A 72089-nucleotide genomic window follows, 5' to 3' on the forward strand; every position below is an offset into this window, starting at 1 on the left:
TGAATTGAAGTAATGTTTTATAATAAACTTTTATATTTACTATAATATAAGTAGAATATTATATGTTTATAAACATGGTTCTAGAGATTTTGGTGTGTGTGTGTGTGTGTGTATATATATATATGTGTGGTAAACTCGAAACGGTACATCGGTATTGACCGGTATCCGAAATATATCGTACCGGTGGCCAAACCGATACAGTCTCTGGTACGGTATTGACTTCCTTGGTTGTAATTGGTTTCTGCTTGGTTTTTTTTATTTATTTAAATTTTTTAATTTATTTTTATTTTTATTTTATGTGACGTGGGTAGTTTTTTTTTTTTTTTTATTTTAAAATATAACGTAGGAATGTGATAGGTTTTTATTTACTTATTTTAAATTTTATTTAAAGGGATCATGGTTAGTTTAGTTTAGTTTTTATTTGTATTTTTTTTTTATGTTTTTATTTATAGGAATCATGGGTAGCCTTTCTTTTTTATTTTTTATTTTTGATTAGAAACAAGGGGTAGTGGGGCCAGGAAGTGGGGAGTGTAAGGGTAGTGGGAAGATTTAAGTTTATTTTTAATTTTTGTTGTTTTACCATTTTAACCCAATTTCTTTTTTTGAGGAATAAGAATTAATTAATTAAATTAAGGGTATTTTTGGAAGTAAAAAAAGGCAATAATTAACTTTTTGAATCTTCTTAATATATAGAGATAATTAAATTAAGGGTACATTTGGAAGTAGAAAAGATAATACCTAACTTTTTGAATCCTCTTAATATATAGAAATAATAAATAAGTTAATTAAATTAAGAGTATTTTTGGAAGTAAAAAAGGTAATAACTAATTTTCTGAATTCTTTTAATATATACAGATAATTTTTGGAGTTGCTAAAAGCTAAATTTTTTAGCAAATAGGCATTACCTTTTTAAGCTAATAGGGGCCGAAGTATAAAGAAAAAAAAAAAAAACTTCAAATAGACATCCATATAGTATTAAAAAATTATAAATACTCAAAATTGTTATTTCTAAATATATTAAGATGCAATCATTTACCAACAAAGACAAAATAATGTATTTTTTTAAGTTGCTAAAAAGCTATATTTTTTAGGACCAACAATTCGAATACTCTAACTCCAATATTGTGGCTGCCACTCTCACTTATAGCTTTCATTCTTTTTTGGACAAAACTTATGTACAAAACCTTAAATGTTGTTTCTTAAGTTTCCCTCTTAAGATTTTATCATGTGGCAATTTAACTAAAAAAAATACAGTTCAATCTCATGAGAAAAAGCTACATGACACTTAAGTATTATACAGGGACGAACCCAGGATTTTAAGCTAGTAGGGGTCGAAGTATAAAAAAAAAAACTTCAAATAGGCATTTATATAGTATTAAAAAAATTATAAATACTCAAAATCGTTGTTTCTAAATACATTAAGATGTAATTATTTTCCACTAGATGATATACAAAGATACTTGATTCACACTAACATATAAATTGTGCATTTAAGAGAGAAAAGAAAAGAAGAACGCCATTTAGAGCGCTTTATTTTAAAATTTTAGGAATATGCAACCATTAGATTTTGGGAGGCATAATACATGGGAAACACCCAAAACACTTCTGTAGACATTTAAAACAAAGTAAACCATATTCTAGGTTGTGCCATATGCAACTTTGAAAGTATATTACGAAATTAATCTCGATAAATGAGAATCCTTGAGAATCACCACTAAGTTTCACATAACCCTCTCTTGCTTGATAAGCAAAATATAAGAAGGCAATGAAATCCATGACATGCAAAAAATAGACCATGCCAAACATAAATAATTTTTTGTGAAAAATCCAAAAAGATTCATTTCTTAATAACATGTGATATTGCAAGCATTTTCTCTCGCCAAATGCCATTTGAGCATCAAAGGAAAAGAATGTAGCTCACATCAAGTTAGACCCAATAAGATTGACAAAAAATTTGAAACTTAACAAAAACAACAAAACAGTCTTTGTCTCAAATAAAATAACTCTAAGAGAAATTTATTTTATTAAAAACTTACTATTTGAACTCAACAAAAAAAACTTACCAATTAAGAGAGGAAAATACTAAAAATTTGAAAGTAACAACTATTTATGTTACAAGGTGGATAGTTTGTTGTTCTTAACAACTATTTTTTGGAACCCAACAATTAGCTGTTCATTTCTTTTTTGCAGGGGCCAGCTCTTATTGTTTGGAGGATATTGATTTTAAGGTCTAATATTTTAAACAATTGCAAAATATACATACATTATGAAGTTTTTAAAAAATTTTGGGGGGGCCATGGCCCCCCATTGCTAAGTGCAGCTCCGCCCCTGCCTGTCAATTTGATTCAATTCAATCACGAGTCATCAAGCAAACCAGTTATTTGGTCCAAGAAGCAAACTTCGCCTTAAATCTATTGGAAATAAGAGAAGAATCATGGAGTTGAGAATGACTAGTGAAAATTCATAATTAACAATGTCATATTACCATTTACCAATAGGAATTTATTTTCTGACCAATCTGCTTCCTACTGTAATAGGATAATCTGAGAAAATACCTAAGATGCAAAAACAAAAGGCATACCTCCACTCTTGCATCTCAAAAAAAAAAACCACGTGCTTGATCTGTCCGATTATGCCTAGCATGTAATCTGATCATCATATTATAAATATCGTTACCGAGGACAATAGTTCTTTTGATTTTTCATCCACTGGAAAACTTGAATGCTACGTTCAATAGAACCCCTCTGTGTTATCTCCTATAACAAGCAAAAAACAATACTTTTCAATATCTTATGTAAGCGCCATGCAGAAATGTATTGATATTCACATCAATTTTTATTATTATTATTATTATTATTTAATTAATAAGTTACATATACACATAATAAGTTTTGAACCCTCACCCTCTTTCCGTTATTATGAGAAGAGAGAGTGCCATTTTGAGGTAGAGGCCAAGTTTTTCACTTTACCCCCAGTACAATACTTTTTTGACTACAAAGCCTACAACAACACCAAGCCTTTAGTCCCAAAACTTTAGGGTCAGTTATAGATCTCAACAAACTAATTAGGCCAGCCCCACGTTTTATGGGACACGATAACTTGTATTTACAATAGATTTAATCATAATAAAGTTACCAACTTTTATGCTGGCCATCAACCTACCAAAACCCTTCTCCTTTTTTCAGGTGTGGGACCGACCCTAAACAAAATGTATGATACGAAGCACAGGCACGGGCAGAGTTTTGCCTCAACTCCCATAATCAAAATGACACTATTTCAATAAACTATTAATCATCAGTTGGTATTTCGATTATATTTCACATTAGTTGGCACATCATGAGCATAGAAATCCAGTTCACAAAAAACCCACCTCAAATTCTCCAAATCTAACTCTAGCAGATTCATTCATAATAAAGCTACTAAATTTAAGTTGGCAAAGCATGAGCATAGAAATCCGTTTCACATAAAACCCACCTCAAATTCATCAAATTGAATTCAATTTTGGTATCCAACTAAGCAAATTAGCAATACAAAATGAAGTAAAAACTTGATTTTTTTCGAATACCCTGATAAGAAGTGGGAAATTCTTTCTGGCAAAGCGGCCAATCCAGTGATTCAACACGCCCTCAATGTCGTCATGAGGGCGGAGCCTGAGGATTTCATGGACCACTTCCGACAAAGTCCAGTCCCTCTGAAAGCGGTCGGCCTCGACTCGGAGGCGATAGCGTCTTTGAAGATCGGCTTTCCTGAGGCCGGTGAGGCGCGTGGAGACTTCGTGCTTGCCCTCATCATAGTCCACGCTCACTTGCTTGTTTTCTTCGAAGGCGGAGTTGTTCTTGCAGAGGATTTTGGTTTTGGGTCGAGTTGGACTGAGTTTGAGTTTAAGGTTAAGGTTAAGGTTCAAGGTTATGGTGTTGGTATTGGTTCCCATTGCTCATTTGCCGAAGAGAAGCAGAGAGAGAGAGAGAGAGAGAGAGAGAGTGTGTGCCACTGTGTTAGGAAGTGGATAATAGGTGGGATAGGATTTATCAAATAGATTCTGAACTGAAATTTTATTGATGAGTTTTTGAACTGAAATTTTATTTTACATATTACATGCATATTTAAAGACTCCAAAAAAAACTTATTATTTTAAGTAAAATTATTTCTAAACATATCCTAAATTATACAATACCGTAATAGTAATAACAAAAATAAATTAGGCTCATAATGTGGAAGCTTAGTGGCCCGCTTATAATCAAAATTAATTTTTATCATGGGGTTAATATAATTCACAATGGAAGATTTGAACAAGAAACAGACTATTCTATACTTTGCAAAAATGTGATTTGAACTTTATTAACATGATTTTTTTTGTTACATTATTCATTATGTGTTTCGCTCTTCTCTTTTGTTTCACTACTCAGATTTTTTCTAAGATCCTCTCTTTGTCTGTCTTAATTCCTTTTATAATCTCCCTTCTCTGTCTTCTTCATCCTTATCTTTAGCTTGGTTCTCCTTATTTTCTTCTCTAGCATGTGCTATAGTAGGTGTTGTCCTAGCATGGTTAGGCAACTTTCTATCTCATTAGGCTCATCTTTTTTTGAGGTTATGATGAACAAAAGACTTTGGGCCTTTTTGTTTTATTATGATAAGTTATTTATTGCATTAAATGCAATTGTGTCAGGTGGGTTGTTGTGGATTTATCAGGAAGATTTAGAGGACATTCTCGGATACTTTGTGTATACCTCAGTGGGATGCCTTTGGTAGCTTGAAACATGAATTAGCGTGGATAGTGTAGTCAACAGGCCTTCACCTCGAATGGTTCAAGTGATCTACTCGTATTCGAACAAAAGGTGATGGATCCTGTTAGGTCAGTTTCCGAGGTTCAAGATCTTTGGGGCATTTCTAATGACTTTTTCTTTCACCTTTTTCCTGTGATCGCATGTGCCTCCATAGTTGGGCCCCTTATCTCGAAATGATATGTTATGGGCCTGTTTCGATCTAAGGCCCAATGCTTTCTTGGGTTTTAAGTGCTACTTCCCTACACATAATATTAATTGTTGTGCTTGGATCACAAGCACCTCACAAATGGACAAAATCATGCATAAGAGCAAACGGTTTTCTTATAAGGAAACCAACCTCCTAAAAGTTACAGCTTAGCACCTACATGCTAAGTGCGTGAATTGTCCATTGCGTGGGCTCTGATATCAATAGTTATGAGCACAAATTTTTCTTCTTGTTAACTACTTTGAGGAAAACAAGGCCTTCAAGTTCGATGATGAAATGTACTATGTTAAGGGAATCCATACCTCCAATGCGAAACTTCTCCCAATAACAATAATTTTCAGCACGTTTTGTTATTCATCATCAAGCCATAGAAATAGATGGCTTTGCAAGAAAATTATAACATTCAAATTCAATAGAAACCCAATCTTTATTTACTACAAGTAGATAAGATTTATTTAAAGACTAATCTAATAATTTATCCAAACTTTATCTATTTACCTGCCTCTTAATAACAAAAATACAATTTTAAATGATAAAAGGACATAAGAAATTACTTCCTATTAATCCAAACAATTCCACTCATATGTACTCCAATGGATAAATTAGATGTAAGGACCTTCCCAGTGGCATAGCCATTTGAAGACCGAGGGGGGCCTAGGCCCCCCAAAATTTTTCAAAAAAATATAATTTTTTTTTGAAAATATCTTAAGTAATTTGAAAATTTTTAAATAACTATATTATTTTAGCCCCCTACACTTGATAATATACATATATATTTAAGAGAGTTTAAATAAAATACAATCCATAAATACATGTCAACAAAATACAATAATTACCACCATGCACCCTTGGTGCGGTGGTCACTCTACAAGTATAAAAGTGCTTGTGGGGTGTGGGGGGCAATGACCGAAGTTTAAGTTTTCAAGAAGGAGCTTCACACACATATACACTTAGATTAAGTTAGAGTAGAAATTCTATCTTGTAAAAAAAAAAAAAAAAACCTAGGTCCAGTTTTTTGTAGTGGTAGAAAGATTGAAAAGTCATCAATACTTGATGACTTTAGATCTCTTAAAGAGCGTAGGTTATAGTTTTGAAAAAAAAACGTTTAATTAATTTTTTTTATTTTATGTTTTGTGACTTTGCCCATTTCATAGTTCATTAAAGATATTACATGGTTTTGTCAATCTTGTCTCATGATTGTTTAATTTTAATTAATACATTTTTGTTTATAACACATATTGAGTTATGAAGTATTGTACATTACTATTTTATATTTCATACTCACAAACACAAAAAAAAAAAAAAAAAAAAATTATATGGGCCCCCAAAAATAAATTCTTGGCTCCGCCACTCCAACATGAGGTCTGAAAATTTGCTTTGTAATATATTTAAGCTGAACAGAGTTTGGTATACTGGAGAGAATGGAAATTCACAAGAGGACTCATTCAACATTATTAAGGGCTTTCTTTACATCTCGAAAAAAAGGGGCTTTCTTTACAACCTTATAATTTTCAGTGATGGCTTTATTGGATTTCAGAACATAATAGTGAATACTCCTTGATGAAAATTTCAATGCCATGTCTAAGACTTTCAAACTCAGGGGTAACGGCAACATGTGTGAAAATGTTCCATATAAGTTTATCAGGATACTCAAAAAGGGCCTCGAATAGCATGAGCTGCTTGACGTTGCCATCTCAAAACTGCAAGTGAGAAAGTGAAAGAGGCAACCATCTCAACTACAAATTTTGCTTGGTGCATTGAACTAATAACTGGCATTGACTCGAGCTATTTGAAGTGATCCCAGGAAAAAAAAAATGGGATTCTATGGTATCAAATTTCAAAGGTCTTTCTAAATGGGTGAAAGGTCTTTCAAAAGAAAAGAAAAAAAAAATGATGACGGCAATTATTTCTTTTGACTTATTTCTGCTATCAAGGCAATTATTTCATCTTCCTAAAAAAAAAAAGGCAATTATTTCATTTGATTAAAAAATCATTATAAATTGAGAAATGTTATATTCACAGTATTTTTAAAACACATTTACAACAAATTATAAGTGGTAAGTTATTATTTGTTTTAATTTGATTCCACAATTTAAATTACTTTTTTACCCATATGTAACAACCAATAACCTGCCATTTAGGATTTTGTTACGAAAGTATTGTGAAAATGTTGTGAACATAGTGTTTCTCTTATAAATTAGACAATTGTATAAATATAAAAAAATATTATGTCTATAATATTTTCACCACAAATCACAAGCAATGTATTGTTATGGATTGTTATTGGTGGACAAATAGTAATTTTAGTAGTAGGTCTCTAATTATAACCAATAATAACTTAATACCTATGATTTGTTGTAAAAATGTAGTAAAAATATTGTGAACGTAAAATTTCTCAAGAAACTAGACTAGCCATGTGCAGTATAGTTTTTATAGCTTTACTTCTTAAACATTTTTTTTTTTTTGGGGTGAAGTTGCTTTAATTTATAATCCCAAACCAAGGATTTGTCATAACTATGACTCTATGAGAAGATCACAAATATATGAGATCAAAATATGAATAGTGGCAGAATTAGAAAATTTCTTCAGGGGGCCAAGCTAAATATATTAAAAATAAATCCAAAAAATAACCTTTTAACAAATGCAATTTTCTTACATATATCAAATTATATATATATATATATATAATATTAATAAATACTAAAATATTTTTAACTCCGAATTAGCATGAGATCAACATTTAATATTTCTTCTACAAGGATAAAATTTCAGATCTCTAATTTTTAAATTAAAAATAAAAAAATAAAGTTTTTATTAAAAAAATTTACTTATATATTTCTAAAATATATTATCATGGTATAAGATTAATTATTAGAGGAAAAAAATAGTGTATTAATAATATACAAAATTTTCCATTTTTATCAAATACATTAAATACATTTTGAATTAATGAGTTATTAATATTGCAAGAGCAATTAGAGGAAACAAAAATAAAGCATTAATTATCTAAATAAACGAGTTACATGTTTTAATTTAGTAAAAATCTAGGGGGCTATCATTTAAATTTATATCTAAAGATAATTTTTTTAACCAAAAATATAAGAGGAATGAGAGATTTTTGAAAAGTCAAGCCCCCATAGCATAATCACCGAGCAGTAAACATATTTGCTGAACATTTAATGCTAGTTTTGATTCATAATCTCAATTCTAATGGTCTTTCTAAATAGGAAAATATATAGCTTTTACAGTAAAAGATCAAGGCAATTAATTTGTTCGATTCAAAAATCACTATAAATTAGACAAGGTCCTATAACATTACATTCAGAAAAAAGTAGAGAAACTAATTTCATCAAAAAAGTTTTTAGCAATGGCTACTTTCATAAAATTTCTTTGTGTACTTTTCGTCCTCAGTTTCGTTGGCAAAGGTAAAGGATTCTATCAATGCATACAATCCTGAAAGGCATTTCTTTCGTTTAAACAAAAAGATGATATTATATGAAAATGAACATTTTGTTTTATAATATGAAGGCATATGAACGATTCTTGTATTTTGAATGTAAGGTTTGTCAGTTTTAGTGTTCATGTTCTTGTTGTTCATGCTTCTGAATTTGATTTAGTATCTCTAATTTGTTTATGTTTCTTTAATTGTAGGAAATTGTCAATGCACCCTCAGCCAAGTAACCATCAAACAATCTAAAACTGGAGAAGTAGTGCAACAAAAGCCAGTGTGGAGTGTGACAATCAACAATGGCTGCCCATGTTCCCAATCAAATTTGAAATTGTCCTGCAATGGTTTTCAGACAGTGAAACCTGTTGACCCTTCGATATTGTCTAAGTCAGGCAACGAATGTCTAGTTAACAATGGTGTCCCTGTTGCACCATCTTCTTCACTTAGCTTCACCTATGCTTGGGACACTTCATTTTCATTCCAGCCACTTTCTTCCCAAATCAATTGTTCTTAAGGAGGTTTCCCAGAGTGCCTGAAGTTTTTGGTAGACACATTTAAATTAGATGATTTTTCATCTAAATAAGAGCTTTATAGTTGTACTCTATTTCAATTATGTTGTCTACGTTAATAATAATATCATGGGCAACATAAAATTTTGATTTGACTGAATTTCATCTTCTGCCATTCCATCTCCATTCCAGCTCAACAGCCGCATCCAAACATTAATAAATTATTTTTCCTGTTTAATTTTGCTTATGAACAGAAGAAATCTCAACTTCTAGTAATTTACATGCCCATCTAACTAGGAAGCAGAGCATTCATGGATTCTAACATGCAGAATAATAGTGGGAAAATATTCTATGTTTCCTTTGACCTCTTAAGGAAAATAGGAATGATCCCGTAGCACAACGTCATATAAGAAAATCTTTTATATAGTCCGAAAAAGTATTATATGAAAGTTGGGATAGAGATATCTTCTTTCCATATGCAAACATAAATTTCAAAGTAAAATTACAAAGATGCCATAATATTTTAGGCCCTGTTTGGGAGTTGAGTTCTAACACACATTTTCACATTTTAAACGGTATTATACACATTTTTACATATATTTTTACTCACAGGCATGTCAAAAACACTTCAACAAAATTACTCAAACTCCTCTACAAAACGGGCCCTTAATATTAGCAGTATCCTTATCACTTAGCCCCACCCGCTACCCCTAGGCGCTATTTGACAAAAGCTTCACTTGCTAGTAGCAAGACATGACCCAAACTCTCCATTTGACCGGATCCTAATAAATAATAACTCCCAACTTCCTCATGCTTCTGCACCAAAATAAAGAAAACAAAGCAATCAATCGAACTTATATTACATAGACAAAAATGATAAACAAACATGTTGAACACATGCTTGACATTACAACCTTTCCTCAAATCTAAATATGTTGGCTTTCATTTTAGGGGGTACAAAATTAGAATTTAGAACTTAGAAAGTACTGAAATTGTGAGGAGTTCAAATACCGTGTAAATAAAGGGGTCTTGTCGCCCTCCTTTTCCTGATCTTTTCCCTTCCTCATTGCCTAACAACCTGCGGTCAATTGCCACGAAAATATAGTCACAGTTTGCTCTCTTTAGTCTATAATCACATTTTTCTAGACACAAAATTGTTCACAATCGTTTTCACATGATATTAAAAACCATTGTCATTTGATCGGATAACCCTAATATACTAATCTATCATGGTGATGAATTGTGGAGCCTAAAGTCATAGCAAGTCATCACAATGTATGAGGTAACATTGAAGCAAAAAGTGAACAAATAAAAAGCAACTCTTTTTGAGTATGAGCAGTTGAACAGCACACACGATTGAAGTATTCATTTTTCGCGAAGCAAATGATAGTGTCCACTCCAAAGAGTAGTGAAAATAATATTCCAAAGAGGATTTTCCTTGACCAATACTTGGAGTCTCCAATCATGGTCACATTTCTAAGCAACCAATGATCTTCAAATTGGACAATACTTATTCACCAAATTTAAACTATTAAGGATAGCAGTTTACCTCATACAAAAAAAAAAAAAAAAATGTATAGCGGTTTATAGCTTGAAGTAGTCTCTTTTTTTTCACAAATGCGTGTGATTGAAAAGAAATGTGGACCATAGATAGGTTCTTTGGAAAATCACAAATACATGTGGTTGAAATGATATTTTGATCATAGATAGTTTCCCTGCAAAAATGACCACCATACCTCCAATGCGAAACTTCTCCCAATAACAATATTTTTCAGCATGTTTTGTTATTCATCATCAAGCCATAGAAATAGATGGCTTTGCAAGAAAATTATAACATTCAAATTCAATAGAAACCCAATCTTTATTTACTACAAGTAGATAAGATTTATTTAAAGACTAATCTAAAAATTTATCCAAACTTTATCTATTTACCCGCCTCTTAATAACAAAAATACAATTTTAAATGATAAAAAGACATAAGAAATAACTTCCTATTACTCTAAACAATTCCACTCATATGTACTCCAATGGATAAATTAGATGTAAGGACCTTCTCAGTGGCGTAGCCACTTGAAGACTGAGGGGCATAGGCCCCCCAAAATTTTTCAAAAAAAAAAAAAAAATTGAAAATATCCTAAATAATTTGAAAATTTTTAAATAACTTTATTATTTTAGCCCTTACACCTAAAAATATACATATTTATTTAAGAGAATTTAAATAAAATACAATCCATAAATACATATATTAACAAAATATAATAATTAAACATTCAACATTTTTAAAATAAACATATAAGTATTTTAACCATTACCTCCACAAGGTTACAAACGAACTCATCCTTACTTTTCTATTGTGTATAAAAAGCCAAGTACTTCTTAAGATGCGATTTTATTGAGGCTAATCTAGGGGGTCAACCGTCCTTTGCACGGAGAAGTCTATAGGCAGCCCAAGAAATGGTTAAAAGGGGCGTAAGATGGCAGGTGGGTGATGGAGAAAATATTCAGATATGGAAGGACAAGTGGCTGCAAAACCCAAGCACTTATAGGGTGGTCACACCTGCATGTACGAGCCTGCAAGGTGGTAGGGTGTGCGACTTGATTGATGGGGACCGAATGGAGTGGATGGAGGGCCTTATCCACCAAAACTTTCTCCCTGAGGATGTCGAAGCCATTCTAAGTATCCTGCTGAGTGCACATGGAGGGAGGGATTGTGTGATATGGACGGGTAACAAAAATGGGAAGTTCACTGTAAGGAGTGCGTATAAACTGGCCCAAGACATGCATTCTGGTGGAGGTATGCCTGAAAGCTCAGACCCTACGGCTTTAAAGCAATTGTGGAGGCGCCTATGGAATATGAACGTGACAAACAAGATCAAACATTTTGTCTGGAAAGCTTGCAATAATATTCTAGTCACCAAAGAGAACCTAAGGAAAAGAAACATTACTCAGGACTGCATCTGTGAAGCATGTGGGAAAGCGCTTGAATCCACTTGCCACATATTTTGGCTCTGTGATAAGGTCAAAGAAATTTGGTCTTCAAGCAATTTGGCAATTCCGTTTGAGATTAGCCTAGTGTGGCAGTTTATGGATGTGATGTGGCAATTACAAAGGTGCTATCCTGGCATGGTTGGACAACTTTCTGTCCCATTAGGCTCTTCCTTTTTTGAGGTTATGATGAACAAAAGACCTTTGGGCCTTTTTGTTTTATTATGATAAGTTATTTGTTGCATTAAATACAATTGTGTCAGGTGGGTTGTTATGGATTTATCAGGAAGATTTAGAGGACATTCTTGAATACTTTGTGTGTACCTCGGTGGGATGCTTTTGGTAGCTTGAAACATGAATTGGTGTGGATAGTGTAGTCAACATGCCTTCACCTCGAATGGTTCAAGTGATCTACTCGTACTCAAACAAAAGGTGATGGATCCCGTTAGGTCAGTTTCCGAGGTTCGAGATCTTTGGGGCATTTCTGATGACTTTTTCTTTCACATTTTTCTTGTGATCGCATGTGCCTCCATAGTTGGGCCCCTTATCTCGAAATAACATGTTATGGGCCTGTTTCGATCTAGGGCCCAATGCTTTCTTGGGTTTTAAGTGCTACTTCCCTACACATAACATTAATTGTTGTGCTTGGATCACAAGCACCTCACAAATGGACAAAATCATGCATAAGAGCAAACGGTTTTCTTATAAGGAAACCAACCTCCAAAAAGTTACAGCTTAGCACCTACATGCTAAGTGCGTGAATTGTCCATTGCATGGGCTCTGATATCAATAGTTATGAGCACAAATTTTTCTTCTTGTTAACTACTTTGAGGAAAACAAGGCCTTCAAGTTCGATGATGAAATGTACTATGTTAAGGGAATCCATACCTCCAATGCGAAACTTCTCCCAATAACAATAATTTTCAGCATGTTTTGTTATTCATCATCAAGCCATAGAAATAGATGGCTTTGCAAGAAAATTATAACATTCAAATTCAATAGAAACCCAATCTTTATTTACTACAAGTAGATAAGATTTATTTAAAGACTAATCTAATAATTTATCCAAACTTTATCTATTTACCCGCCTCTTAATAACAAAATACAATTTTAAATGATAAAAGGACATAAGAAATTACTTCCTATTAATCCAAACAATTCCACTCATATGTACTCCAATGGATAAATTAGATGTAAGGACCTTCCCAGTGGCATAGCCATTTGAAGACCAAGGGGAGGGCCTAAAATTTTTCAAAAAAATATAATTTTTTTTTGAAAATATCCTAAGTAATTTGAAAATAACTATATTATTTTAGCCCCCTACACTTGATAATATACATATATATTTAAGAGAGTTTAAATAAAATACAATCCATAAATACATGTCAACAAAATACAATAATTACCACTGTGCATCTTTGGTGCGGTGGTCACTCCACAAGTATAAAGGTGCTTGTGGGGTGTGGGGGGGAAGGACCGAAGTTCAAGTTTCCAGAAAGGAGCTTCACACACATATACACTTAGATTAAGCTAGAGTAGAAATTCTATCTTGTTAAAAAAAAAAAAAAAAACCTAGGTCCAGTTTTTTGTAGTGGTAGAAAGATTGAAAAGTCATCAATACTTGATGACTTTAGATCTCTTAAAGAGCGTAGGTTATAGTTTTGAAAAAAAACGTTTAATTAATTTTTTTTATTTTATGTTTTGTGACTTTGCCCATTTCATAGTTGATTAAAGATATTACATAGTTTTGTCAATCTTGTCTCATTATTGTTTAATTTTAATTAATACATTTTTGTTTATAACACATATTGAGTTATGAAGTATTGTACATTACTATTTTATATTTCATACACACAAACACAAACACAAAAAAAAAAAAAAAAAAATTATATGGGCCCCCAAAAATAAATTCTTGGCTCCGCCACTCCAACATGAGGTCTGAAAATTTGCTTTGTAATATATTTAAGCTGAACAGAATTTGGTATACTGGAGAGAATGGAAATTCACAAGAGGACTCATTCAACATTATTAAGGGCTTTCTTTACATCTCGAAAAAAGGGGCTTTCTTTACAACCTTATAATTTTCAGTGATGGCTTTATTGGATTTCAGAACATAATAGTTAATACTCCTTGATGAAAATTTCAATGCCATGTCTAAGACTTTCAAGCTCAGGGGTAACGGCAACATGTGTGAAAATGTTCCATATAAGTTTATCAGGATACTCAAAAAGGGCCTCGAATAGCATGAGCTGCTTGATGTTGCCATCTCAAAACTGCAAGTGAGAAAGTGAAAGAGGCAACCATCTCAACTACAAATTTTGCTTGGTGCATTGAACTAATAACTGGCATTGACTCGAGCTATTTGAAGTGATCCCAGGAAAAAAAAAATGGGATTCTATGGTATCAAATTTCAAAGGTCTTTCTAAATGGGTGAAAGGTCTTTCAAAAGAAAAAAAAAATGATGACGGCAATTATTTCTTTTGACTTATTTCTGCTATCAAGGCAATTATTTCATCTTCCTAAAAAAAAAAAAGGCAATTATTTCATTTGATTAAAAAATCATTTTAAATTGAGAAATGCTATATTCACAGTATTTTTACAACACATTTACAACAAATTATTAGTGGTAAGTTATTATTTGTTTTAATTTGATTCTACAATTTAAATTACTTTTTTACCCATATGTAACAACCAATAACCTGCCACTTAAGATTTTGTTGCAAAAGTATTGTAAAAATGTTGTGAACATAGTGTTTCTCTTATAAATTAAACAATTGTAAAAGTATAAGAAAAGTGTTATGTCCATAATATTTTCACCATAAATCACAAGTAATGTATTGTTATGGATTGTTATTGGTGGACAAATAGTAATTTTAGTAGTAAGTCTCTAATTATGACCAATAATAATTTAATACCTATGATTTGTTGTGAAAATGTAGTAAAAATATTGTGAACGTAGAATTTCTCAAGAAACTAGACTAGCCATGTGCGGTATAGTTTTTATAGCTTTACTTCTTAAACTTTTTTTTTTTGGGTGAAGTTGCTTTAATTTATAATCCCAAATCAAGGATTTGTCATAACTATGACTCTATGAGAAGATCACAAGTATATGAGATCAAATATGATTAGTGGCAGAACTAGAAAATTTCTTCAGGGGGCCAAGCTAAATATATTAAAAATAAATCCAAAAAATAACCATTTAACAAATGCAATTTTCTTACATAGATCAAATTATATATATAATATTAATAAATACTAAAAGATTTTTAACTTCGAATTAGCATGAGATAACATTTAATATTTCTTCTAAAAGGATAAAATTTTAGATCTCTAATTTTTAAATTAAAAATTAAAAATTTTTTTTATTAAAAACAATTTACTTATATATTTCTAAGATATATTATCATGGTATAAGATTAATTATTAGAGGAAAAAAATAGTGTATTAATAATATACAAAATTTTCCATTTTTATCAAATAAATTAAATACATTTTGAATTAATGAGTTATTAATATTGCAAGAGCAATTAGAGGAAACAAAAACGAAGCATTAATTATCTAAATAAACGAGTTACATGTTTTTAGTAAAAATCTAGGGGGCTATCATTTAAATTTATATCTAAAGATAATTTTTTTTTTTTTACCAAAAATATAAGAGGAATGAGAGATTTTTGAAAAGTCAAGCCCCCATAGCATAATCACCGAGAAGTAACCATATTTGCTGAACATTTAATGCTAGTTTTGATTCATAATCTCAATTCTAATGGTCTTTCTAAATAGGAAAATATATAGCTTTTACCGTAAAAGATCAAGGCAATTCATTTGTTTGATTCAAAAATCACTATAAATTAGACAAGGTCCTATAACATTACATTTAGAAAAAAGTAGAGAAACTAATTTCATCAAAAAAGTTTTTAGCAATGGCTACTTTCATAAAATTTCTTTGTGTACTTTTCGTCCTCAGTTTCGTTGGCAAAGGTAAAGGATTCTATCAATGCATACAATCTTGAAAGGCATTTCTTTCGTTTAAACAAAAAGATGATATTATATGAAAAGGAACATTATGTTTTATAATATGAAGGCATATGAACGATTCTTGTATTTTGAATGTTTTTGGATGTAAGTTTTAGTGTTCATGTTCTTGTTGTTCATGCTTCTGAATTTGATTTAGTATCTCTAATTTGTTTATGTTTCTTTAATTGTAGGAAATTGTCAATGCACCCTAAGCCAAGTAACCGTCAAACAATCTAAAACTGGAGAAGTAGTGCAACAAAAGCCAGTGTGGAGTGTGACAATCAACAATGGCTGCCCATGTTCCCAATCAAATTTGAAATTGTCCTGCAATGGTTTTCGCACGGTGAAACTGTTGACCCTTCGGTATTGTCTAAGTCAGGCAACGAATGTCTAGTTAACAATGGTGTCCCAGTTGCACCATCTTCTTCACTTAGCTTCACCTATGCTTGGGACACTTCATTTTCATTCCAGCCACTTTCTTCCCAAATCAATTGTTCTTAAGGAGGTTTCCCAAAGTGCCTGATGTGTTTGGTAGACTCATTTAAATTAGATGATTTTTCATCTAAATAAGAGCTTTATTGTTGTACTCTATATCAATTAGGTTGTCTACGTTAATAATAATATCATGAGCAGCATAAACTTTTGATTTGACTGAATTTCATCATTCTGCCATTCCATCTCCATTTCAGCTCAACAGCCGCATCCAAACATTAATAAATTTTTTTTCCTGTTTAATTTTGCTTATGAACAGAAGAAATCTCAACTTCTAGTAATTTACATGCCCATCTAACTCGGAAGCAGAGCATTCAAGGATTCTAACATGCAAAATAATAGTGGGAAAATATTCTATGTTTCCTTTGACCTCTTAAGGAAAATAGGAATGATCCCGTAGCACAACGTCATATAAGAAAATCTTTTATATAGTCCGAAAAAGTATTATATGAAAGTTGGGATAGAGATATCTTCTTTCCATATACAGACATAAATTTCAAAGTAAAATTACAGAGATGCCATAATATTTTAGGCTTTGTTTGGTAGCTGAGTTCTAACACATATTTTCATATTTTAAACAATATTACACATATTTTTACACAAATTTTCACCCAACATGTCAAAAACACTCAAATAAAATTACTCAAACTCCTCTACAAAACGGGCTCTTAATATTAGCAGTATCCTTATCACTTAGCCCCACCCGCTACCCCTAGGCACTATTTGACAAAAGCTTCACTAGCTAGTAGCAAGACATGACCCAAACTCTCCATTTGACCGGATCCTAATAAGTAATAACTCCCAACTTCCTCATGCTTCTGCACCAAAATAAAGAAAACAAAGCAATCAATCGAACTTATATTACATAGACAAAAATGATAAACAAACATGTTGAACACATGCTTGACATTACAACCTTTCCTCAAATCTAAATATGTTGGCTTTCATTTTAGGGGGTACAAAATTAGAATTTAGAACTTAGAAAGTACTAAAATTGTGAGGAGTTCAAATACCGTGTAAATAAAGGGGTCTTGTCGCCCTCCTTTTCCAAATCTTTTCACTTCCTCCTTGCCTAACAACCTGCGGTCAATTGCCACGAAAATATAGTCACAGTTAGCTCTCTTTAGTCTATAATCACATTTTTCTAGACACAAAATTGTTCACAATCGTTTTCACATGATATTAAAAGCCATTGTCATTTGAGAGGATAACCCTAATATACTAATCTATCATGGTGATGAATTGTGGAGCCTAAAGTTATAGGAAGTCATCACAATGTATGAGGTAACATTGAAGCAAAAAGTGAACAAATAAAAAGCAACTCTTTTTGATTATGAGCAGTTGAACAGCACACACGATTGAAGTATTCATTTTTCGCGAAGCAAATGATAGTGTCCACTCCAAAGAGTAGTGAAAATAATATTCCAAAGAGGATTTTCCTTGACCAATACATGGAGTCTCCAATCATGGTCACATTTCTAAGCAACCAATGATCTTCAAATTGGACAATACTTATTCACCAAATTTAAACTATTAAGGATAGCAGTTTACCTCATACAAAAAAAAAAAACAAAATGTATTGCGGTTTATAGCTTGAAGTAGTCTCTTTTTTTTTTCTTTTTTTTTTTCACAAATGCGTGTGATTGAAAAGAAATGTGGACCATAGATAGGTTCTTTGGAAAATCACAAATACATGCGGTTGAAATGATATTTTGATCATAGATAGTTTCCCTGCAAAAATGACCACCATTCCTCCAATGCGAAACTTCTCCCAATAACAATATTTTTCAGCATGTTTTGTTATTCATCATCAAGCCATAGAAATAGATGGCTTTGCAAGGAAATTATAACATTCAAATTCAATAGAAACCCAATCTTTATTTACTATAAGTAGATAAGATTTATTTAAAGACTAATCTAATAATTCATCCAAACTTTATCTATTTACCTGCCTCTTAATAACAAAAATGCAATTTTAAATGATAAAAAGACATAAGAAATAACTTCCTATTAATCTAAACAATTCCACGTCCAATAGATAAATTAGATGTAAGGACCTTTCCCAGTGGCATAGCCACTTGAAGACCGAGGGGGCCTAGGCCCCCCAAAATTTTTCAAAAAAAAAACATTTTTTTTTTTAAATATCTTAAATAATTTGAAAATTTTTAAATAACTTTATTATTTTAGCCCCACACTTGAAAATATACATATATATTTAAGAGAGTTTAAATAAAATACAATTGATAAATACATATGTCAACAAAATATAATAATTAAATATTCAACATCTTTAAAATAAACATATAGATATTTTAACAATAACCCACAAGGTTACAAATGAACCCATCCTCACTTTTCTACCGTGTATATAAATATACACAAGTAATTCCTAAGATGCGATTTTATTGAGGCTAATCTAGGAAGTCAGCCGTCCTTTACATAGAGAAGCCTATGGGCAGCCTAAGAAATGGTTAAAAGGGGCATAAGCTGGCCCAAGAAATGGTTAAAAGGGGCATAAGCTGGCAGGTGAGTGATGGAGAAAATATTCAGATATGGAAGGACAAGTGGCTGCAAAACCCAAGCGCTTATAAGGTGGTCACACCTGAATGTACGACCCTGCAAGGTGGTAGGGTGTGCGACTTGATTTATGGGGACCGAATGGAGTGGATGGAGGGCCTTATCCGCCAAAACTTTCTCCCCGAGGATGTCGAAGCCATTCTAAGTATCCTGCTGAGTGCACATGAAGGGAGGGATTGTGTGATATGGACGGGTAACAAAAATGGGAAGTTCACTGTAAGGAGTGCATATAAACTGGCCCAAGACATGCATTCTGGTGGAGGTATGCCTGAAAGCTCAGACCCTATGGCTTTAAAGCAATTGTGGAGGCGCCTATGGAATATGAACGTGACAAACAAGATCAAACATTTTGCCTGGAAAGCCTGCAAAAATATTCTAGTCACCAAAGAGAACCTAAGGAAAAGAAACATTACTCAGGACTGCATCTGTGAAGCATGTGGGAAAGCACCTGAATCCACTTGCCACATATTTTGGCTCTGTGATAAGGTCAAAGAAATTTTTGTCTTCAAGCAAGTTGGTAATTCCGTTTGAGATTAGCCCAGTGTGGCAGTTTATGGACGTGATGTGGCAGTCACAAAGGTGGACAGAATCTTACCCGGGCTTGGTGGAGCGTGCTATAGCAATATGCTGGGAATGTGGAAGGATAGAAATACTGTTAGACACGGTGGAAAGCGCAGAGATGGCCGAGCAATTGTGAGAAGCTCGTTAAGGGTGTTTGATGATTTTCAGACTGCGAATGAGCGTCCATTGGCCCCTCCAAAACAGCGTCCAAATGTGATAAAATGGAGTCCTCCACAGCCGGGTCAATACAAAGTGAATGTGGATGGAGCCATTTTTGCCAAACGGAAGCAGGTGGGTATTGGTGTGCTAATACGTGATTCAGTTAGGTAAGGGATGTAACATTGGAAGGAGACTCTATGTGTTTTTACAACGCGCTTCAAGGACTAGAAGAGACTACGACTTCAGTGCAAAATATAATTGCAGAAACTATCCACAGTGCACAGGCTTTTAGAACTATTGCTTTTTCCCATACAAAAAGGCAGGCAAATGGGCTTGCCCACTTGTTGGCTCAATATGCAGCTAATATTGAAAATTACGTTGCACGGCTAGAGGAGTGTTCTAGCCACGTAGAGTTTGTATGTATTCATGATGTTTCCTCTATTACAAATAATGAATAAAAGTAAAATCTTCTCATTAAAAAAAAAAAAAAAAACAATTACCTCCACAAAAAAGGAAAAAAAATTATAATTTTCATCCAACACATTTAAGACTTATTTGTATATAGCAGTAGAAAAATTGAAAAGTCATCAATACTTTATGGCTTTAAATCTCTTAAAGAGCATATGTTACAGTTTTGAAAAAAGACGTTTAACTTTTATATTATTTTATGTTTTGTGACTTTTGTGAGGATACATCCCCAATTAATCGGATTTATCCGCTTTGGGGAGCCAGTCCCTCACGGTTTATCGGCTCAAGCGACATAGGAGCGTACGGATCTTCACCCTCTGGGGGCTTTACACCGCAGTCCCACATCGGCAAGAGTTCCCTCCCACACATGGTTTATAAGCTTCTGGAGCGACCATGTGTGTACCATTACTAACATGGCCCTTTTAATGTGAGGATACTTCCCCAATTAATCGGATTTATCCGCTTTGGGGAGCCAGTCCCTCACGGTTTATCGGCTCAAGCGACATAGGAGCGTACGGATCTTCACCCTCTGGGGGCTTTACACCGCAGTCCCACATCGGCAAGAGTTCCCTCCCACACATGGTTTATAAGCTTCTGGGGAAGTATCCTCACATTAAAAGGAAGCGGATAAATCCGATTAATTGGGGAAGTATCCTCACAACTTTGCCCATAGTTGATTAAAGATATTAAATCGTTTTGTTAATCTTGTCTGATGATTATTTAATTTTAATTAATACACTTTTGTTTATAGCACATATTGAGTTATAAAGTATTGTACATTACTATTTTACATTTTATACAAAAAAAAAAAATTATATGGCCCCAAAAAAAAAAATTCCTTGCTCCGCCACTCCAACATGAGGTCTAAAAATTTGCTTTGTAATATATTTAAGCTGAACAGAATTTTGTATACTGGAGAGAATGGAAATTCACAAGAGGACTCATTCAACATTATTAAGGGCTTTCTTTACATCTTGAAAAAAAAAAGGGGCTTTCTTTACAACCTTAAAATATTCAGTGATGGCTTTATTGGATTTCAGAACATAATAGTTAATACTTCTTGGTGAAAATTTCAATGCCATGTCTAAGACTTTCAAGCTCAGCGGTTACGGCAACATGTGTGAAAATGTTCCATATAAGGTTATCAGGATACTTAAAAAAGGGCCTTGAATAGCATGAGCTGCTTGATGTTGCCATCTCAAAACTGCAAGGGAGAGAGTGAAAGAGGCAACCATCTCAACTACAAATTTTGCTTGGTGCATTGAACTAATAACTGGCATTAATTGACTCGAGCTATTTGAAGTGATCCCAGTAAAAAAAAAAAAAGGGATTCTATGGTATCAAATTTCAAAAGTCTTTCTAAATTGGTGAAAGGTCTTTCAAAAGAAAAAAAAAAATGATCACGGCAATTATTTCTTTTGACTTATTTCTGCTATCAAGGCAATTATTTCATCTTCCTAAAAAAAAAAAAAAGGCAATTATTTCATTTGATTAAAAAATCATTATAAATTGAGAAATGCTATATTCACAGTATTTTTACAATACATTTACAACAAATTATAAGTAGTAAATTATTATTTGTTTTAATTTGATTCCACAATTTAAATTATTTTTTTACCCATACGTAACAACCAATAACCTGCCACTTAGGATTTTATTGCAAAAGTATTGTGAAAATGTTATGGACATAGTGTTTCTCTTATAAATTAGACAATTGTAAAAGTATAAGAAAAATGTTATGTCTACAATATTTTCATTACAAATCATAAGTAACATATTGTTACGGATTGTTATTGGTGGACAAACAATAATTTTAGTAGTAGATCTCTAATTATGACCAATAACAACTTAATACTTATGATTTATTGTGAAAATATAATAAAAATATTGTGACTATAGAACTTCTCAAGAAACTAGACTAGCCGCGTGTAGTATAGTTTTTATAGCTTTACTTCTTAAACTTTTTTTTTTTTTGGTGAAGTTGCTTTAATTTATAATCCCAAATCACGGATTTGTCATAACTATGACTCTATGAGAAGATCACCAAATATATGAGATCAAATATGATTAGTGGCAGAGCTAGCAAATTTCTTTGCAAGCTAAATATATTAAAAAAAAATCCAAAAAATAACCATTTAACAAATGCAATTTTCTTACATAGATCAAATTATATATATAATATTAATAAATACAAAAAGATTTTTAACTTCGAATTAGCATGAGATCACATTTAATATTTCTTCTAAAAGGATAAAATTTCAGATATCTAATTTTTAAATTAAAAATTAAAAAAATAAATTTTTTATTAAAAACAATTTACTTATATATTTCTAAGATATATTATCATGGAGAAAATTCTTAGGTACTCCCGGAATATAGTGAAATGGTGCTCCCTCCTCTCATATTCATGGTGGACCCCACCATGAATTTAATGAGCGGACCCCACCATGAATGTGAGAGGAGGGAGCACCATTCTCCGTGCTCCGGGAGTACCTAAGAATTACTCTTATCATGGTATAAGATTAATTATTAGAGGAAAAAAATAGTGTATTAATAATATACAAAATTTTCCATTTTTATCAAATACATTAAATACATTTTGAAGGTGCTACGTCCACAACATTTTTACAACATTTTTACAACAAATCATAGGTGGTTAGTTGTTATTGGTTCAAATTTGAACCTAACACTAAGATTACTTTTTTGCCTCAACAATAACAACCAGTAACATCCTGCCACTTAGGATTTGTTGTAAAAATGTTGTGGACATATCATTTCTCTTAATATTGCAAGAGCACTTAGAGGAAACAAAAAGGAAGCATTAATTATCTAAATAAACGAGTTACATGTTTTTAGTAAAAATCTAGGGGGCAATCATTTAAATTTATATCTAAAGATAATTTTTTTTTTCCAAAAATATAAGAGGAATGAGAGATTTTTGAAAAGCCAAGTCCCCATAGCATAATCACCAAGAAGTAACCATATTTGCTTAACATTTAATGCTAGTTTTGATTCATAATCTCAATTCTAATGGTCTTTCTAAATAGGAAAATATATAGCTTTTAAAGTAAAAGATCAAAGAAATTAATTTGTTTGATTAAAAAATCACTATAAATTAGACGAGGTCCTTTAACATTACATTCAGAAAAAAGTAGAGAAACTAATTTCATCAAAAAAGTTTTTAGCAATGGCTACTTTCATAAATTTTCTTTGTGTACTTTTCGTCCTTAGTTTCGTTGGCAAAGGTAAAGGATTCTATCAATGCATACAATCCTGAAGGGCATTTCTTTCGTTTAAGCAAAAAGATGATATTATATGAAAATGAACATTTTGTTTTATAATATGAAGGCATATGAACGATTCTTGTATTCTGAATGTTTTTGGATGTAAGGTTTCTCAGTTTCATTGTTCATGTTCATGTTGTTCATGCTTCTGAATTTGATTTAGTATTTCTAATTTGTTTATGTTTCTTTAATTGTAGGAAATTGTCAATGCACCCTAAGCCAAGTAACCATCAAACAATCTAAAACTGGAGAAGTTGTGCAACAAAAGCCAGTGTGGAGTGTAACAATCAACAATGGCTGCCCATGTTCCCAATCAGATTTGAAATTGTCCTGCAATGGTTTTCAGACAGTGAAACCTGTTGACCCTTCGGTCTTGTCTCAGTCCGGCAATGAATGCCTTGTTAACAATGGTTTGCCAGTTCAGCCATCTTCTTCAGTTAGCTTCACCTATGCTTGGGACACTTCATTTTCATTCCAGCCGCTTTCTTCCCAAATCAATTGTTCTTAACGAGGTTTCTCAAAGTGCCTGATGCTTTTTGTAGATTCATTTAAATTAGATGGTTTTTCATCTAAATAAGAGCTTTATTGTTGTACTCGATTTCAATTATGTTGTCTACGTTAATAATAATATCATGGGCAGCATAAAATTTTGATTTTCAAACCTTCATTTGAATTGCAGCATGTCGTCCATGCTCTTTTATATAGCATTGCCTCTCCTTTAAATTTTTTATTTCAAGTTGCACATGGTGTAATCAATTGTTCTTAAGGAGGTTTCCCAAAGTGCCTGATGTTTTTGGTAAATTCATTTAAATTAGATGATTTTTCATCTAAATAAGAGCTTTATTGTTGTACTCGATTTCAATTATGTGGTCTACGTTAATAATAATATCATGGGCAGCATAAAATTTTGATTTTCAAACCTACATTTGAATTGCAGCATGTCGTTCATGCTCTTTTATATAGCATTGCGTCTCTTTCAAATTTTTGTGTTGTCGCAAATGCTTTTGCGATTTAAAAATCACTTGAATTTTAATACAATACTTTTTTCAACAAATTAAATGAATATTTTCCATTAAAAAATTAACTCGTCTCTTTTACCCAATATGTCAAATAGGTTCAAAATACAATACTAACAATATATATATGGGTTAATTTCAAGTTGCACCTAGTGTAAACTTTAAGTAATATTACACTATTTAATAACTTATTATTAAATTCACCACCGCACACTCTTGGTGTGATGGTCACTCTACAGGTATAAATGCTTGTGGAGTGTGGGGGTAAGGGCCGAGGTTCAAGTCTCCAGGAGGGAGCTTCACACACATATACACTTAGATTAGGTTATAGTAAAAATTCTATTTTGTATCAAAAAAAAAACTTGTTATTAAATTCATATTTTGAAAATTCAACCATTGAATTAAATGTTCTATATGTTCTTAACATGCATGACAATTTTCAAGTCAATCGAATGCAATTTACCATTTGATCTATAAACTCATATTCTTTGTATTATTTTAAGCTACAAAAACATAAATTTAAACAATTAATTGATGACATAACTATTGATTTTTGATCATTTTTATATTTTGTAAGTATAGAGAATATACAAAAATAATATAATCTAGTGGTAGATTTATTAAAATTCACATCTAATTAAAACATATTAAATGATGTAACATTACTTAAAGTTACACTATGTATAATTTGAACCTCTCTCTCTCTCTCTCTCTCTCTCTCTCTCTCTCTCTCTCTCTCTCTCTCTCTCTCTCTCTCTCTCTCTCTCTATATATATATATATATATGTATGTATGTATGTATAAAGTAGCTATTTTTTCCTTTTCCTATATAATGGTAAGTGGTTCTAATAAATTTTATTAAAATTTGAATGGTAAGTAAATAAAACTATTTATTGTGGAATATAAATAAATAATAAAAATTAAAGAAATTATTAAAATCTTTGCTTAGATATATTGTTTGTTTGGGATTCGCTTATTTTGTTAAAATTGAAATTTTTTTGCTAAAAGTACTGTAGATAAAGGTAAAAGTTAGCTGAAATAGTACTGTGAGACCCATGAATAGTACCAAAAGTATAGTGTGACCCATAAATAATAGTAAAAATAAGTTGAATAGTAAAATAAATTGGTTTTTTAATTTGGAGCCAAATGCACGCAGAAGGTTAAATAGATATACATTCATTTACAACTTTGCTTTGGTAAAAAACTAAAGAGTGAAATATGACGGTAATTAAAAGCAAATGAGATAGTACTCATAGTGGGCTAAATGAAAGAGTTCTCTTAACCATCGCATATCCTTGGTGCGATGGTCACTCCACAATCACTTATACTTAAGGAGTGTGGGAGGTAAGGGCCGGGATTCAAGTCTATAGGAGAGAGTTTCACACATATATACACTTAGATTAGGTTAGAGTAGAATTTTATCTTGTAAAAAAAAAAAAAAAAAAAAGCAAGAGTTCTCTTATTTATTGAGGACTAGAAAAAAAAAAAATAAAGTCATTAAAATCTTAACTTAGAAGGTAAAATGAGATAAATTTATTAAAAGCTTTGCTTAGGTGAAAACTATCTCTTTAGAGCTTATGATGTTCTTGGTAGATTCACTTTACATGATTTCTAGTCATCGTCAAAATAAGAGCTTGAATTTTATTTGTATGGGATTTTAATTATGTGATCAATATATAATATATATATCGTTGGATAGCACTGAATTTTACCACGGTCATGTTCCTTCATAGCATTTATGTCTCTCCCTTCCTTTTTTGTATTGCAGCAAGCGTGTGAGTGTTTTTTTTTTTTGGCTGGGATCTTAAGCAGCAATGTATGGGATGGAAAAGTGCGTTGGGCCAATAACACTTAGATCTTGGGTTTGAGTATCCCTAATCCTCACTAGTGAGCGCGATAATGCCAATCTCTATCTATGTTGCCCACGGCGTGTAAGGATTGCCACCCTCTTCTCCTGAGCATTGTTAAAATATGAATTTTTTTTGTAAATTTATGGCACTGTGAAAAACATTTAAGTATATGAGGAGAGCAACAAATTGTTGTGTAGTCAAGCTACATATAGTACCCAAATTAGACTGTGATGTGGCCTACTTGTCCACGTAGGGGGTGTGGTTAACGTGACAGAAAAAACATGCCATTATATTTTTTATTACAAAAAAAAGCTATTTTCGATTCTTATTAGTTTTTTTTTTTTATAAATTTTTTAGAAAGGTTCTTATATTAATAATGACGAGTCCAAAAGGATGCTACCAATTTTGGTTCCTGTTGTCCCAAAAAATGATGTCATTTTGGATTTTCCAATAACCGAAAACTAGATTGTAACTTGTACTTATGCATAGAAACATAGGGGGAGTTTGGTTGGGCTTTTTGGAAAAGTGCATAAAGAAAAAGTTGAGTTTTTAAAAAGTGCATAATGAAAAAGTGATTTTTCAAAAAGCTGAGTGTTTGGTAAAAGCTGTTAAAAAGTGCTTTTTAAAAAAGCTGAGTGTTTGGCTAGCATTTATAAAAGTTGCAGTTTAAGAGATAAATTACCAAAAAGGACAATGTATATATAAGGGAGTTTATTTCATACTTAAATCAACTACTTCATATACTTAAATCAATTTTTCTCTTTCTAAAAAAATTATTTTTTTTCTCATCAATATTAGCTAATAATAACCTATCACTTAAGATTTATTGTGAAAGTATTGTGAAAATATTGTGATAAAAATTGATACTGATTTTAATTTGAACATACTATTAAAAAAAATTTTCTATAAAAATTATTTTTTTCTCACCAATATTAGCTAATAATAATTTACCACTTAAGATTTATTGTGAAAATATTGTGATAAAAATTAATACCGATTAAAATTTGAATGAACTATTAAAATTATTTTTTTCCCTTTCTATAAAAATTATTTTTTTCTCACCAATATTAGCTAATAATAACTTACCACTTAAGATTTATTGTGAAAATATTGTGATAAAAATTAATACCGATTAAAATTTGAGTGAACTATTAAAATTATTTTTTTCCCTTTCTATAAAAATTATTTTTTTCTCACCAATATTATCTAATAATAACTTACCACTTAAGATTTATTGTGAAAATATTGTGATAAAAATTAATACTGATTAAAATTTGAACGTACTATTAAAAATATTTTTTTCTCTTTCTATAAAAATTATTTTTTTCTCATCAATATTTACTAATAATAATTTACTACTTAAAATTTATTGTGAAAATATTATGAAAATATTGTAACAACATTCCCTTCTTTTTCTTTCCTTTTTCTTTGCATCTTTTTTTCTCCTCCACACGTTACTGCATTTCCTACTTTTTCCCTTTTTTTTTTCTTTTTTTTGTCCCACTCTCTTTTTTTCTCCTCCACCCACGTATAGCTCATTTCCTTTATTTCCTTCTTTCCTCACTTTTCCCAGCCACTTCTCCCATTCTCTAGAGCATTCCACAGAGCTCTCCTACTCGGGCTACTTCCTCTTGTTTTTTTTTTTTTTTTCTTCTTCTTCTTCTTCTTCTTCTTCTGCAAGAACTCATCCGTCCACAGAGGTACTACATCTCTTTTTTCATCTTTTTTCTTTATTTCCTTATTTCGTATTTCCTCCTTTGTTCTTTTTTTTTTCACACTCCATAGAAGATGATGATGAAGAAGATGAAGATGATTGAAACATAAGGATTTTGGGTTTGATTTTGAGTTGATTTTTTTTGAGTTGATTTTGGGTTTGATTTTGGATTTTGAGTTGATTTTTTTTTTTGTGGATTTTGGGTTTGATTTTGAGTTGGGTTTGGGATGGGTTTTCTAATGGGATTTGAGTTTATTTTAAGTTGTTTTGTGTTGATCAGATTAGAGAAATAAAAAAAAAAAAAAAAAAAACAGAGGAAGAGATAGAGGCGTGAGTGAGCTTGATGAGAGGTGTTGAAGAAGACGAAGAAAGGAGAATTTGGTAATTGCCTAAGATTGTTCAACGGATACATTAGAACGCGTACTGGCTTTTGGCAAAATGGACTTCCAGAGCTCCATAAGGGATTGCGCGTTTTATGCCTTGGTTCAAAACGCAACTTTTGAAAAAAGTTGCGTTTTGTGCTGAACCAAACACACATAAAGGACTGACTTTTTGAAAAAGTGGCGTTTTGGGCTCAAAACGTTGAACCAAACGGGCACATAGTCATAGGTGGCGTTTGGATTCCACTGAAGCTGCGTCTGCGTTTTCAGTTTTTTTTTTTTTTCATCAGCCGCAGTTGGTGACCCAATTTTCTGTGAACAGTGCATTCGTGCACTGTTCACAGACCCACAAATTTCACTTTTCAGCAACTTTTTCATTAAAAATGAGTCCCGCGGTACTATTCACACATTTTAAAATTATTTTGCTACAGTGTTTTCAATTTTCAGTTTTCAGTTTTCAGCAATAAATTCTATCCAAACGGACCCATAAAAACAAAAGAATTGAAGATTATTTTTTTTTTATATTTATTCAGATTTTGTTAATTATAATTTATTATTAGTTGAATAAATTTTGTAAATATTGATATTGTTAATCAAATTCAAGTGGAACTCCAAGGTGTGGCAAAGGGATCAAAATTGGAAGGTGGGGGTGGGAGGAAGAGGTTGAAAATCAGAGCGAGGGACAATCTCCTCCTTGCTCTACTGTTGCGTTAGGGACGATCACTTATCACATACATGAATATTCTAGTTACGTCCTGTGCTATTGTGACTATCAAATTATCAATAAAAAATTTAAATATAGATTTATTGGGGTGTTTTTCCATTTTAGATATTAGGAAATTGTAAAAATAGCAGAAAGGACATAACAATTGGTCTACTTTGTTTTGGTAGCATGCAGTAAAGCCCAGTTCCCATCCTTAAGAGTAGATACAAGCTCACAAAAAATAAGAAGCAAATCAAAAAAACCCACAAACAAATCATAAGCAAATCAAACAGAACCCACAGAGGCATAGATAAACCTAGACAATCCAATCAATATTTTGTGATTTAGATTTACAATTGGTGGAAGAGACAAATAGAGACGTTGAAGAGGACAAGATGAGTCGAGAGAGACAAACCTGAGCACTGGGAGTGATGGTGGCTTCAGTTTTAGCTTGAAGAAGAACGTAGAAGAGATTGTTTCTTTGAAGAAGAACGTGAGAGGATTTGAAATCAAGGGATTTGGATGCCTCAAATCCTGGATATGGAAAGGATTTGGATTTGGGCCCCTCAAATCCAAATCAAAGGGATCCAAATAGGATGCCAACAATTAGATTTAGTGATTTACCCAAGAACATCAACGATGAAGGTTGGAAAGACGAGACGGTGAAAGAGAAGAACCTGCTTCATATCAGATGCAATGTGAGAGAGAAGAAGAACCGTATGTTTTTTCTATTTTTGGTTTTATAGGTTAACCCGACTAATCGGTAACTAATATTCTATTCAAATTATACAAATGATTAAGATTAAAACAAGTAAATTTAATGGCTGAAATTCACGTTGGTACAGTACCCCAAAAAAAAAAGAGGAAGTACAAGAGAATGACCCTTTATCTAATCATTATCGATTTACCTAATTCCTAATAACAAAAATACCATTTTAAATGGTAAGAAAGCTAAACGACATTCCCTCCTCAATTATACCCTTGTCCTCATGGGTAACTTTTTTGTAAGGGTCTCTCTCTCTCTCTTAACAATCTTCAAGTTTCTCTTCTTTTTATTGACAAACTTGTGTTTCTCCTCCAAAATGATAACAAACTAAAGAAAGCATTTCCTTTTCTCAAATATATTTGAAATTCAATAATTTTTCCATCTGACAAATTACATCAGTAGGATTTTTTTTATCGCCATTAAAGTGGAGCAAATTAAACTAAGCTAGCTTCGAGTTGAATATGTTGAATGAACTACTTGGTTTTTACTAGTTTGGCCATTAAGATATCCTGATTCTTTTAGATTGTGCAAATCTTCAACTCGATCACAACTTTGGCTACCTGCAAGTTGATTACATCTTGATTTGTTTCAGCCACATAAATCTTCAACTTGAATATTACTTACACTATTCGCAAGTTGATCATGGTGAGTGAAAGAGGCAACTCAAAACTGCAAGTAGCCAAAGTTGTATTTTTTTTTTTTTTTTTTGATTAGAAATCTGGAAAGAACTTCATTAGACCGAAACATGATACAAATTTGTTACATCTTTGAGCACTTGGTCAGCAATAATGGGAGGAGTATCTTCTACCCATATTTTACAATCCTTAATAGATTTGGCCATCCTAGCCATCACATGAGCTGCTACATTTCCTTTTCTGCTAACATCCACCATGAATGTAATCTAAAAGCTAAGTTGCTATATTGAAGTGCATGAAAAAATATTAGCAAACACGAAAGCAGAGCAATTATATTGCTCATGAATGCTAAATTATATGAACAGTTCAGGATTTAATTGATATGAAATATTTAATTGACATAAATAAGCATTTGACTACTTAATTTTCCACTAGATGGCATACAGAGATACCTTGATTCATACTAACATATATTGTGCATTTAAGAGAGAAAAGAAAAGAAGATAGCCATTTAGAGCACAATTTGAAAATTTTAGGAATATGCAACCATTAGATTTTGGGAGGCGTAATTCATGGGAAACACCCAAAACACTTCCGTAGACATTTAAAACAAAGTAAACCATTTTCTAGGTTGTGCCATATGCAACTCTGAAACTATATTATGAATTTAATCTCGATAAATGAGAATCCTTGAGAACCACCACTAAGTTTCACATAACCCTCTCTTGCTTGATAAGCAAAATATAAGAAGGGAATAAAATCCATGACATGCAAAAAATAGACCATGCCAATCATAGATACATTTTTTTGTGAAAAATCCAAAAAGAATAATTTTTTAATAACATGTGATATTGCAAACATTTTCTCTCGCCAAATGCCATTTGAGCATCAAAGGAAAGAATGTTGCTCACATCAAGTTAGACCCAATAAGATTGACTAGGGAAGAAGAATACAAGTGCACACAGAAGCACGTAGCATGTCTTCCATAATATTCATGGCCCAACGCGATTGACCTGCTCGACCATGTGCATTGATAAGAGCATTGTAAGTCTCAGCATCAGGCTTGCACCTAGCAAGAAAGGAAATGATATGTCACCACAGCTGTCAGGAATGGTATCCTTATAACACTCTTAACCTACAAATTATCAAATTGACAACATAAGCAGAACTAACATAGAGAATCATGAAATAATATTGTCTCATTATTAGACAATTTTGTAATTGTAAGACGCTTGGACCAGATTGCTACAAATGCATAAGCATAAGCTCAAAAGTATACTATCTGGTTTTCAATTTCTTCATTAAGTTTAGAAATTATACGCTGCATGCATTAGATATTTGATTTTCTTTCCTGTCAATTTGACCCAATTCAATCACAAGTCATCAAGCAAACCAGTTATTTGGTCCAAGAAGCAAACTTTGCCTTAAATCTATTGGAAATAAGAGAAGGACTAGTGACAATTCATAATTAACACAGCCTAATTACCATTTACCAAGAGGAATTTCTTTTCTGACCAATCTGCTTCCTAATGTAATAGGATAATCTGAGAAAATACATAAGATGCATAAACAAAAGGCATACCTCCACTCTTGCATCTCAAAAAACAAACCACGTGCTTGATCTGTCCGATTATGCCTAGCATGTAATCTGATCATCATATTATAAATATCATTCCGAGGACAATAGTTCTTTTGATTTTTCATCCACTGGAAAACTTGAATGCTATGTTCAATAGAACCCCTCTGTTATCTCCTATAACAAGCAAAAAACAATACTTTTCAATATCTTGTGTAAGCGCCATGCAGAAATGTATTGATATTCACACCAATTTTTATTATTATTATTTTTCAATTAGTAAGTTGCATATGCACCCAATAGTTCTTTAACCCTCACCCTCTTTCCGTTATTATGGGAAGAGAGAGTGCCATTTTGAGGTAGAGGCCAAGTTTTTCATTTTACCCCAAGTACAATACTTTTTTGCCTACAACGTCTACAACAACACCAAGCCTTTAGGGTCAGCTATGGATCCTCAACAAACTAATTAGGCCAGCCCCACGTTTTATGGGACGCGATAACTTGTATTTACAATAGATTCAATCATAATAAAGTTACTAAATTTTATGCTGGCCATCAACCTACCAAAACCCTTCTCCTTTTTTCAGGTGTGGGACTGACTCTAAACAAAATATATGACACTGAGCATAGGCACGGGCAGAGTTTTGCCTTAACTCCCATAATCAAAATGACACTATTTCAATCAACTATTAATCATCAGTTGGTATTTCAATTATATTTCACATTTGTTGGCACATCATGAGCATAGAAATCCATTTCACAAAAAAAAACCCACCTCAAAATCTCCAAATCTAATTCAATTAGCGTATTCAACTGAGCTAATTAGCAATGCAAAATTAACAAAATTGGGCAAAAATAAATAACTCTAGCAGATTCATTCATAATAAAGCTACTAAATTTAAGTTGGCACAGCATGAGCATAGAAATCCGTTTCACATAAAACCCACCTCAAATTTATCAAATTGAACCAATTTTGGTATCCAACTAAGCAAATTAGCAATACAAAATGAAGTAAAAACTTGATTGTTTCGAATACCCTGATAGGAAGTGGGAAATTCTTTCTGGCAAAGCGGCCAATCCAGCGATTCAACACGCCCTCAATGTCGTCATGAGGGCGGAGTCTGAGGATTTCATGGACCACTTCCGACAAAGTCCAGTCCCTCTGGAAGCGGTTGGCCTCGACTCGGAGGCGGTAGCGTCTTTGAATATCGGCTTTCCTGAGGCCGGTGAGGTGCGGGGAGACTTCGTGCTTGCCCTCGTCATAGTCCACGCTCACTTGCTTGTTTTCTTCGAAGGAGGAGTTGTTCTTGCAGAGGATATTGGTTTTGGGTCGAGTTGGACTGAGTTTGAGTTTAAGGTTAAGGTTAAGGTTAAGGTTCAAGGTTATGGTGTTGGTATTGGTGTCCATTGCTCATTTGCTGAAGAGATAGTGCGTGTGTTTAGTGAAGTGGATAATCCCATGCGCGCCTTGCGTTGTTGTCTTGTGGAATTCAGCCATCGTCGCCCCTACATCCCATCCCATGGTTCAATGGCCACTGGGGCTCTTTTTTTTTTGGCGAGTCCATGGGTACTATCAGTGCACAGTAAAACATGTCACTTGGTTTACACTTGGTTCGAACTTCGAAGTGACGAGCAGGGCTCGCTTCTTAATTATGACCGATAACAATTTTGAAAGCTCAATTAGTGTAAAAGCACCTCTATTTATTTATATTTTTAATTTTAAATTATGACTTTAATTTAACTAAGTGTGAAACAAGGGTAAAAAATGTGTAATAAACTAAAATAATACTCTAATGTATACGCAAGTACAATAAGTAAAAAATGTAAAGTTTAAAGAGTAGGGAAGAGAGATGCAAATACAAGATAACACCGAAACATATTATCAAAAAAGAAACTGAAGTACTAGGTGAAAAACCTTTTCGTGGCTTTTCAAACCGAAATCGATCCACTAGTGAATAAGTTGGAGTACACGAATATCAAAAAGACTATCCAAGTCTAATTTACTAAATGTACTTGAGCCCTAAGCTCTAGCCACCAATGAACTTTTCAGAGTCTTGTCTTCACTAGTTATCCAGATCTCACAATTCCGCTAGATTGCATCAGCCACTCAATGACTTCTTCCAATGCTTTCCATAGGCACCAAAACTTTTCTCAATATTCAGAATAGGTTAGGCAAGTGTTTGAGCTAAAAACTTCTCAAGGATGTGTAGATGGAGAGGTATGAGTAAATGGAAACTTTAGAGCAATGATGTAGAGAATTGTTGGTAAACAATCTCTAACTCTTAAGTGTTTAGCTAGGGATTTCTCTCTCAAAATTTTTTTGAATAACTCCTTTTTTTTTTTTTATTTTTTTTTTTTATAACATTTCCTGGGTAATGAGGGTTCGAATAGTGTTAGTAAAGGTATGAAACAAGGCACACTCAGAATAATCAAGCAGAGAGTTTCGTGGGTCACTCGCGACTTGGCCTGAGTTGCGAATGACTTGCGAAATCCAGCTTGTCAAAGACTCTTCAAATTCCAATATGTGCTTCTCACATGACCTATTTTGCGGGTTGGCACTCGTGAGCTAGTCGCAAGCTAGTTGTGAAATTCTCATCTTCACAGAATTTTCACCGAACTCTTACACACAACACTTACATTAAATCTCACAAAAATATAGGGAAATGATTGAATAGAATTACAATCAAATTTGACATGGAATTAAAGCTAATATAAAACATAGTTGTAAATTACAACTTTACAAACTTAATACCTATAATTTGTTATAAAAAATGTAATGAAAAATATTGTAGACGTAACACTTCTCAAGAAACTAGACTAGCAGCACGCAATATAGTTTTTAGCTTTAATTCTTAAGCTCTTTTTTTTTTTTTTGGTGAAGTCACTTTAATTCATAATCCTAAATCATGGATTTGTCATAACTATGACTCTATGAGAAGTTCACAAATATATGAGATCATATATATATATATATATATATATATATCAAATTATATATATAATTTTAATAAATACTAAAGATTTTTAACCCTAATTAGCATAAGATCAACATTTATTATTTCTTCTAAAAGGATACAATTTCATATCTCTAATTTATTAAATTAAAAAATAAAAAAGAAAGTTTTTATTAAATTTTTTTTACTTATATATATCTAAGATATATTATCATGGTATAAGATTAATTATTAGAGGAAAAAAATAGTGTATTAATAATATATAAAATTTTCCATTTTTATCAAATACATTAAATACATTTTGAATAAATGAGTTATTAATATTATAAGAGCAATTAGAGGAAACAAAAATGAAGCATTAATTATCTAAATAAATGATTTACATGTTTTTAGTAAAAATCTAGGGAGGCTATCATTTAAATTTATATCTATAGATAATTTCTTTTACCAAATTATCATCTGCTGACTACCACGCTGCCACCATTGCTTGTTTTCTTCGAAGGTGGAGTTGTTCTTGCAGATGATTTTGGTTTTGGGTCGAGTTGGACTGAGTTTGAGTTGAAGGTTAAGGTTCAAGGTTATGGTGTTGGTATTGGTTCCCATTGCTCATTTGCCGAAGAGAAGCAGAGAGAGAGAGAGAGAGTGTGTCACTGTGTTAGTGAAGTGGATAATAGGTGGGATAGGATTTATCAAATAGATTCTGAACTGAAATTTTATTGATGAGTTTTTGAACTGAAATTTTATTTTACATATTACATGCATATTTAAAGACTCCAAAAAAAAAAAAAAACTAATTATTTTAAGTAAAATTATTTCTAAACATATCCTAAATTATACAAAACCGTAACAGTAATAACAAAAATAAATTAGGCTCATAATGTGGAAGACGGACTCTGGCCTTAGCTTAGTGGCCCGCTTATAATCAAAATTAGTTTTTATGATGGGGTTAATATAATTTGCAATGGGAGATTTGAACAAGAAGAAGACTATTCTATACTTTGCAAAAATATGCTTTGAACTTTATTAACATGATCTTTTTTGTTACATTATTCACTATGTGTTTCACTCTTCTCTTTTGTTTCACTAGTCAGATTTTTTCTAAGATCCTCCCTTTGTCTGTCTTAATTCTTTTTATAATCTCCCTTCTCTTTCTTCTTCATCCTTATCTTCAACTTGGTTCTCCTTATTTTCTTCTCCAACATGTGCTATAGTAGGTGTTGTCCTAGCATGGTTGGGCAACTTTCTCTTCTTTTTTTGAGGTTACGATGAACAAAAGACTTTTGAGGCTTTTTGTTTTATTATGATAAGTTATTTGTTGCATTAAATGCGATTGTGTCAGGTGGGTTGTTGTAGATTTATCAGGAAGATTTAGAGGACATTCTCAGATATTTTGTGTGTACTTCGGTGGAAAGCCTTTGGTAGTTTGGAACATGAATTTGTGTGGATAGTATAGTCAACAGGCCTTCACCTTGAATGGTACAAGTGATCTACTCGTACTCGGACAAAAGGTGATGGATCCTGTTAGGTTAGTTTTCGAGGTTCGAGATCTTTGGGGCATTTCTAATGGCTTTTTCTCTCACATTTTTCCTGTGTTCCGGGACATGTGCCTCCATAGTTGGGCCCCTTATCTCGAAATGATAAGTTATGCGTCTGTTTTGATCTAAGGCCCAATGCATTCGTGGGTTTTAAGTGCTACTTCCCTACACATAACATTGATTGTTGTGCTTGGATCACAAGCACCTCACAAATGGACAAAGTTATGCATAAGAGCAAACGGTTTTCTTATAAGGAAACCAACCTCCAAAAAGCTACAGCTTAGCACCTACATGCTCAGCGTGTGAATTGTCCATAGTGTGGGCTTTGATATCAATTGTTATGAGCACAAATTTTTCTTCTTGTTAACTACTTTGAGGAAAACAAGACCTTCTAGTTCGATGATGAAATGTACTACCTCAAGGGAATCCATACCTCCAATGCGAAACTTCTCCCAATATCAATATTTTTTAGCATGTTTTGTTATTCATCATCAAGCCATAGAAATAGATGGCTTTGCAAGAAAATTATCACATTTAAATTCAATTGAAACCCAATCTTTATTTACTGCAAGTAGATAAGATTTATTTAAAGACTAATCTAATAATTTATCCAAACTTTATCTATTTACTCACCTCTTAATAACAAAAATACAATTTTAAATGATAAAAAGACATAAGAAATAACTTCCTATTAATGTAAACAATTCCACTCATATGTACTCCAATGGATAAATTAGATGTAAGGACCTTCCTAGTGGCGTAGCCACTTGAAGACCGAGGGGGGCCTAGGCCCCCCAAAATTTTTCAAAAAAAAATATATTTTTTTGAAAATATCCTAAATAATTTGAAAATTTTTAAAAAACTTTATTATTTTAGCCCCCCACACCGGATAATATACCTATATATTTAAGAGAGTTTAAATAAAATACAATCTATAAACACATATGTCAACAAAATACAATAATTAAACACTCAACATCTTTAAAATAAACATATAGGTATTTTAACAATTACCTTCACAAAAAAGGAAAAAAAATTATAATTTTCATCCCAACACATTTAAGGCTTACTTGTACATAGCAGTAGAAAAATTGAAAAGTCTTCAATACTTGATGACTTTAGATCTCTTAAAGAGCATAGGTTATAGTTTTGAAAAAAGATGTTTAACTTTTATATTATTTTATGTTTTGGACTTTGCGCATTTCATAGTTGATTAAAGATATTAAATCGTTTTGTCAATCTTGTCTCATGATTGTTTAATTTTAATTAATACACTTTTGTTTATAGCACATATTGAGTTATGAAGTATTTTACATTACTATTTTACATTTCATACACAAAAAAAAAAAAAAAAAAAATTATATGGCCCCTCCAATTAAAAAAATTAAAGTTTTTATTAAAAAAAATTTACTTATATATTTCTAAGATATATTATCATGGTATAAGACTAATTATTAGAGGAAAAAAAATAGTGTATTAATAATATACGCAATTTTCCATTTTTATCAAATACATTAAATACATTTTGAATTAATGAGTTATTAATATTGCAACAGCAATTAGAGGAAACAAAAATGAAGCATTAATTATCTAAATAAACGAGTTACATGGTTTTAGTAAAAATCTAGGGAGCTATCGTTTATATTTATATCTAAAGATAATTTCTTTTACCAAAAATATAAGAGGAATGAGTTTGAAAAGTCAAGCCCTTATAGCATAATCACCAAGAGGTAACCACATTTGCTTAACATTTAGTTTTGATTCATAATCTCAATTCTAATGGTCTTTCTAAATAGGAAAATATATAGCTTTTAAAGTAAAAGATCAAGGCAATTAATTTGTTTGATTCGAAAATCACTATAAATTAGACAAGGTTCTGTAACATTACATTCAGAAAAAAAGTAGAGAAACTAATTTCATCAAAAAAGGTTTTAGCAATGGCTACTTTCATCAAATTTCTTTGTGTACTTTTTGTCCTCAGTTTCGTTGGCAAAGGTAAAGGATTCTATCAATGCATACAATCCTGAAAGGCATTTCTTTCGTTTAAACAAAAAGATGATATTATATGAAAAGGAACATTTTGTTTTATAGTATGAAGGCATAGGAACGATTCTTGTATTTTGAATGTTTTTGGATGTAAGGATTGTCAGTTTCAGTGTTCATGTTCATCTTGTTCATGCTTTTGAATTTGATTTAGTATTTCTAATTTGTTTATGTTTCTTTAATTATAGGAAATTGTCAATGCACCCTAAGCCAAGTAACCATCAAACAATCTAAAACTGGAGAAGTTGTGCAACAAAAGCCAGTGTGGAGTGTGACAATCAACAATGGCTGCCCATGTTCCCAATCAGATTTGAAATTGTCCTGCAATGGTTTTCAGACAGTAAAACCTGTTGACCCTTCGGTCTTGTCTCAGTCCGGCAATGAATGCCTTGTTAACAATGGTTTGCCAGTTCAGCCATCTTCTTCAGTTAGCTTCACCTATGCTTGGGACACTTCATTTTCATTCCAGCCACTTTCTTCCCAAATCAATTGTTCTTAAGGAGGTTTCTCAAAGTGTTTGATGTTTTTGGTAGATTCATTTAAATTAGATGATTTTTCATCTAAATAAGAGCTTTATTGTTGTACTCGATTTCAATTATGTTGTCTACGTTAATAATAATATCATGGGCAGCATAAAATTTTGATTTTCAAACCTTCATTTGAATTGCAATATGTAGTCCATGCTCTTTTATATAGCATTGTCTCTCCTTTAAATTTTTTATTTCAAGTTGCACATGGTGTAATCAATTGTTCTTAAGGAAGTTTCCCAAAGTGCCTGATGTTTTTGGTAAATTCATTTAAATTAGAGCTTTTTTCATCTAAATAAGAGCTTTATTGTTGTACTCGATTTCAATTATGTGGTCTACGTTAATAATAATATCATGGGCAGCATAAAATTTTGATTCAGCATGTCGCTCATGCTCTTTTATATAGCATTGCCTCTCTTTTAAATTTTTGTGTTGTAACAAATGCTTTTGCAACTTGAAAATCACTTGAATTTTAATACAATACTTTTTCAACAAATTAAATGAATATTTTCCATAAAAAAATTAACTTGTCTCTTTTACCCAATATGTCAAATAGGTTCAAAAAATTAACTTGGTGTGATGGTTATTTCACCTCAAACCGAAATTATTTTGTCAACTTCAGGTAAAATGTCTGATGATTGTTTGTTGTTGGGGCTGGGTGATTAAAATTGTTGATGAGGTTGATGAATTTAGGTAAAAGGGTTTTTTTGTCAATAGATTTTAATTTTATTTATCTTTTGGGCTGAGGATTGTGATTTTTGGGCTGGGTGATGTTATTGTTTAAGCTGGGTCTTGATTTTCATTTTGGAGGGGGCCGAAGTTATGCTTTCTTGGATCCAAATTGAATTAAGATGTAATATATATATATATATATATATATATATATATATATATATATATATATATATATATATAAATCTTTTTTAATGTCAGAGGGGCCCGGGCCCCTTTCGGCCTATATGTGGTTCCGTCGCTGATGTAAGTACCCTTCAACATGAAGTCTGAAAATTTGCTCTGTAATATATTTAAGTTGAACAAAATTATTTCAAAAGAAGAAAAAAAATGATCACGGCAATTATTTCTTTTGACTCATTCCTGCTATGAAGGCAATTATTTCATCTTCCTCAAAAAAAGAAAATAGAAAAAAAAGGCAATAATTTCATGTGATTCAAAAATCATTATAAATTAAAAAAATATTACGTTCACAATATTTTTACAATATTTTCACAATAAATTATAATTGGTAAATTATTGTTTGTTTTAATTTGATTCCATAATTTAAATGACTTTTTTACACATATGTAACAAGCAATAACCTCCTACTTAGGATTTGTTGTGAAAATATTGTGGATATAGTGTTTTTCTTATAAATTAGACAATTGTAAATGTAAAAGAAAAATGTTATGTCCACAGTATTTTAAAAAAAAATCATAAGTAACATATTGTTACGGATTTTTATTGGTTGACAAATAGTAATTTTAGTAGTAGGCTTCTAATTATGACCAATAACAACTTAATGCCTATGATTTTGTGTGAAAATGTATTAAAAATATTGTGGACTATCACTTCTCTAGAAACTAGACTAGCAGGTACAGTTTTTAGCTTTAATTCTTAAGTTTTTTTTTTTGGTGAAGTCGCTTTGATTCATAATCCTAAGTCACGGATTTGTCATAACTATGACTCTATGAGAAGTTCACAAATATATGAGATCAAATATGATTATTGGCGGAACTAGAAAATTTCTTCAGGGGGCCAAGCTAAATATAATAAAAATAAATCCAGAAAATAACCTTTAATTTAAAAAAAATGCAATTTTCTTACATATATCGAATTATATATATATATAATATTAATAAATACTAAAAGATTTTTAACTCCTAATTACCATGAGATCAACATTTATTATTTCTTCTAAAAGGAAAAAATTTCATGTCTCTAATTTTTTAAATCAAAAATTAAAAAAGAAAGTTTTTTTAAAAAAAATTTACTTATATATTTCTAAGATATATTATCATGGTATAAGAATAATTATTAGAGGAAAAAAATAGTGTATTAATAGTATATAAAATTGTCCATTTTTATCAAATACATTGTGAGGATACTTCCCCAATTAATCGGATTTATCCGCTTTGGGGAGCCAGTCCCTCACGGTTTATCGGCTCGTCCCCGAGTGCAGGCAGGATTTTCACCAGGAGCAAGGGCTAGACCTTGGACTCACAGGCTTGACACCAAGTCCCACATCGGTTAGAGTTCCCTCCCACACATGGTTTATAAGCTTCTGGAGCGACCATGTGTGTACCACTTAATGTGAGGATACTTCCCCAATTAAGCTTCTAGAGTTCCCTTTTAATGTGAGGATACTTCCCCAATTAATCGGATTTATCCGCTTTGGGGAGCCAGTCCCTCACGGTTTATCGGCTCGTCCCCGAGTGTAGGCAGGATTTTCACCAGGAGCAAGGGCTAGACCTTGGACTCGCAGGCTTGACACCAAGTCCCACATCGGTTAGAGTTCCCTCCCACACATGGTCGCTCCAGAAGCTTATAAACCATGTGTGGGAGGGAACTCTAACCGATGTGGGACTTGGTGTCAAGCCTGCGAGTCCAAGGTCTAGCCCTTGCTCCTGGTGAAAATCCTGCCTGCACTCGGGGACGAGCCGATAAACCGTGAGGGACTGGCTCCCCAAAGCGGATAAATTCGATTAATTGGGGAAGTATCCTCACATACATTATATGCATTTTGAATTAATGAGTTATTAATATTATAAGAGCAATTAGAGGAAACAAAAATGAAGCATTAATTATCTAAATAAATGAGTTATATGTTTTAAGGGAAAATTCTTAAGTAGTCCCGAAGTATAGTGAAATGGTGTTCTCTCCTCTCACATTCATGGTGGGTCCCACCATGAATTTAATGAGTGGGTCCCACCATGAATGTGAGAGGAGGGAGTAGGGGTGTAAATTCGGGTTACCGTGTCGGGTTCGTGTCGTGTTGAGGTAGAGGTATTCGACTAAATGACTTAACACTAACCCGATCCATTTAATAATCGTGTCATGATCCTTCAACCCTAACCTGACCTATTAATAAGGCGGGTTGACTTGACCCAACCCATTTAACACGCTTAATAAATGAGTCGTGTTGGGTTGACACGAATGTAACACAACCCATTTCTACCTGCATAACATTAAATATAACATCTATCTAGAAATAATTTTTTTTATATCCCAAAAGTAGTGCATACACTTTAAGTCTTCAACCCACATTCAAAATAATATAGTTCAACAAAAATAAAACATTCATCTATAAATAAGTTCTTTACACTCTAAAAGAAGTGCATACACTTTAAAGAGAGAGAGAGAGAGAGCAATAACCAATTTGAGAGTTGACACTTTGAGTTTGAGAATTGGGCGTGAAAATAGTAGTACAATTGAAATAAAAAAAATTTATAAGAAAGTTTAGAGATTTAGGGTTTGTAGGGTTAAGAGATCTAGGGTTTATAAAGTTTCAATTTCCAATTATATCCCTTGTAAATTTTTGTAATTACTCTTTTTTTTTTTAAATTTAAAATATATGTTGGATATAAAAGGTATTTGACAAATCTAAAATAAAATGAATATTTATTTGTTATATGAGTTAAATGGGTAATGTTATGTGGATCATTTCGGGTTGACACAAATAAACTGGTGTGTCAAGCGTGTCTATTGCGGGTTACACGGGTTGACCTGCTTATGACACATTTCTTATCGTGTCACTTTCGAGTCGACCCGTTTATGACCCAAACCCATTAAGACCTAACCCTAACTTGAAAAAACCTATGTCAGGTTTGTGTCGTGTTTGCGGGTTGGGTTGAACATTGACACCCCTGGGAGGGAGCACCATTCTCCATGCTCCGAGAGTACCTAAGAATTACTTTGTTTTAAGTAAAAATCTAGGAGGCTATCATTTTAATTTATATCTAAAGATAATTTCTTTTACCAAAAATATAAGAGGCATGAGAGATTTTTGAAAAGTCTAAGCCCCCATAGCATAATCACCAAGAAGTAACCATATTTGCTTAACATTTAATGCTAGTTTGATTCATAATCTTAATTCTAATGGTCTTTCTAAATAGGAAAATATATAGCTTTTAAAGTAAAAGATCAAGGCAATTAATTTTTTTGATTCAAAAATCACTATAAATTAGACAAGGTCCTGTAACATTACATTCAGAAAAAAGAAGAGACTAATTTCTTCAGAAAAGTTTTTAACAATGGCTACTTTCATCAAATTTCTTTGTGTACTTTTCGTCCTCAGTCTCGTTGGCAAAGGTAAAGGATTCTATCAATGCATACAATCCTGAAAGGAATTTCTTTCTTTTAAATAAAAAAAAATGATATTATATGAAAAGGAGCATTTTATTTTATAATATGAAGGCATATGAACGATTCTTGTATTTTGAATGTTTTTGGATGTAAGGATTGGCCATGCTATCTAATGCATTGCAATCTTTCTACCATATATAATATTCACGTCTTTTAGATATGTTTTTAAAGATTTTTATTAAGCTTATTTTATTAATTATGACATCTTTAGCTCTCATTTGAGAGGGAAGAATAGAATGGAATGAAAAAGAATGAAAATAATAATTTTAGAATATTCTTCATTTTCTTTGTTGGGGAGTTTTAATGTTTGAGAGTTTAAGCAGGAGGGAATGGAATGTGTAGGAGAAAATACTCATTCCTTTCCACTCCCTTATCATCATTCCATTCCATTTCATTCCATTCCTTTACGAACTCCCAAACAAAGCCTTAGAGTCAGGACTATTGTCAAGTTCAGTGTTCATGTTCATATGTGTTGTTCATGCTTTGGAATTTGATTTAGTATTTTTAATTTGTTTATGTTTATTTAATTGTAGGAAATTGTCAATGCACCCTAAGCCAAGTAGCCATCAAACAATCTAGAACTGGAGAAGTAGTGCAACAAAAGCCAGTGTGGAGTGTGACAATCAACAATGGCTGCCCTTGTTCCCAATCAGATTTGAAATTGTCCTGCAATGGGTTTCAGACTGTGAAACCAATTGACCCTTCGGTCTTGTCTCAGTCCGGCAATGAATGTCTTGTTAACAATGGTGTGCCAGTTCAACCATCTTCTTCAGTTAGCTTCACCTATGCTTGGGACACTTCATTTTCATTCCAGCCACTTTCTTCCCAAATCAATTGTTCTTAAGGAGGTTTCTCAAAGTGCCTAATGTTTTTAGTAAATTCCTTTAAATTAGTTGATTTTTCATCTAATTAAGTGCTTTATTGTTGTACTCAATTTGAATTATGTGGTCTACATTAATAATAATATCATCGGCAGCATAAAATTTTGATTTTCAAACCTTCATTTGAATTGTAGCATGTCGTCCATGCTGTTTTATATATATAGCATTGCCTCTCCTTTAAATTTTTGTGTTGTAGCAAATGCTTTTATAGTGTAGTTTATTGGCTTTTGTTTTTTTCCAATATAACCCACTAGATCACGAAGTCTTTGAATAGACTTTAGCTTGTAATCCGTTCTCTACCCCCCCCCCCCCTCTCCCCAAAAAAAGAAAAATAATAATGCCTTTCACCAGCTAAATAAAATCATTCTCTTCTTAAAAAGAAAAATATCATTCATTAGGTAAATGTCTTCATTTCCTTATTAAAATTTAAATTCAAACTTCAAAATAATCACTATTCCCCCAAGAAAAAATGATAATATTACTATTGAAATATCACTTGAATTTAAACAAAAAAAAAAGAAAAAACTTTTTTCAAGTAATTAATAAAATGAATCTTATCTATAAAAAAAATAACTCGTCTCTTTTACCCAATATTTCACAAAAAATCATATAGGTATAAACCACTGTATTTTCATTTTCCTATAATAAATCATGGAATATATAAATAGTAAGTGAGAGATAACTAAAAAAAAGATTATAACAATAGACAAAAACCAGAATTTTTTTTTTGAAAGGGACAAAATAAGAAAAAAAAACCAGAAAAAAAATTGTAATATAATTATAGAAAATAAAATATAGTATAAACAAAAACACACAACTATTTTTTTTTTTTTTTTTTCAATCACAAAACCAAGTACATGAAATTAATACCATTGATTTTCCATGGTTTGAGTTAGGGGTATACAACTGTGGGGAGTAAAAATATCTTAATAGGGATATGGGCCATTGGGCCTTGCTAAGGAAGGCCGACCTACTCTTGAGTTTAGGGCTTGTTGATAGTTTAGGTCGGCCCATACGCCGAGGATCCGAGGACCTAGCCGAGGATGTTTTTCCCCTCGGACTGACATCAGAGAATCTGAGACTTCATGGTAAAGGTTAGGGAATGACACGGTCAAGACCAATGGTTAAGGGGGGTGAACCCCAGAATGTCCCAGAAGCACCGGAGTTGAAGAAATGTCAAAAATAAAGGCTGCTACCTCCACATTAAAGACCCTGCACCTACCACCCTGGCCGCATTAATGGGGAGGTGACACTTGAACAGTGGAAGGGAAACTTCTAGTTACTGTTCAAAGGCACTAAGAAAAGAAATATCTAGGCTAAGGGAGGGATTGGGGCAACACGTGTATAAAGTACTAAAAAGAAGGGTATTTAAAGGGGGATCTGGAACAGAAATAGGGACGGAACGTTTTGTAACCTAAAAAGACAAGAGACTAAGGGTGAGATATAATATAAGAACAGCTCTCGGCTTACGTCCGAGGAGGCCCAGTTACAATATTCCTTGTTGTTTTCAATTACTTGCAATCCTTAGTTTGTCATTTAATCCTCATATACTTCCAACCTGGGTTTCAAGCCCACACTCTACAAATTCTTATTGTTTAAGGCTCATTGGGCCTGAGCCCATAACTGTTCTTGGGTCCAGGTGCAATTGTGCACTTACAATTGGCGCCGTCTGTGGGAAACCTAGTCTAGGAGTAGTAGGGATGTTATGGCAGGCTTAGGCTCTCACCATGCAGAGTCATAAGGATCACAACCAGAAGATCATTTCGAACGTCTTGAACATCGTAGGGATCGCGAAGGAAGCGTCCATACAGAATATCCAGGGGCTAGCCATACTCATGAGGGGGGTAGCACTACCCACGATGAGGGCTCTAAATCCATGCAGAAGGAAATTAATCGTTTGAAGAGGAAGTTACGCCGTGCTAAACGTAAGGTTTCCCCGTCCTCATCTAGTTCTTCCTCAGAGAAGGATAAGGGACATGGCTACAGTTCAAGGTCATATTCCCCCACCAGTGCAACATCCTCTGGTGAGGAGAACGACCAGCCAACCCGCAGACATAAGAAGCTTCGTCCTAGGGGCTTAGGCAACGATACCATGAGTAGGGCGTTGCATCAACTCTCTAAATCTCCGTTCTCACGGAGGATTGAGAGGGGGAGGCTTCCCAGGAGGTTCACCCAGCCCACGTTTACCATCTATAATGGCCGGACTGATCCGGTGGAGCACGTGAGTCATTTCAACCAAAGGATGGCAGTGCACTCTCACAACGAGACTCTGATGTGTAAAGTCTTCCCCTCCAGTTTGGGACCTGTGGCTATGAGATGGTTTAACGGTCTCAAATCGGGGTCTGTGGGCTCGTTTGGAGAGCTAACCAGGGCGTTTGCTTCTCGGTTCATTACTTGTAGCAGAGTCCCTCGGCCACTGGACTCATTGCTATCCATGGTCATGAAGGAAGGGGAGACACTGAAAGTGTACTCCGACAGATATTGGGAGATGTTTAATGAAATAGACGGCGACTTTGATGAGGTGGCGCTTAATACCTTTAAGGTAGGCCTCCCTACTGATCACGACCTAAGAAAGTCTTTGACGAAAAAGCCCGTCCGCAGCGTACGTCGTCTTATGGATCGTATTGATGAATATAAAAGGGTAGAGGAAGACCAGCAACAGGGAAAAGGAAAGGAGAAGGTTATCCCGCAAGAGAGAAGGGATTTCAGGTCGGATAGATATCACAACAACAAGCCGAGGAGGGATTATTTCGGACAATCCGGCTCAGCAGCACCCCAGGCTGTAAATACTGTGTTCCGAGAACCAGTGCATCAGTTATTAGAAAAAGTTCGTAAAGAGCCCTTCTTCAGATGGCCCGGCAAGATGGCAGGAGACCCTGCGAGAAGAAATCAGAACCTTTTCTGTCAATACCATCAGGATGTGGGCCACACTACTGAGAACTGTCGGACCCTGTGGAACCACCTAGAGCAGCTCGTCGGTGAGGGAAAGTTGAAGCAGCATTTGTGTCAGCCCACTGGGCAGGTCAGTCAAGTTGGTTCAAACAACCAAAGGAACAGTTCATCTCGGCCAGCATTGGGAACAATTAATGTTATCTTCGCCGCACCTGGTAGGACCGGCTCAGGTCCCTCTAGGGTCATGGCGGTTTCCCATCCGCAGGCCGAGGATGTGGGTGGTAGGCCGAAGCGATTAAAGAGCACTTTACCTGTCTTGGGTTTCTCCGAGGAGGATAAAATAGGGACTATCCAGCCCCATGACGATGCTCTTGTGGTTACCCTCAGAATAGGGAATTATGACGTAAAGAGGGTGATGATCGATCAGGGCAGCGGTGCAGATATCATGTACCCTGATCTATTTAAGGGGTTAAGGTTGGAGTTGGAAGATTTAACTCCTTATGACTCACCTCTTATTAGCTTTGAAGGGAGAGCCGTTGTGCCAAAAGGACAGATCCGTTTACCCGTTCAATCCGGCACAGAAACGGTTGACGTAGATTTCATTGTGGTTGACGCGTACTCTCCATATACAGCCATCCTCGCTAGGCCATGGCTGCATGCCCTGGGAGCCGTCTCCTCTACCTTGCACGTTAAGGTTAAATTCCCCTCGGGGGAACATGTTGAGGAAATCCTCGGCAGCCAGGTAGTGGCCAGACAATGCATCTCGGCAGCAGTACTTCGTCAGTCTGAAGTCGAGTTATCAACCTTGCCCATCCAGGAGTCATAGCAATTAACAGCTCCGGAGGCACCTGGAGCGATGACAGAAGATGGGGCTGTTTGCGAGGGGTTAGAGAAGTTTGTGATAGCAGATGATCCAGAGAGGTTCTTCCAAGTTGGCATACTTTTGCCATACCAAGAGAAGATGGAGTTGTTAGAATTCCTGAAGGACAATGTAGATGTCTTTGCGTGGGACCCTTATGAGGCTCCAGGCGTAGATCCAAGCTTTATTTGTCATCATTTAAACGTCAATCCGGCCATCGTTCCGAGGAGGCAGCCACCTCGGCGATCTTCCCGAGAGCATTCTGAGGCTGTGAAGGAAGAGGTTCTTAAACTCAAAAGGGCGGGGGCTATCAAAGAAGTTTTCTACCCTGAATGGTTGGCTCATACTGTTGTCGTTAAGAAGAAAAACGGCAAGTGGAGAGTATGTGTGGACTTTACTGACCTGAACAAGGCCTGTCCTAAAGATTCTTTCCCAATGCCACGGATTGATCAACTGGTAGATGCTACTGTCGGACATCCTCGGATGAGTTTCTTGGACGCCTTTCAGGGTTACCACCAAATTCCCTTGGCGTTGGAGGATCAGGAGAAGACTGCTTTCATTACTCCAACGGGGAACTATCATTATAAGGTCATGCCATTTGGGTTGAAAAATGCTGGGGCTACTTATCAAAGAATGATGACCCGAATGTTTGAACAGCAACTGGGGGAAACCATAGAAGTATACGTGGATGATATGGTGGTAAAGAGTAAGACGGTACCTTCGCACATGACAGATTTGGCCGACACCTTCCAGATGCTGAGGAAGTATAAGTTGCGCCTTAACGCCTCCAAGTGTTCTTTCGGCGTGGGATCTGGAAAGTTCTTAGGATATATGATCACTCATAGGGGCATAGAGGTGAACCCAGTGCAGGTTAAGGCTATTCAAAATTTGCAGCCGCCTCGGAACCCCAAGGAGATTCAGAAATTGACCGGAATGATTGCTGCGTTGAACAGATTTATTTCTCGGTCGAGTGGCCGGTGCCGTCCTTTCTTTCAGTTGTTGAACAAGTGGAAAGGGTTCCAATGGACCGAGGATTGTGAGTCAGCTTTCCAACAGCTTAAGCAATATCTATCTCGGCCACCCATTCTATCTCGCCCTGATGTGGACGAGGTGTTATTCGCTTATCTAGCTGTGGCTATTCATGCGGTGAGTCTAGTCCTTATAAGGAATGAAAATGGAGTGCAAAGGCCGATCTACTATGTTAGTAAGTCCTTGAATGAAGCCGAGGTGCGCTATTTGCCCTTGGAGAAAGCACTTCTGGCTGTAGTCCACGCTACGCGCAAACTTCCTCATTATTTCCAATCTCATACTGTGGTTGTTTTGACCCAGTTGCCGCTCAAGGCTGTGTTGCGTAGTGCTGATTATTCTGGCAGAGTGGCAAAATGGGGAACCATTTTGGGAGCCTTTGATGTTAAGTACAAGCCTCGCACCTCGGTGAAAGGTCAGGTCCTCGCTGATTTGGTGGCAGAGTTTGCTGAACCATTGTTAGAAGAAACTTCAGAGGGAGCGCACATGGGTGAAAAATCAGTTGGTGTGATCACAGCCGTATCGCCCTCGGCTTGGAAAGTTTATGTGGATGGGGCTGCTAATCATAAAGGGTCTGGCGTCGGACTTGTTCTAATGTCCCCTGAAGGAATTGTCTTTGAAAAATCTTTGAGATTGGCTTTCTCGGCTACTAATAATGAGGCTGAGTATGAAGCAGTCTTGGTAGGCATGCGAATGGTACATAAGATGGGTGGCAAAGAAATCCATGTGTTCTCGGACTCTCAATTAGTGGTCGGCCAAGTCATGGGGACCATGGAGGCTAGAGACCCCAGAATGCAAGAATATTTGGCCCAGGTTAAACGTCAGCGAGCTGAATTCGACTCATTTGCCTTGGCTCATGTCACTAGGAGTGGAAACACTCATGCAGATTCTTTGGCTACATTGGCCACCTCCTTGGCTCAAGGTCTACCAAGGGTGATTCTCGTTGAGGATCTGGTAGAACCTTCTTTTATAGCTGCTAACGCACCTCGCATCCATCTAATAAGGCCTGGTCCTAGTTGGATGGATTCGATCATATCTTTTCTCAAAAATGACATCCTTCCCGAAGACAAAGTTGAAGCAGAAAAGGTACGTCGAAAGGTGCCACGTTTCTGGTTGTCCGAGGACCAGAAACTATACAAACGATCCTTTTCGGGACCGTATTTGTTGTGTGTACACCCTGAATCAACAGAATCATTACTGGAGGAGTTGCATGAGGGAATTTGTGGAAGCCACACTGGAGGAAGGTCCTTAGCCCATAGAGCCCTGACTCAGGGTTATTGGTGGCCCAATATGCAGAGGGAGGCTCAGGACTATGCCAGAAAGTGTGATCAGTGTCAGAGGTTCGCCCCTAATATCCACCAACCTGGAGGGGTTCTTAATCCTCTCTCCAGCCCTTGGCCTTTCGCGCAATGGGGCTTGGACATTGTAGGGCCCTTTCCGAGAGCTGCTGGAAACAAAAGATGGTTGCTCGTGGGAACAGACTACTTTACTAAGTGGATCGAGGCTGAGCCTTTAGCCAATATCCGAGATGTTGATTCCAAGAAATTTATCTGGAAAAATATTGTTACTAGATTCGGTATACCACATACACTCGTCTCGGACAATGGCGTTCAATTTGACAGCAAGGCCTTTAGGCAATACTGCGGTGAGATGGGTATTATAAATAGATATTCTACTCCAGCTTATCCTCAAGGAAATGGGCAGGCCGAGGCCGTTAACAAGGTCATAGTCAACGGGCTTAAGAAGAGGTTAGACGATGCGAAAGGCAGGTGGGTAGAAGAGCTCCCTCATGTCCTGTGGACGTATCGGACCACACCGCGGAGGTCCACTGGAGAAACTCCATTCTCTATGACTTATGGAGCCGAGGCGGTGATACCACTGGAATCCGGTTTTCCTACTCTAAAGACAAGTTCTTTTAGTCCAGAGAAAAACGAGGAACTTCTAGAGAAAGATCTCGATTTACTTGAGGAACGGCGCGAGGTAGCTATGGTCCAATTGGCGTATTATCAGCAGAAGCTAAAACGAGGGTATGATGCCCACGTGAAGCTAAGGCCACTTGCACCTGGTGATCTTGTATTAAGGAAAGTTGTAGGCACTTCTAGGAACCCAGCATGGGGTAAGCTAGGACCTAACTGGGAAGGCCCCTATCGCATTGTTTCAATAGCAGGCATAGGGTCGTATAGGCTAGCTGACCTGGATGAACGAGTTGTACCACGCCCTTGGAATGTAAATAATCTTAGAAGGTATTATTATTAATCAAATAAGCTTTTGTCAATTAATATTACAAAGTTATGGCTAGCTCTCGTATTTGAAGTTACAATTTTTAAGAATCAAACAGAAACTTGGTTAAGTGCAGTCCTCGGACCACAAACCTTGTGGAAATTGATGTCTTGTCATTTGTTAAACAGAACCTTAGTTATGCCGGGTCTTCGGACCTCCTACTTTGGGAAAATTAACATTTGAAGTTACAATTTTTAAGAATCAAACAGAAACTTGGTTAAGTGCAATCCTCGGACCACAAACCTTGTGGAAATTGATGTCTTGTCATTTGTTAAACAGAACCTTAGTTATGCCGGGTCTTCGGACCTCCTACTTTGGGAAAATTAACATTTGAAGTTACAATTTTTAAGAATCAATCGTAAAATTCGTTAATTGCAGTCCTCTGACCACAAACCTTGTGGAAATTGATGTCTTGTCATTTGTTAAACAGAACCTTAGTTATGCGGGTCTTCGGACCTCCTACTTTGGGAAAATTAACATTTGAAGTTACAATTTTTAAGAATCAAACTGAAACTTGGTTAAGTGCTGTCCTCGGACCACAAACCTTGTGGAAATTGATGTCTTGTCATTTGTTAAACAGAACCTTAGTTATGCCGGGTCTTCGGACCTCCTACTTTGGGAAAATTAACATTTGAAGTTACAATTTTTAAGAATCAAACAGAAACTTGGTTAAGTGCAGTCCTCGGACCACAAACCTTGTGGAAATTGATGTCTTGTCATTTGTTAAACAGAACCTTAGTTATGCCGGGTCTTCGGACCTCCTACTTTGGGAAAATTAACATTTGAAGTTACAAATTTTAAGAATACAAAAGAACCGTGGTTAAGTGCAGTCCTCGGACCACAAACCTTGTGGAAATTGATGTCTTGTCATTTGTTAAACAGAACCTTAGTTATGCCGGGTCTTCGGACCTCCTACTTTGGGAAAATTAACATTTGAAGTTACAATTTTTAAGAATCAAAAAGAAACTTGGTAAAGTGCAGTCCTCGGACCACAAACCTTGTGGAAATTGATGTCTTATCATTTGTTAAACGAGAACCTTAGTTATGCGGGTCTTCGGACCTCCTACTTTGGGAAAATTAACATTTGAAGTTACAATTTTTAAGAATCAAACAGAAACTTGGTTAAGTGCAGTCCTCGGACCACAAACCTTGTGGAAATTGATGTCTTGTCATTTGTTAAACAGAACCTTAGTTATGCCGGGTCTTCGGACCTCCTACTTTGGGCAAATTAACATTTGAAGTTACAATTTTTAAGAATCAAATAGAAACTTGGTAAAGTGCAGTCCTCGGACCATAAACCTTGTGGAGATTGATGTCTTATCATTTACAGTTACAATTTTGAAGAATTAAACGAAAGATTGCTTAAGATTTGTCTTCAGATTATGACTTTGATTAAACTTAACTTCTGATTGTGTCTGGATGTTAATACCTTATTGTTTGTTAACTCGGATCTTAAGTTTTATATCTCTAAGTATTGTGTAAATTTGTGTAAGGAATGGTCCTCGGATCTTACAACCTACTAAAAACAGTGTTATGCATTATAAGGGTTTAATTGTTATATGAAGTCCTCTTCCCTTTTTTAATCGAGGTATTATTCAAGTGAATTAACCATGTCGCCTTGTATTAAATCTTTAATAATATACGCGCGATTATGTGAAAGTTATGATTATGCAATCCTTGGAGTTAGATTTTGATGCTCTGAGAAACTTCTGATATGACTTAATGGGAAAACTTTTGTAATAAGTACATAAAGAATAAAGAAAAAGCAGACACAATCCAAGTGAAAAGCAAACGAAATTGTTCTTCATTAATCAAGGTGAATATACATTACAATATATAATTCAAAAACAAAAAAAGAATGGAAAAAGAGAAGCCCTAAGCTAAGTCCTAAGCTGTTGGAGGAGGATCTTGCTGAGAGGTACTGGTGCCCTCGGTCTTTCTCAACTCCAGCTCAAAAGGAGTCATAACCTGCTTTCCTTTATCCGCTGTCTTTGTTGGAAGTACGTTGGGTTCCACTATCTGGTTCAAGTCCTTCTCTGCATCCGCTCCTCCTTCCTTTTCTTTATTGGAACCAGAAGGTTCTGTAGGATCAGGAATTTCTTTGTGGAACCATCGGAGGTAGGACAGGAAGAGTTGTCTCAGGGGTAGGAGTAGCAGCAGGAGCCTCTTCAATCTCCTGTATTTCTAGGGGAAGCCAAACGTTCTCGGACTTCCTCAAATCCGAAGACTGGGGAACTCCTGCTACGTTTAAAGCTTCCCCCCATACTTTTTGACAGTATTCGCGGCATAAAGCCGCGAATTCCTCTGTCAGCTGTTCCTCGGTGGTCGCTACCCCTTCGTCAAAACTTGCCTGTTTGGCAGCTTGAAGAGAGAGTTGGAAGGAGCTGGCTTCTTCCTTCATCAGAGCCAGTTGTTTCTTCAGATCCGAGCACTCCCTTTGGGCTTGGGAGAGCTCTTCATTTCTTTCCTTAAGGAGTTTGCGTTGTCCTTCTATCTGGGTCTTCATGGTCTTCAAGTTTGACTCGACCCCATTCTTCTCTCTCCTCAGCTCTGCTACCTCCGAGGTCAGTTTTTCGTTCTCGGCAAGGGCTGTACCTAAAGTCTTCTCAGTCTCCACCCTAGTTTCGAGCTCAGCCCTGGCCACTTTCCGAGCGTCTTCAATAAACTTTTCAGCTACAAAGACCTCCTGAATAGCCTGTAAAAAAGCATGATGGAGTTAGGAATAACAAAAACTAATTTACTTATAAATAGTGTTAAAAGGAGAAACATTTACCAGTGCTAAGTCTCTTTTTAAAGAGAGGAATAGTTGTGGTTGGCCCATCTTTTCCAAGGTCTCCATGTCCTTGGGCAGCAGAAGAGGGCGTTCTAGGACCTCGGCCAGGTGGTGGGCGTGGCCTTGTTGAACTGCCCTTATACTGGACTGGCAGGAGATAGGAGCGCCGTCCAGCCTTAGATCGGGGGACCAGGTGGCTGGTGCTCGGTGCACTACAGCCTCATCCCTGATTTCCCCAAGCTCAGCTGAACGTGCTCTACCCTTGCACTTGTCCAGCTTCTGCTGCTGGGCCGGTGGGAGTTGTTGGCGTGGTTTCTTGGGGTCTTTAGTGATCGCCCCGTCATTATCCCCCTTCCTCTTCTTCTTGGGATCCTCGGCTGGCAGTTTTGGCTCGGCTAGAGGAGGAGGAGGAGGTAAAGCTGGGGGAACTTGGGACGTCCCCGTCTTCTTCTTCTCTGCAACTTTGGCAGCCCTGTTGGTAAGGAGACCTTCCATTCGTCCCATGTCTTCTTCTACTTCGTCTTCGGGAAGGGTAACTACAAACCCTGCGATTCCAGAGGCCTCGGTGGCTTCTTCCTCCTCGTCGGAAAGTACCACGAACTGGTTTCCGCGAGGTCTCTCAGTGTCTTCGAGATGGAATTGGTCTATCTCGTCGTCAAGAGTGTGTGAAGAAGACACCTCCTCTTCTGGAACGACAGTTGTTTGTGAGTGTATGGCGAGGGGGACTGCTGCTATCGGCCGGTTGTACAAAATAGTGTCAGGAGCGTCCGGGAGGTCACGGTCGTCCAAAAAATGGGGCCGAGCTACGTTTATCCTCTTTCGTCTTCGGTCGCCGGCAATAATGGCGTCCTCTATCTCCTGAAAGTCTTTGGAAAGGAGGGTGTATCCTAGAATAAGATGAGCAGCCCGGAGTTGTAGGTCTGCACTAACGAATACCTCGGAGCGAAGTACTCGGTTTAGATCGGCAACGTTACAGTGACTCAGGCGAGGACGCACGTGCTGTTTATCTGCAAAAAAGACATCAAAACAAACAAACCTGGTCAGATTCACACAAATATTTAACGAATTTAAGTAAATACAAATACGCATTTCTGTGTGTGTGTTGGGAGAAGTTGTGTTGTGGGAAGATTAATCCTATGGTGTCGCACCTGGATCCCCCACCGGGCGGGGCGGTGGAGGCCGTCGTGCCAGTTCCCAGACACGATCAAGTAGTCGTCCTTCATGCCTTTGTTTGATTTGGGCAGACAGGAGATTAGCCTAACGGTGCTAGACCGAGATTTCATATAATAACCTACTTTAGAAAGTTTGTGGGACTCATATAGGAACACGACATCGTGCCATGTGAGGTTTAAACCCATCTGCTCGTTTAGAGCATCTACACTACCTAGAACTCTAAAAACGTTTGGAAGGCATTGTTCGGGGCACAACCGGTGGTTGCGAAGATACTCCCTCATTACGGGTTTCATTGGAAGGGTCATCCCACCCTCTATGAAGGCTATCATAGGGATGATAACCTCTTCCTCTTTCCTAGAACCGGCCACGGCTGTTGCCGGGCAATATTCTAGCCCTACGTCGCTGGGAATATGGTATTTAGCTCTAAAGCCTTCCATCCCAGCGGCGGTATCAACTAGACACTTAAACTTACCCATTAGAAAAGAACGAAAGGTTAAACTCTAGAGGGGAGGGTGTTTACGAAGACAGCCGAGGACTGTATCCGAGGAGAAAAGGTCAAGAATAGAGAGAGTAAGAACTTACAAAGTTGAAGGTACGGGTTTCCACGGTTTTCTGCTGATGAAGAATGATTGTTGTTGTTTTGATGGGATTGATCCCTGATGACTTAAATGAAGGCGCAGGTTCCCGAAGCGTCACGACGTGCGAAAGGGCGGCCTCGAAATTATGTCTGTCCCGCCTAAAATTTCGTGGAGTAATGAGAACCGTTGGATGCCCATCTCACCGTTGAACGTGGCAGACAAAGAGTAACTTACAGTAATAAATGCGCGCGCTTTTGAAAATAAAACCGCCAAGTGTCATCTTCTGGGACGCGAAACGATTTCCACACGTTCCGTCACTTATAAAGTGTGCAGAGCAGGTTCTCGTCGGATCAAAACCCTATTTTTCTCCTCGGACGTTGAAAATTAGAGTTTTGAGGGGCTATTGTGGGGAGTAAAAATATCTTAATAGGGATATGGGCCATTGGGCCTTGCTAAGGAAGGCCGACCTACTCTTGAGTTTAGGGCTTGTTGATAGTTTAGGTCGGCCCATACGCCGAGGATCCGAGGACCTAGCCGAGGATGTTTTTCCCCTCGGACTGACATCAGAGAATCTGAGACTTCATGGTAAAGGTTAGGGAATGACACGGTCAAGACCAATGGTTAAGGGGGGTGAACCCCAGAATGTCCCAGAAGCACCGGAGTTGAAGAAATGTCCAAAATAAAGGCTGCTACCTCCACATTAAAGACCCTGCACCTACCACCCTGGCCGCATTAATGGGGAGGTGACACTTGAACAGTGGAAGGGAAACTTCTAGTTACTGTTCAAAGGCACTAAGAAAAGAAATATCTAGGCTAAGGGAGGGATTGGGGCAACACGTGTATAAAGTACTAAAAAGAAGGGTATTTAAAGGGGGATCTGGAACAGAAATAGGGACGGAACGTTTTGTAACCTAAAAAGACAAGAGACTAAGGGTGAGATATAATATAAGAACAGCTCTCGGCTTACGTCCGAGGAGGCCCAGTTACAATATTCCTTGTTGTTTTCAATTACTTGCAATCCTTAGTTTGTCATTTAATCCTCATATACTTCCAACCTGGGTTTCAAGCCCACACTCTACAAATTCTTATTGTTTAAGGCTCATTGGGCCTGAGCCCATAACTGTTCTTGGGTCCAGGTGCAATTGTGCACTTACAACAACCAACCCACCAAAACCGACTTGACGTAACCCAACCCGGCGGGTTGGGTTAGTTTTTGGTGGTTGGTGAGTTGGGTTTAGTTATGAAACTTTTGGCAAAAACTACATTTTCATCCCTATATTTTTAGGCGATTCCCATTTTGGTCTCTATATTTTATTTTCACCGCTTTTAGTCCCTATTTAGAAAAACGCCATCCATTTTAGTTTTTTCCATCAGTGCCCTAATGGCAAAGTCCTAAGTGGCAAATGGAACTATTAAAATAATAATAAATTTTTTTATTTTGGCAGTAAAAAGTGCCATGTTAGCATCTAGATTAAAAAATTAATTTATTAATTTTAACTAAATAAAAAAATTAAAAATAGAATTAAAAACCAAAATCACATGAATTGAGATCTAAGTGTGTTTTGAACAAAAAAACAAGAACACAAACCTAGATCTAACACACAAACATAATTATTTGCCTCTCTTGGAGTCTTCTTTAAACTCAATCTTGAAAATTCTTCTTGGTTTCCATTCTAATGGCTCCCACGCCATCTTCAAAAGTAAATCAAGCCCACCCGACATAGATCAAAACACCACAGTCAAGCTTCGTTTGCATTACAACAATGAAACAAACCAAACTGATCTTCGAATCCAAACACAACGACCAAAGAAACCCCACACCCACAAGAACACCCGGTCGAAGTAACGCTTGGATTTGAGACTACCCAGATCGGAAAGAAAAACCCACTTCAGTTTTGAATGTTAATTCAAACAATCATTCCATTCGGGTTCAAGCCAATTTTGGCTATCGGGACTTTAGCCTAGATGGGGTTTCTCTTTCCGAAGACTAAGACCTTGATCTCTTCTACAAGATGTTCGTGGAGTCAAGAATCCGCAGCGTGAAGTTAGGAGAAAAATGCACCATTATGATGTATGGTCCAATGGGTTCGGGCAAGATTCACACCATGTTTGGGTGCTCGAAGTAGTCGGGGATTGTGTATAGGTCTTTAAGGGATATTCTTGGTGGTGGTGAGGAAGAAAGCTAAATTTTTTGGGTTTATTTTGTGTTTGTTTCCTAAGAAAATATAGGTTTATGAGTTTGTTGAAGATTAGTTTGTTTACTGGGTTTATGGGTTTGATTCGTGAAAATCATGTGGATTAGTGATTTGCTGGAGAATTCAGTCTTGAATGGTTGTTTGTTGGTTTTTTTAAAATTTTTTTTTTAATCTTAAAAATTTCTAGGTTTGTGTTCTTATTGTTCTTGTACAAGAAACACTTAAAACTCAATTCATGTGATTTTTGATTTTTAATTCTATTTTTATTTTTGATTTAGTTAAAATTAATAAATTAATCTTTTTAATTTAGATGCTGACGTGGCATTTTTTAATGCCAAAATAAAATTACTATTATTATTTTAATAGTTCCGTTTGCCACCTAGGACTTTGCTATTAGGGCACTGAAAAAAGAACTAAAATGGATGGCACTTTTCTAAATAGGGATTAAAAGCGGTGAAAATAAAAGATATGGACTAAATTGGGAATCGCCTGAAAATATAAGGACGAAAATGTGGTTTTCGCCAAATTTTTTTAATAATGGGTCGGGTTGGCTGCGGGTCATAACATTTACAACCCTACCTAACCTAACCTGACCACCTATATATTTAAAATTTATATTATATATAGAAATATATTATATAATTAATAATGTTTTCTTATATTCGGTTCTTCCTTTCTAAAACCTAATTACCTTACAAACCCTAACAACCTTATTTTTCTCTCTGCTGCTTCCTACTCCTACTCTCCCATTTCACTCCTATTTGTTTATAACTGAGTTGGGATACTAGTTCGTGTATATTTTTTTTTTATCAACTTAGTTGGATATGTTTTGTTTATAACTGAGTTAGAATACTAGTTTATGAATATTTTATTTATGAACTTAGGTGGCAGGTGGGATATATAATTTTGTTGCTCAAGTTAATAATAATAGTAATAAAAATAAAAAATAAAATTGTCCAACCCATGGGTTCAACCCGACCTAACTCGATCCATGTGGGTTAGGTTGTACCCCTGTGATGGGTTAGGTTGGGTTGGATTTTTTTAATCCACCATGGTGAGTTGAGCCGAAAAATCCCCTCAATTGGATCCAACCCGATCCATGCACACCCCTAATTTGAGTGACTTGCACAATGACTATCCTTTATAATGTGAAGGACCCAACTGTGTTTTATATTGAAATACATTTAGCAAACATTGAAATGGAAAACTGGAAAAATTACACTTTACCACTCTAAACTCTATACTAGATTACACTTTGCACCTTAAACTATCCGACTAAATACTTTGCACTTTAAACTATTACACTTGTCACACTTATTATACTTTGCACCCTAGTGTTATTTTTGTTGTCATATTTGATAGAATCTTGCTGCACGTGACAAGCACATTCTTCTTGCTTGGTTTTTTTTTTTTTTTTTTTTTGCAATTTAACACCAAAATGCTAACAATTTCGTTAGTTAGTATTGCTTTCAAACTATTTAGGAAACTAACATCTTGAGTCTTTGAGACTCAATTTTACTGTAGCAACTCGAGTTTGAAGACTCAAGTTCCTAAAGGCAAAACACAAACTTCAACAATGAAGAAAGAAGAAGGTAGAGATGTTAAGAAAAGAAATAATGCAAGATCAACAACAACAAAGAAAAGAAAAAACGTGGAGATCAATAACGAAGAAGAAAGAAGCAACCCAATAAAACCCAGCAGAGAAGCAATGATGCAAAATCTAGCAAACTCGAGAAGCAACACCAAAGCAACCCAAGCGGTGAAGCAACAGTTTAGATTGAACCTAGGCGATGAAGCAATGGTTCGGATTAAACCCATGTGGCGACGGCGGTGAAGACTCCAAGCGAGGTAAATCAGCTCGGATTAAACTCCACTTCAAATTCTCACTCTCTCTCTCTCTTTAAACTAGATTTGTAGAAATCCGATCCTTTGGGTTTTGGGAATTAACTGAATTTTTTATTTGGGTCATAAGAAAGAAAATCGGATTCTCACACACACACACACACTCTCTCTCTCTCTCTCTAAACCAGATTTACAGAAACCCAAACCTTTCGGTATTTTCTAAAATTTTGATTTGGGTCTTAAGAAAGAAAAAAAGAAGGAAGAACAACAAGAAAAACTAGAGGTCAGTGCAGGAACTAGAACTTGAGGTTTAGAAACTTAAGTTCCACATGCAATTTAAATGGAAATCGAGTCTTAGAGACTCGAGTTGCTACCGTGAACTCTAGTCTAAAAGACTTGAGTTGCTAGTTTTCTAAATAGTTTTAAAATATTGCTAACTAATGAAATTGTTAGCAAAATGGTGCTATTTTGCAAAAAAAAAAAAAAAAATCCTTCTTGCTTATGTTGAATGAAGTTAAAAGACTAAAACACCATTCTTCAAAATCAATTAAAACAAAGCTCAAAATTTTCCACATCTCCCTCTCTCGCTCGCATGCCATCCATTTCCCTAAATTCAGTTTCTTGTAAACCCTAAATCCGCAATTCGAAAATTGCCTTTACTCCACCATCGCTCCACCATGAAGAAGGCAGAGAAAAAATATTCCGGAGAGGTAGAATTCAAGAGATTACTTCAATTCAGTTTTAATAGCTGTCAGCAGGCCCCAAGAAAAAGAGAAGGATGATATTATTAGTTTTACAAAATAAGCAAAAACAATTCAGCTTCGAGGTATGATATTATGTGATTAGGAGCTCTCTGGCTAAACTTTATGCTTCGAGGTATAGACTCAAGTCTCGTGCCAAGGTGTATAAAATAGCTTCATGTGATCTTAGCCGTCCATTGACGGAGAGTAGTAACAATTCAGCACCTGAATATTCAGATCTTTTGAGGATGGGACTTGTAGATGCTATTGAAGGTGTTCAGTTTTCTCACATTTCTATGATTCCCTCTTGTGATTACACTCCATTTCCAAGGAACTGGATCCCCAATCATGAGAAGGTGTTGCTTGAGTATATTAGACTGCAAGACCCAAAATATTTATGTGACTTGCACAGATCAATAAAGCGACAAGGTTTAAGCTTGTCAAATGATGAAAACAAAACAAACAATGATTCCGGAAAGGTGGATGGGGTACTGCGAATGAATTCTGCTATAGAATTAGAGAGGTAAATTTAAATATATATATTTTGAAACTGAATATAGGGAAGAGGATGGTACCCACGCAAGATAGCTTCGAGTAGATTATGTTGAATGAACTACTTGGTTTTTACTAGTTTGGCCATTAAGATATCCTGATTCTTTTAGATTGTGCAAATCTTCAACTCGATCACAACTTTGGCTACCTGCAAGTTGATTACATCTTGATTTGTTTCAGCCACATAAAGATTCAACTTGAATATTACTTACACTATCCGCAAATTGATCAAGGTGAGTATTCAATACAGCGAATATCTCTTGCACCTTTTTAAGCATGCATTGTTGCCATAAACCAAAATCACCAGGCTTAGCTCCTACATGCTTAATGCGTGAATTGTCCATATACGGGCTCTGATATCAGTTGGTCTGAGCACATATTTTTCTTTTTGTTAATTGCTTCAAGGAAAGACAAGGCCTTCAAGTTTGATGATGAAATGTACTATTTTGTGGGAATTCATACTTCCAATGCAAAACTTCTCCCAATAACAATATTTTTTAGCATGTTTTCTTATTCATCATCAAGCCTAGGGGTGGCAAAATTTGACACGACCCGCGAACCCGACACGACACGACACGAAATTAGCAGGTAATGGGTTGAGGCTTAACGGGTTCGTGTCATATTCGGGTTGACACGACTAACCCGTTTAATAAATGGGTTGGGTTAGGGTTGAACACATAGAACCTGTTTGACCCGTCTGACCCGTTTAATTAAATGATATTTTACCAATATACCCTTCAAACTCTAGGTATATAAACTTATTAGTTGTTGTGATTTATTTTCTTTGACATATTGTGATTGATTATTTGTGATATTGGGATATGCTTTAACTTTGAATGATTATTTGTGATGCAGTTACTCGTTAGTTCTAAATTTTATATTAAAAATATTTATTTGTTTGTTTTTTCATTAATTTTTATTTTTCATTTTGATAAAATCTGATAAACAGGTCGACACGACTGACCCGTTTAATAAATGGGTCGTGTTAGGGTTGAGAAATCTTGACCCGTTTAATAAACAGGTCGGGTTAGTGTTGACCTATGTAGTCGAATACTCATGACTTGACACGACACGAACCCGACACGCGAACACGAATTGCCACCCCTAATCAAGCCATAGAAAATAGATGGCTTCACAAGAAAATTATGACATTCAAATTCAATAGAAACCCAATCTTTATTTATTACAAGTAGATAAAATTTATTGCTTATTGGCATCGTAGTGGTTTTTTTTTTTTTTTTTTTAATGATGGCAGCTTGATATAGACGGCCGCTCTCTCTCAAGTCACTCAACCAAGTACCTAGTCTCAAGTCTCAACTCTCAACTCTTACCCACTACAGATCCTTGGTGTGATGGTCATTTCACCTCAAACCGAAATTATTTTGTCAACTTCAGATAATATGTTTGATGATTGTTTGTTGTTTGGGCTGGGTTATTAAAATTGTTGTTGGGTCGATGAATTTTTTTTTTTTTTTTGGCTGGTAAGTGCGGGGGATAGAACCCCCGAGCAAGCGGTTACAAAGGAACCCGGGTGCCCCTTGGCTACAAGGCCATTGGCGTTGGGTCGATGAATTTAGGTAAAAGGGTTTTTTTGTCAATAGATTGTAATTTTATTATCTTTTGGGCCGAGGATTGTGATTGTTTGGGCTGGGTGATGTTATTGTTTAAGCTGGGTCTTGATTTTCATTTTGGAGGGGGCCGAAGTTATGCTTTCTTGGACCCAAATTGAATTAGGGAGTAATATATATAACTATATACAAATATCTTTTTTAATGTCAGAGCGGCCCGGCCCCTTTCGGCCTATATGTGGTTCCGTCGCTGATGTAACATTTAAGTACCCTTCAACATGAAGTCTGAAAATTTGCTCTGTAATATATTTAAGCTGAACAAAATTATTTCAAAAGAAGAAAAAAAATGATCACGGCAATTATTTCTTTTGACTCATTCCTGCTATGAAGGAAATTATTTCATCTTCCTCAAAAAAAAAAAAAAAAGGCAATAATTTCATTTGATTAAAAAATCATTATAAATTAAAAAATATTACATTCACAATATTTTTACAACAAATTATAAGTGGTAAATTATTGTTTGTTTTAATTTGATTCCACAATTTAAATTACTTTTTTACACATACGTAACAAGCAATAACCTGCTACTTAGGATTTGTTGTGAAAGTATTATGAAAATGTTGTGGACATAGTGTTTTTCTTATAAATTAGACAATTGTAAATGTAAAAGAAAAATGTTATGTTCACAATATTTTAAAAAAAAATCATAAGTAACATATTGTTCGGATTGTTATTGGTTGACAAATAGTAATTTTAGTAGTAGGCCTCTAATTATGACCAATAACAACTTAATGCCTATGATTTGTTGTGAAAATGTATTGAAAATATTGTGGACGTATTACTTCTCAAGAAACTAGACTAGCAGCGTGCGGTACAGTTTTTAGCTTTAATTCTTAAGCTTTTATTTATTTATTTATTTTATTTTATTTTTTTGGTGAAGTCGCTTTGATTCATAATCCTAAGTCACGGATTTGTCATAACTATGATTCTATGAGAAGTTCACAAATATATGAGATCAAATATGATTAGTGGCAGGACTAGAAAATTTGTTCAGGGTGCCAAGCTAAATATAAAAAAAAATAACCCAAAAAATAACCTTTTAACAAATGCAATTTTCTTACATATATCAAATTATATATATAATATTAATAAATAATTAAAGAATTTTACTCCTAATTACCATGAAATCAACATCTATTATTTCTTCTAAAATGATAAAATTTCATATCCCTAATTATTTTAAATTAAAAATTAAAAAAAGAAAGTTTTTATTAAAAAGAATTTACTTATATATTTCTAAGACATATTATCATGGTATAAGAATAATTATTAGAGGAAAAAAAATAGTGTATTAATAATATATAAAATTTTCCATTTTTATCAAATACATTATATACATTTCGAATTAATGAGTTATTAATATTATAAGAGCAATTAGAGGAAACAAAAATGAAGCATTAACTACCTAAATAAATGAGTTACATGTTTTTAGTAAAAATCTAGAGGGGCTGTCATTTACATTTATATCTAAAGATAATTTCTTTTACCAAAAATATAAGAGGAATGAGAGATTTTTAAAAAGTCTAAGCCCCCATAGCATTATCACCAAGAAGTAACCATATTTGCTTAACATTTAATGCTAGTTTGATTCATAATCTTAATTCTAATGGTCTTTCTAAATAGGAAAACATATAGCTTTTAAAGTAAAAGATCAAGGCAATTAACTTTGTTTGATTCAAAAATCACTATAAATTAGATAAAGTCCTGTAACATTACATTCAGAAAAAAGAAGAGAAACTAATTTCATCAGAAAAGTTTTTAACAATGGCTACTTTCATCAAATTTCTTTGTGTACTTTTCGTCCTCAGTCTCGTTGGCAAAGGTAAAGGATTCTATCAATGCATACAATCCTGAAGGCATTTCTTTGTTTTAAACAAAAAGATGATATTATATGAAAATAAACATTTTGTTTTATAATAGGAAGGCATATGAATGATTATTGTATTTTGAATGTTTTTGGATGTAAGGATTGGCCATGCTATCTAATCCATCGCAATCTTTCTACCATATATAATATTCACGTCTTTTAAATATGTTTTTAGAGATTTTTATTATGTTTATTTTATCAATTTTGATATCTTTAGCCCCTGTCTCGGAGGAGAGAATGGAATGAAATGAAAATGAATGAAAAGATTAATTTTAAAATATTCTTCATTTTCTTTGTTTGTAAGTATTAATGAAGGGAACGGAAAGTATACTCCCTTGTTTGGGAGTTTATGTGGGAGGGAATGGAATGGGTATGAGAGAATTTTCATTCCTCTCTATTTCCTTAAAAACTTGAATTTTCATTCCTCCCGAAATTAGGAAAAATGAGAGGGAATGAAATTAGATTTAATGAATTTCTTACTAAAACTCTCAAAATACCCCTATATGTTCAACCTTTTATTTTAAAATAATGATCTAATAGTAATATTGTCATAAAATGATTCCATTAAATTCCTTCTGTGTTACTCCCAAATAAGATTACTTAGGCTTCGTTTGGGAAGGGGGAATGGGTGAAAGGAATGTGGAAATTGGTAGTTGAATTCGAGGACAACTAACCTCCAAGAACAAGGATAAAGAAGAACAGAGACAGAAAATAGAGGGAAGTAGCAGAGAAAAGAGTTATTTAATTAACAAAACTGTTTAATCCTTTTTACAACCCATTCCCAAGTCTTATACTATTAGCTACTCACTCAATGCTAGTTGTGTAACTACTTGTAACTGCCTTGACAGCTAGCTACTTGCAACTGCCTTGACAGCTAATCCTTCTAACTAATTCTTACATCATCCAACACACATCTGCCACATCACCCCCTTCATCAGCTGAGCACGCACACTACATCAGCAATACAGGCTCCCACAACATTAGCCTAGGCACCCTCTGCAACACCAGCCATGCAGTAACACACGCACTGGCCATCAGCACCACACGCCCTAGCCATCAGTCCCACATGCATACATACACTTAGATTCCTAACAGTGGGATGAAATGGAAAGGAATAAAAAAATATTTTTAGAATATTCTTTCCTTCTCTTGTTTGAGAGTTTTAATGGAGGACTTTGTTTGGGAGTTTAAGTAGGAGGGAATGAAATGGGTTGGAGGGAATACTCATTCCTCTCTGTTCCCTTAAAACCTCAAATTTTCATTCTCCTGAAATTGGTAGAAACACTCATTCCTTTCCATTCTTTTGTTTTAAAACCTCCAATAAAAGTTACTAAATTCCATTTCATTCCATTTTATTCTTTTCCATTCATTTCTTCTTTAAATGCATTTCATTTCATTTCATTTCATTCCATTTCTTTTCATGCTCTTATGATCATTTCATTCCATTCCCTTATGAACTTCCCAACAAAACCTTAAATTCCATTCATTTCCATTCCTTTATATTAAAACATCTAATCAAAGTTACTTAATTTCATTCTATGCCATTTTTTTTCCATTCCTTTCCCTTATTTAAATACGTTCCATTCCTTTCCATTCCCTTATGATCATTCCATTCCATTTCATTTCATTCCCTTATGAACTCCTAAACGAAGCCATAGAGTCAGGATTATTGCCAGTTTCAGTGTTCATGTCCATATATGTTGTTCATGCTTTTGAATTTGATTTAGTATTTTGAATTTGTTTATGTTTATTCAATTGTAGGAAATTGTCAATGCACCCTAAGCCAAGTAACCATCAAACAATCTAAAACTGGAGAAGTAGTGCAACAAAAGCCAGTGTGGAGTGTGACAATCAACAATGGCTGCCCTTGTTCCCAATCAGATTTGAAATTGTCCTGCAATGGGTTTCAGACTGTGAAACCGGTTGACCCTTCTGTCTTGTCTCAATCCGGCAATGAATGCCTTGTTAACAATGGTCTGCCAGTTCAACCATCTTCTTCAGTTAGCTTCACCTATGCTTGGGACACTTCATTTTCATTCCAGCCACTTTCTTCCCAAATCAATTGTTCTTAAGGAGGTTTCTCAAAGTGCCTAATGTTTTTAGTAAATTCATTTAAATTAGATGATTTTTCATCTAACTAAGAGCTTTATTGTTGTACTCGATTTGAATTATATGGTCTACGTTAATAATAATATCATCGGAAGCATGAAATTTTGATTTTCAAACCTTTTTGTGTTGTAGCAAATGCTTTTGTAGTGTAGTTTATTGGCTTTTGTTTTTTTCCCATATAACCCATTAGATCAAGAAGCCTTTGAATAGAATTTATCTTGTAATCCGTTCCCCACCCCCCAAAGGAAAAATAATAATGCCTTTCATCAGCTAAATAAATATCATTCTCTTCTTAAAAAAAAATATCATTCATTAGGTAAATGTCTTCGTTACCTTATTAAAATTTCAATTCATACTTCAGAATAATTACTGTTCGCCCAAGAAAAAATGATAATATTACTATTGAAATATCACTTGAATTTAAACAAAAGAAATTTTTTTTTTTCAAGTAATTAATAAACTAAATCTTTTCTATAAAAAAAATAACTCGTCTCTTTTACCTAATATTTCACAAAAAATTATATAGGTATAAACCATTTTCATTTTCCTATAATAAATCATGGAATATATAAATAGTAAGTGAGAGATACCTAAAAAAAAGATTATAACAATAGACAAAACTAGAATTCAAAATTGTAATATAATTATAGAAAATAAAATATAGTATAAACAAAAACACACAACTAAGTTTTTTTTTCAATCACAAAACCAAGTACATGAAATTAATACTATTGATTTCCATAGTTTGAGTTAGGGGTGTACAGCCAACCCACAAAAACCGACCTAACGTAACCTAGCCCGCCGGGTTGGGTCAGTTTTTAATGGTTGGTGAGTTGGGTTTAGTTAAGAATTTTTTTTAATAGTGGGTCAGGTTGGGTGCGGGTCACAACATTTATAAACCCGTCTAACTCTACCCAACCCACGAATATATTTAAAATTTAAAAAATATATATAGAAATATATTATATAATTAATAATGTTTTCTCATATTTGGCTCTTTCTATCTAAAACTCAATTATCTTACAAACCCTAACAATCTTATTTTTCTCTCTGCCGCTTCCCACTCCCACTCTCCCATTCCACTCCTTTTTGTTTATAACTGAGTTGGGATACTAGTTCATGTATATTTTATTTATCAACTCAGATGGATATGTTTTGTTTATAACTGAGTTAGAATACTAGTTTATGAATATTTTATTTATCAACTCAGGTGGCTGGTGGGATAGATATTTTTCTTGCTCAAGTTAATAATAATAGTAATAAAAAAATAATAAGACCTAACCCGATCCATGTGGGTTGGGTTGTACCCCTGTGATGGGTTGGATTTTTTTTTAACCCACCATGGTGAGTTGACTCGAAAAATCCTCTCAACCTAACCCAACTCAATCCATGCACACCCCTAGTTTGAGTGACTTGCACAATGCCTATCCTTTATAATGTGAAGGACCCAATTGTGTTTTATATTGAAATACATTTAGCATACGTTGAAATGGAAAACTGGGGAAATTAAACTTTACTATCCTAAACTATGCACTAGATTACACTTTGCACCCTAAACTATCTGACTGAATACTTTGCACCTTAAACTATTACAATTGTTACACTTATCACACTTTGCACCCTGGTGTTATTTTTGTTGTCAAATTTAGTAGAATCTTGCCGCATGTGACAAGCACATTCCTCTTGCTTGGGTTTTTTTTTTTTTTTTTTTTGCAATTTAACACCACATTGCTAACAATTTGGTTAGTTAGGATCGCTTTCAAACTATTTAGGAAACTAACATCTCAAGTCTTTGAGACTTGATTTCACTGTAGCAACTCGAGTTTGAAAAACTCGGGTTTTATGTGGAACTTGACTCTTTGAGGCTTGTGTTCCTAAAGGAAAAACACAAACTTCAACAACGAAGAAAGAACAAGGCAGAGATGTTAAGAAAAGAAATAATGCAAGATCAACAACAACAACAAAGAAAAGAAAAGAAAAACGTAGAGATCAATAAAGAAGAAGAAAGAAGCCACCCAGTAAAACCCAGCAGAGAAGCAACGATACAAAACACAGCAAACCAAAGAAGCAGCACCGAAGCAACCCAGGCGGTGAAGCAACGGTTTAGATTGAACCTAGGCGGTGAAGCAACGGTTCGGATTAAACCCATGGGGTGACGGGGGCAAAGATTCCAAGCGAGGTAATCAGCTCGGATTAAACTCCACTTCGAATTCTCACTCTCTCTCTCTCTCTCTCTCTCTCTTTAAACCAGATTTGTAGAAATTCGATCCTTTGGGTTTTGGGTGTTTTCTGAATTTTTTTATTTGGGTCATAAGAAAGAAAATCGGATTCTCACACTCTCTCTCTCTCTCTCTCTCTCTCTCTCTCTCTCTCTCTCTCTCTCTCTCTCTCTCTCTCTCTCTCTCTCTCTCTAAACTAGATTTACAGAAACCCAAACCTTTGGGTATTTTCTAAATTTTTGATTTGGGTCTTAAGAAAGAAAAAAAGAAGGAAGAACAGCAAGAAAAACTAGAGGTCAGTGCAGGAACTGGATCTTGAGTTTTAGAAACTATAGTTCCACGTGCAATTTAAATGGAAATTGAGTCTTAGAGACCCGAGTTGCTACCGTGAACTCGAGTCTAAAAGACTCGAGATGCTAGTTTTCTAAATAATTTGAAAATATTGCTAACTAATGAAATTGTAAGCAAAATAGTGCTATTTTGCAAAAAAAAAAAAAAAAAAAAAAATCCCTTCTTGTTTATGTAGAACAAAGTTAAAAGACTGAAACACCCTTCTTCAAAATCAATTAAAACAAAGCCCAAAATTTTCCACATCTCCCTCTCTCCTGCGCGTGTCATCCATTTCCCTAAATTCAGTTTCTTGTAAACCCTAAATCCCCAATTCGAAAATTGCCTCTACTCCACCATCGCTCCACCAAGAAGAAGGCAGAGAAAAAAAATATTCCGGAGAGGTAGAATTCAAGAGATTACTTCAATTCTGTTTTACTAGCTGTCAGCAGGCCCCAAGAAAAAGAGAAGGATGATATTATTAGTTTTACAAAATAAGCAAAAACAATTCAGCTTCCAGGTATGATATTATGTGATTAGGAGCTCTCTGGCTAAACTTTATGCTTCGAGGTATAGACTCAAGTCTCGTGCCAAGGAGTATAAAATAGCTTCATGTGATCTTAGCCGTCCATTGAGGGAGAGTAGTAACAATTCAGCACCTGAATATTCAGATCTTTTGAGGATAGGACTTGTAGATGCTATTGAAGGCGTTCAGTTTTCTCAAATGTCTATGATTCCCTCTTGTGATTACACTCCATTTCCAAGGAACTGGATCCCCAATCATGAGAAGGTGTTGCTTGAGTATATTAGACTGCAAGACCCAGGATATTTATGTGACTTGCACAGATCAATAAAGCGACAAGGTTTAAGCTTGTCAAATGATGAAAACAAAACAAACAATGACTCGGGAAAGGTGGATGGGGTACTGTGAATGAATTCTGCTATAGAATTAGAGAGGTAAATTTAAATATATATATTTTGAAACTCAATATAGGGAAGAGGATGGTACCCACGCAAGATAGCTTCGAGTTGATTATGTTGAATGAACTACTTGGTTTTTACTAGTTTGGCCATTAAGATATCCTGATTCTTTTAGATTGTGCAAATCTTCAACTCGATCACAACTTTGGCTACCTGCAAGTTGATTACATCTAGATTTGTTTCAGCCACATAAAGATTCAACTTGAATATTACTTACACTATCCGCAAATTGATCAAGGTGAGTATTCAATACAGCGAATATCTCTTGCACCTTTTTAAGCATGCATTGTTGCCATAAACCAAAATCACCAGGCTTAGCTCCTACATGCTTAATGCGTGAATTGTCCATAACACGGGCTCTGATATCAGTTGTTACGAGCACAGATTTTTCTTTTTGTTAATTGCTTCAAGGAAAAACAAGGCCTTCAAGTTTGATGATGAAATGTACTACTTTGTGGGAATTCATACTTCCAATGCAAAACTTCTCCCAATAACAATATTTTTCAGCATGTTTTCTTCATCATCCAGCCATAAAAAATAGATGGCTTCACAAGAAAATTATAACATTAAAATTCTATAGAAACCCAATCTTTATTTATTACAAGTAGATAAAATTTATTGCTTATTGGTGTCGTAGTGGGTTTAATTTTTTTTTTAATGATGGCAGCTTGAAATAGACGGCAGCTCTCTCTCAAGTCAATCAACCAAGTTGCTAGTCTCAAGTCTCTCTCTCTCTCTCAAACTGAAATTATTTATTTTAAGACAATTATTTTGTCAATTTTGGGGTAAAATGTCTTGATGATTGTTTGTTGTTTGGGCTGGGTTGTTAAAATTGTTGATGATTGTTGTTGGGTCGATGATTTTTTTTTTTTATTTGCTTGGTAAGTGCGGGGGATAGAACCCCCGAGCAAGCGGTTACAAAGGAACCCGGGTGCCACTTGGCTACAAGGCCATTGGCGTTGGGTCGATGAATTTAAGTAAAAGGTTTTTTTGTCAATAGATTTTAATTTTATTTATCTTTTGGTCTTGATTTTCATTTTGGAGGGGGACAAGTTTTTGGAAGAGGGGGCCGAAGTTATGCTTTCTTGGACCCAAATTGAATTAAGGAGTAATCTATGACTATATAGTATATACATATATCTTTTTTAATGTCAGAGGGGCCGGGGCCCCTTTGGGCCTATATGTGGTTCCGTCCGTGGATGTAAGGACCCTTCAACATGAAGTCTGAAAATTTGCTCTGTAATATATTTTAAGCTGAACAAAATTATTTCAAAAGAAGAAAAAAATGATCACGGCAATTATTTCTTTTGACTTATTTCTGCTATGAAGGCAATTATTTCATCTTCCTCAAAAGAAAAAAAAAAAAGGCAATAATTTCATTTGATTAAAAAATCATTATAAATTGAGAAATGGTACGTTTATAATATTTTTATAATACTTTCACAACAAATTATAAGTGGTAAATTATTATTTGTTTTAATTTGATTCCACAATTTAAATTACTTTTTTACCCATACGTAACAATTAATAACCTGTCACTTAGGATTTGTTGCGAAAGTATTGTGAAAATATTGTGGACGTAGTGTTTCTCTTATAAATTAGACAATCATAAAAGTATAAGAA

The 72089-nt window shown here is 34.7% G+C and overlaps 5 protein-coding genes across 5 annotated transcripts; 4 read left to right on the top strand and 1 right to left on the bottom strand.

The window, feature by feature from the left end:
• The first annotated feature begins 8356 nt into the window (after positions 1-8356).
• Positions 8357-8951, top strand: LOC142609295 (uncharacterized protein At1g05835-like). The gene is made up of 2 exons (XM_075780872.1): positions 8357-8414; positions 8641-8951. Exons 1-2 carry the CDS (start codon positions 8357-8359, stop codon positions 8949-8951), a joined length of 369 nt encoding a protein of 122 aa, XP_075636987.1.
• A 14438-nt stretch (positions 8952-23389) lies between these two features.
• LOC142609297 (uncharacterized protein At1g05835-like) lies at positions 23390-23994 on the top strand. The gene is made up of 2 exons (XM_075780873.1): positions 23390-23447; positions 23684-23994. Exons 1-2 carry the CDS (start codon positions 23390-23392, stop codon positions 23992-23994), a joined length of 369 nt encoding a protein of 122 aa, XP_075636988.1.
• A 7210-nt stretch (positions 23995-31204) lies between these two features.
• LOC142611383 (pentatricopeptide repeat-containing protein At2g41720-like) lies at positions 31205-33739 on the bottom strand. The gene is made up of 3 exons (XM_075783498.1): positions 33163-33739; positions 32133-32303; positions 31205-31619 (listed from the first exon to the last, which is right to left on the bottom strand). The coding sequence occupies exons 1-2, from the start codon at positions 33532-33534 to the stop codon at positions 32280-32282; spliced, it is 396 nt and encodes a 131-aa protein (XP_075639613.1). The 5' UTR covers positions 33535-33739; the 3' UTR covers positions 31205-31619; positions 32133-32279.
• A 4813-nt stretch (positions 33740-38552) lies between these two features.
• Positions 38553-39157, top strand: LOC142609298 (uncharacterized protein At1g05835-like). The gene is made up of 2 exons (XM_075780875.1): positions 38553-38610; positions 38847-39157. The coding sequence occupies exons 1-2, from the start codon at positions 38553-38555 to the stop codon at positions 39155-39157; spliced, it is 369 nt and encodes a 122-aa protein (XP_075636990.1).
• Positions 39158-43432: 4275 nt separating this feature from the next.
• Positions 43433-44388, top strand: LOC142609299 (uncharacterized protein At1g05835-like). Its single transcript, XM_075780876.1, has 2 exons — positions 43433-43490; positions 44078-44388. The coding sequence occupies exons 1-2, from the start codon at positions 43433-43435 to the stop codon at positions 44386-44388; spliced, it is 369 nt and encodes a 122-aa protein (XP_075636991.1).
• Positions 44389-72089: the final 27701 nt, after the last annotated feature.

This window comes from Castanea sativa, chromosome 9 (assembly GCF_040712315.1).
Source record: "Castanea sativa cultivar Marrone di Chiusa Pesio chromosome 9, ASM4071231v1".
In the NCBI taxonomy this organism is placed as follows: Eukaryota; Viridiplantae; Streptophyta; class Magnoliopsida; order Fagales; family Fagaceae; genus Castanea; species Castanea sativa.

Bases quoted from the DNA above. Each gene is read 5' to 3' on its own strand.
- LOC142609297 (XM_075780873.1), top strand. From the start codon at position 23,390: ATGGCTACTTTCATAAATTTTCTTTGTGTACTTTTCGTCCTTAGTTTC. The intron at 23,448-23,683 runs GTAAAGGATTCT...CTTTAATTGTAG, and splicing joins CCTTAGTTTCGTTGGCAAAG to GAAATTGTCAATGCACCCTA.
- LOC142609298 (XM_075780875.1), top strand. From the start codon at position 38,553: ATGGCTACTTTCATCAAATTTCTTTGTGTACTTTTTGTCCTCAGTTTC. The intron at 38,611-38,846 runs GTAAAGGATTCT...CTTTAATTATAG, and splicing joins CCTCAGTTTCGTTGGCAAAG to GAAATTGTCAATGCACCCTA.
- LOC142611383 (XM_075783498.1), bottom strand. From the start codon at position 33,534: ATGGACACCAATACCAACACCATAACCTTGAACCTTAACCTTAACCTT. The intron at 32,304-33,162 runs GTATTCGAAACA...TGCTTGTTATAG, and splicing joins ATTTCCCACTTCCTATCAGG to GAGATAACAGAGGGGTTCTA.
- LOC142609299 (XM_075780876.1), top strand. From the start codon at position 43,433: ATGGCTACTTTCATCAAATTTCTTTGTGTACTTTTCGTCCTCAGTCTC. The intron at 43,491-44,077 runs GTAAAGGATTCT...ATTTAATTGTAG, and splicing joins CCTCAGTCTCGTTGGCAAAG to GAAATTGTCAATGCACCCTA.
- LOC142609295 (XM_075780872.1), top strand. From the start codon at position 8,357: ATGGCTACTTTCATAAAATTTCTTTGTGTACTTTTCGTCCTCAGTTTC. The intron at 8,415-8,640 runs GTAAAGGATTCT...CTTTAATTGTAG, and splicing joins CCTCAGTTTCGTTGGCAAAG to GAAATTGTCAATGCACCCTC.